The sequence below is a fragment of the Xenopus laevis genome, chromosome 9_10L (genome assembly GCF_017654675.1).
Source record: "Xenopus laevis strain J_2021 chromosome 9_10L, Xenopus_laevis_v10.1, whole genome shotgun sequence".
In the NCBI taxonomy this organism is placed as follows: Eukaryota; Metazoa; Chordata; class Amphibia; order Anura; family Pipidae; genus Xenopus; species Xenopus laevis.
The window spans coordinates 115,455,107-115,527,195 of record NC_054387.1 but is presented as its reverse complement, the minus strand read 5'-3'; the positions used below and the strand labels follow the sequence as shown (position 1 = coordinate 115,527,195).

General features: G+C 42.1%; 2 protein-coding genes across 4 annotated transcripts; one reads left to right on the top strand and one right to left on the bottom strand.

Moving 5' to 3' along the window:
• Positions 1–14,600: 14,600 nt before the first annotated feature.
• abca3.L (ATP binding cassette subfamily A member 3 L homeolog) lies at positions 14,601–56,716 on the top strand. Of its 3 annotated transcripts, none has more exons than XM_018236495.2 (31): positions 14,601–15,451; positions 31,877–31,960; positions 33,729–33,981; positions 34,069–34,196; positions 34,878–35,043; positions 35,532–35,791; positions 36,034–36,150; positions 41,813–41,933; positions 42,050–42,223; positions 42,404–42,585; positions 45,260–45,406; positions 45,630–45,759; positions 46,035–46,189; positions 46,340–46,495; positions 46,695–46,905; positions 47,511–47,661; positions 47,952–48,050; positions 48,146–48,329; positions 49,029–49,335; positions 49,502–49,775; positions 50,707–50,911; positions 51,090–51,309; positions 51,422–51,580; positions 51,688–51,857; positions 52,099–52,233; positions 52,498–52,692; positions 52,794–52,981; positions 53,335–53,505; positions 54,183–54,367; positions 54,788–54,861; positions 55,250–56,716. In XM_018236495.2, the coding sequence occupies exons 2-31, from the start codon at positions 31,907–31,909 to the stop codon at positions 55,379–55,381; spliced, it is 5,103 nt and encodes a 1,700-aa protein (XP_018091984.1). In that variant the 5' UTR covers positions 14,601–15,451; positions 31,877–31,906; the 3' UTR covers positions 55,382–56,716. The 3 variants fall into 3 exon arrangements, with proteins under 3 accessions (XP_018091984.1, XP_041433315.1, XP_041433314.1); XM_041577380.1 differs by lacking the exon at positions 14,601–15,451 and adding an exon at positions 28,026–28,300; XM_041577381.1 differs by lacking the exon at positions 33,729–33,981.
• Positions 56,717–62,991: 6,275 nt separating this feature from the next.
• mcrip2.L (MAPK regulated corepressor interacting protein 2 L homeolog) lies at positions 62,992–71,265 on the bottom strand. Its single transcript, NM_001086233.1, is given in 5 exon segments — positions 62,992–63,775; positions 64,246–64,341; positions 65,778–65,902; positions 70,475–70,571; positions 71,157–71,265. Coding segments are annotated over 5 exon segments (441 nt in total). The 5' UTR covers positions 71,209–71,265; the 3' UTR covers positions 62,992–63,704.
• Positions 71,266–72,089: the final 824 nt, after the last annotated feature.

Genomic DNA, 72,089 nt, shown 5'->3' with positions numbered 1-72,089 from the left:
TAATCAAAAGTGGGCAGGGGCAGAAACCGTAAAATGTAGACATTATTACATAAGATGAGAAATTTAGATGAGTCCCGCGACCTGCAGACCCACATCTATACCCGCACCTGAAAACCCTCCCCTCATTCTGCAGGTAACCTGCGGGTACCCGACCCGCTGCAGGACTGTACTTTTTGGTGTTACTGTTCCTTAAGGTTTGTCTTTATGTTGCTTAACACATTTACTTCTATGGCATCCGTTGCCAGAAACGCAGAATGAATGGCGTCGGCACCATGTTACTTTTATGTTGCTTTTATGCTGATGCCCTGGATTCTACGTTCTAAAGCACCAGAGGAATAAAGAGGAGCTGAAAGCTAAATACCTGCTGCTGCCGCCTTTTGAATGTGTTTGTAGCATAAAGACCCTTTATTTGGGAAACCCTGGCCTTTCCATATTTATAGGCCATACCTGTACTTGAATGCAGTGGAAATGGCGGCATCTCATTTTTCCAATACCTTTCTATAGAGCGCAATATGGCAAGAGAAACTTGATTATTTCAGAAACAATGCAGAATTTGTAATTGATTGTATTTAGAAAGTTTCTTACTTCAGTATGAGGAAGCTTATATTAAATTTTCATTTTCCTGGTAACTGGAGTATTTGATAGCATCTGCCCTATTTTACACTAAATGGGGAATCCATTTCCAAAATACAATGCAGAAAATGACTTTTGGGACAGAAGTGAATGGTTTAAAAACCCTGGAGGCGCAGGGGGAGATGATAATCTTCTGCTATGCCAAATACCCCCCCTGCATGTGTTTTACAGAGACGTCCCATTGGCTGCGCTGAGCTGGAAGTAAAAAGGTTTTTTATGCACTTTTTCCATTCATCTAATGTATGTACCATTTCCCTTGTGTGTTTCCTGAGCTGCTGTGGCCTGTACCCAACTCTTCCTCAGAGGCCTTAGACCTATGACCATGGCATGCCAAGTGTATATAGATATACTGAATATACGGGTCACCAGTCAATCCCTGTAGCAGGAGCAGCTCTCATCGTCCCTCTTGCGTTTATTAAATGGATGCATTTTTACTGTTATCGCGCCGCTGAATAAACCATGTATTTTGGTTAATTATCATGGCTGGTGGGTATTTATTGAGTAAGTCGAGAATAACATGGATTGTGTTTAAGAATCTCATTCATCCAGGTCATGGTATATCAATAGAAATAAGTCAAATCAACTGGACTTGCTATGTTTGCTATCCAACTGGCTTTCTCAATTCAGAATAACTTGTAAATCTTCCTTCGAGAATATATAGCCTCTAGAATGTTGCTCCATTGAGATCATGATCATCAACAGATTATGCTGATTGGAGCAACGTTCAAGAGGATATATATTCTTGAAGGAAGATTTACAAGTTATTCTGAATTGAGAAAGCCAGTTGGATGACTGAAGCGTCTTCAAGGGAAAAAAAAAAAACACAGCAAGTCCAGTTGATTTGACTTATTTCTATAGATAATAACAAGGATTGTTTCCTTTTATTCGGTATTGTAGTGCATGCAAAACTGTACGCTTAGCCCTGCACCCAACAATTGTGCTTTAGGGCTTCTTATACAGTAAAGCTCCCTGTTCCCCCATAAGTGCCTGCCAAATGCAGTGGGATTGATGGGTGTTATCTATGGGCTTGCCAACCACCCAGAACCAGATCAGTGCGTTCTCCTGCTCTGTCTTCAGCAGTATATTTTATATTAGATACTGAGAACACTGCTTTGGAGGCAGCCCGAGAAAACCTTGGGAGCATAATGGACACGTAACAGCACATGTCACAAATCTGGCAGGAATGCCTTTTGTATTACAGGTGTAAATATGGGTCAACCTTAACCCAAACCAAGATCAGATGCAGTGGTTGATGGAGGGAAAGAGAAAAGATGCTGTTAAAACAACCTTCAACCAGCGATGGGGATTTAGACTTACGTTTTTGTAGCCCAAAGGTAACGAACATTCAGCCCAATAGGTACAAACCCTCATATCTGGCTTTGTAGTTAGTTTTGTCTTTACCTTGTAATTTCCACTTTAGGCAGTAGGTGGCAGCAACATCTAAGACTGGCCACAGACAGGACTCTTCCTTTTAGCATGCGGCTCTGCATGGGAGGTGGAAGTAGAACATGCCAACCACCCAGAACCAGGTCAGTTTTAATCGTGCAAAGTAATTTTTCAAGATTTATTATACCCTGACCCTGGAAATAGCTTGAATCTGAAAATACACCATCTAAAACCTGTCGAGGTCACATAGGAGTCAATGACAGAGGTCCCTTGATCCATTTGAAGATGTTAATAGCCTCCATGATGTTTGTTTGTTTTTTTGGAGGCTTCGATCAATTCAAGTGATTCAAGTTTTTTTCCACCTAAAACTCAATTCAAGTTTTCATGTTGTTTACCCCCGAACTTGCTGATTCGAGTTTTTTCTGTTCAAGGTTTCTCTTAAATAAGAAACCATTCAAGTTGTGAGTTCATTCAAGGTATAAAAAATCCTCTAAAAATCAACCTTTGATCAATAACCACCTGGGACTCAGTGGGGACACACTTGGTATAGTCAGGGCAGCCATCAGGGGGGAGAATTGTAGGGGGCCCCGAGAGCAAGGGGAGCTATGTTCTGTCCATTACTTCCCCTTATTGGTCACTGCGTTTAAGTCCCGGTTGAGCTGCTCAGGGCTTGGATAGCTGAGGTTTGAACTTCTCCGGCTCATCCAATCACCATGCAGCTTTACCAGGACTTGAAATTCTGTGACCAATAAGGGAAGAAAATGCTGTCACTGGAAGAAGATGCAGCCACCTGTGCTCCCCTCCTCCCTTTTGTAGTTGGCAGCTCACTGACAGCAGGTGGCCCACACTAATGAAGTAAGTACAACATGGCAGGCCCCCCCTAAAGATAACCCTTTGTGGTCCCTGTTGTGTGGTGGGCACCAAATTTTTTTTAAACTTCTGGGGGGGGGCAAGTTTTTTTACATGGACATTTAAGGGGGCCCCCTGGTGGGGGGGGCTGGCTACCAATTTTTTCCCCCATGTGGGGTCCTAGCCACCAATATTTTTTAATGGGGGGCCCTGACCACAAATGTTTTTTAATGGGGGGGGGCCCTGACCACAAATGGTTTTTTCAATGGGGGGGGCCCTGGACACCAATTTTTTCCTCATGTGGGGTCCTAGCCACCAATATTTTTTAATGAGGGGCCCTGACCACAATTTTTTTTTTAATGGGGGGGCCCTGTTCACAAATGTTTTTTTTTAATGGGGAGGCCTGTTCACAAATGTTTTTTTCAATGGGGGGGCCCTGGCCACCAATTTTTTCCCCCATCTGGTGTCCTAGCCACCAATATTTTTTAATGGGGGGCCCTGACCACAAATGTTCCTGTGGGAACCATAGCAACCAATGTTTTGTTTTGTTTTTTTAGTGTGTGGTGGACCTGTGGGGTGGGGAGGGCGGACCTGTAGGTGGGGCTTGTGGTGGGCGCAGCCCAGGGGGCCCAGGAAATTTTTTCGTATGGGGCCCTGCGATTTCTGATGGCGGTCCTGGGTATAGTGAGGAAGGAGACACATGATGATTCAGTATGGCATATTCGGGACAAAAGGCTTACTGCAAGGTTCAGTAGGATATGGGAAAATGTAACAAACTGCACATAAAGGGGGTACAGTAGGTCTCAGTATAGCATATTAGGAGGGGCAGGGAGCACAGTAGGGATCTCATAAGTTTTTCATTTGTTTTTTGGGCATTTCTGTGACACACAGCAAAACCTGATTCCCAATATCAAACTAAGAACATTGGGAAACAGTTGAAAAGGAGGTTGAGGAGTTATTGCTGGTAAACCAGGAGGTATGGAGGGTCCAATAAAGTAGTGAAACAGATAGTCTTGCGATGGGGAACCAGGCAGAAGACCACACTGATAGCTCTCTAGTCTGAGTGACATGAATAAGTGGAGGGCTTGACCAAAGGGACCATAAAAAAAGGAAATATAGAATCTGAGTGGGAGTTAGAATCTTGCACTCTGGTGACATAGTCTATCTGCTCCTACTGCACCCACGCATTTTGGGCCATGAATAGACTGTTTGGGCCAATGGAAGAGAGATAAGTTAGTATGGGTCATATATCCTGGGAGTTATCATTGCCATGTACCTTCATCATTGTTAGAGCAATTTAAAATGGATTTAATGTTTAAATAAAGTATTCTCTGATATGTCCTTCTGCTTTTAAGATTTGCATGTGTCAAGCCAGAATATTTTTTAAAGGAGAAGGAAAAACTTGAGGGTGCCAAATGTTAGGCACCCCCAAGTGATTGTATTGACTTACCTGAAACCCTGGGCTGATGCTCCTATCAGCAGAAAACTGCAGTTGGCCGGGGTTATACCAATGAGCACCATAGAGCGATCCTCTTCCGGCTTCTTCTTTCTTTAAATTTCCCGGGGCAGACGCATGCGCATTTGAATGAAATAGCCGACTTTTTAGTTGAAGTTCGCTTTTCGTTCTACTGTGCATGTGTTTGCCCTGGGAAATTTGGAAGAAGCAGGAAGAGGATCGCTCCTTTAAATGCATTTTTGTCTGTTGTATACAAAACAAGAACTACACAAAACTCTGCAGGGTGCTGGGACCAGCTTGAAGAGGTAAACAATGAAATCTTACTGCTAAGGCACTATTTACATTATAACAAAGTGATATAAATCATCTTAAAAGCAACCTTCCCTGTGCAGCTGGATCTTAAAGTATTAAAGCCTTAAAAAGAATATGACTGGAAATGCTGTATTTTATATAATATACTTACTGTACAAGTCCACAGGTTTAGAAGCCATATAACAGGTCTTCAAAGTTGTTCATAGCTGCTCCCCATCTTCTGATCTTGTTGGGCCATCTTTTGAGTGTCAGCGGCACTGCACATGCTCAGTGTGCTCTGGGTGTCTGTCGAGAAGCTAAGCTTAGGCGCTCATGGGAAATCATCAAGTTCTACTTTTCGAGATTTGCCCGAAATCGGTGTTCTGCACATGCATACAAATTGATGCACACATTAGGAAGCACGAATGGCAAATTATTAACACTTTATAGGGTTCAGATACTGTCTGGTTAGGCTCTTCGATTTGCCAAATTCTGCTGGAAAAGGGTTTGATTTGGCCAAATCCCAAACTGAATCCTGGATTCCGTGCATCCCTAAAATTATCATAACATTTTTTAAATGATCTCTTTCTGTTGGTTTAGGTAGAAAAGGTACATAAACACTGTCTGAACTGCCACAAATATCATTGATTCCACATGATACTCTGACGAGCCATTTCTCAACATTCCTCAAACTCAGCGTGTAATGCAGCCCCCTGTACTTGACATGTCTCTGCTTTAGATTCTCTGGAAAGTACAGAGACTCAAAGTCCAAAAACCCATCAGGGTGGAGTGCAAGATACCCCCTAAAACCATGTAGGTCTCTATAAAAATATATTGCACAAAACAGCTCATATGTAAAACCCTGCTTCATGTAAATAAACCATTTTCATAATAATTTACTTTTTAGTAGTATGTGCCATTGGGTAATCATAAATAGAAAATTGCCATTTTAAAAAAAATAAGGGCCGCCCCCTGGGATCGTGGGATTCACAGTGCACACATACAAACCATACATGTTAGGTCACATGAGCCAATTAACAGACAGAGTTGTGTCTTTTGCTTCCTCACTTCTTCCTGTTACAGTTAGAGCTGCAGTATTTCTGGTCAGGTGATCTCTGAGGCAGCACACAGACAAACACGAAATGGTGGTTCAAGGAAAGAGATGTAAACGGGCAATATTTACTTAAATATATATTCCAGTTTGGTAAGATTCATACTATGCCACTTAATTTGATATATTGGGGGTTTTAATTAGATTTTGGGGGTATAGTTTTTCTTTAAAGAGAGTTGAGGAATAGTGATGTGCATGCCGACCCGAAGCCCATGGGTCATACGGGTTTGGGGTGACTTCCGCACAAAGCTTGCGAACTTCTAGCGACTAATTCCTCCTTGATATGCTCCTTTTTATATACTCATGCCGAAGTGCCATGCCCCCATCCATGATCTCACATAGGGGTAGGGCATGCAGCGGGTTAGGGTTGGGTGCAGGACTGGACTGAGATTCAAAATAGGCCCTGGCGTTCCTAGTACAGAGAGGCCCAAATAGTCCCCACCAGCCCACTTAATAGTCACTTTCTATTGGGGATGCACCGAATCCATTATTTTGTATTTGGCCGAATCCTTTGCGAAAGATTCGGCTGAATACCGAACCAAATCCTAATTTGCATATGCAAATTAGGGGTGGAAAGGGGGAACAAAATGTACTTCCTTGTTTTGTGACAAAAAGTCACACAATTTCCCTCTCCACCCCTAATTTGCATATGCAAATTCTGATTCGGTTTGGCCAGGCAAAAGGCTTCGGCCGAATCCTGCTGAAAAAAGCTGAATCCTGGCCGAATCCTGAACCGAATTCTGGATTCAGTGCATCCCTACTTTCTATGCCATCTTACAGCAGCCCCTCTGGCATTTTCCAGAACCCACAGATTGCCAGTCCGGGCCTGGTTGGGTGCAGGTTCTCCAAGGTCGGGGTTAGGATTAGGTGCAGGTTCAGCTTTTCTTGACCTGCACATCACTACTGTGGAACTCCTCCCTGCAAACAGAGATAGACTTTCCTGGTTTCCTTTAAATATGTGGAATCAGGTTTGCATTAAGTAGGATAGGGGAGGGCAGCAATGGATATGAATTCAGTTCAGACATCTTACTATATTATTTAAAGACGTTTAAAGATGAGCACACCTTTCCCTTTTGCCATTAGTTTATACAGGAACAGAGACCAGTTCCGTGTTGTAGCTCATCATGCCCGAAATCCGACAGATGATTCCTGTGGTGTCCAATACAAAGAGTAACCATCTGGTAGTGTGAGAAAAAGCAAATTACAGGAAGCCAAATTATGTGTAAAGCTTCCAAAATAAAGGCAGACTTAATGCTTTCAAGTCTTCTTAAGCAGAGTTTCTTTGTGGTTGTCTTGTCTCTACATATATGTGTAAGGACGGCTTCTTGAAATGTACTAGAAATGCATATGGAATGTCTATTTGCGAATCGATGTAGCTTTGGTACCTGGTGATTTAACTGGTTTATCTTAGGCTGGAGACTTCGTTATAAAGGTAAATCACCTCCCTTGTCTTTAGACAACAGATGTCCTCCAATGATGGCTATTATATGCAGGTTTCATGTTTTCTTTTCTAAAGGAATACGCCTCCAAGTTTTGTACTGAGCTCCGCCACCTGTTTGATACCACCAGGATGTCCCCTGCAACTGATCTCATTGGCTGTACTCAAGCTGCTGGAAGGACAAATATTCTCACAAACCTCTTCTATATTTAATAAGGATTGCATATGACTGACCGTCACGCATAGGATGTACCAAAACAAACCAATTGCATTTGCTTCAGTTCTACCAATCCATAGGATAGGGTTCATGTTGTCATACACATACATTCTGCTACTGGGGTTGGCTCTGATATTTTCTTGCAGTTAAAAGACAAATTGATTCCCAGTAAAAAAAAAATCACCTTATGCGAATCCTAGATGTGAGAAGCAGGATGAGTAATATAATGATCAGAAAGAAAATGACTCATTTCATGGATGACTCATATCGACATCTACATCATACAAGAAATCATAGTTAAGGTGGACCCGTATTAAGAACTGTATTTAACAATATTACCTCTAGGCTTTCTCTATGCCTTAAAGGAGAAGGAAAATATTTGTACACTTAGGGGTGCCAAATGTTAAGCACCTCCAAGTGATTGTATTAACTTACCTGAAACCCAGGGCCAGTAGAAAAACTGGTGTTTTCTACTGCCGGTGCAGTAGAAAACTGCACTGGTCCCGGGTTATACCAGTGAGCACCATGGGCAGATCCTATTCCCAGAGCCGGGCCAACCCGGCTAGGTGCCCTAGGCAACCTGGCCGGCCATGGCGCCGGCTTAGTGTGTGCTCAATCGCGCCAGCGCAAAACTGCGCGCAAGTGCATTTAAACGGAAATTACCAGCGGCAGCCAGGGAGACACAGGACCGGACATGGGGTAGGCGACAGGGCAGGTACGTGCCTGGGGCCCCCTCAGCTTTGCGCCCTAGGCACGTGCCTACTCTGCCTACCCCTAGTTCCGGCCCTGCCTATTCCATCTTCCTCTTTCCTTCGCGCAGCTGTGCATGCGCAGTAGAACGAAAGGCCGAACTTTAACTAAAAAGTCAGCTATTTTCTTCAAATGCGCATGCGCTTGCCCTGGGCAATTTGAAGAAAAAAGAAGCCGAAAGAAGATCGATCCATGGTGCTCACTGGTATATACCTCAGGCCGGTGCAGTTTTCTGCTGATCGGAGCACTGGCCCTAGGTTTCAGGTAAGTCAATACAATCACTTGGAGGTGCCTAACATTTGGAACTCCCAAATGTACAAAGCCTTTCCTTCTCCTTAAACTATACAGGAAGCATATCCTGCAACTGCTTAGGGGCCCAGGAGGCAAATGAGGACCCGAGGGGGCAACAACTAACAAGCAATTGTAGTATGAGTAGGAGAAAAATCTCATTCAAGTTCAGAGGGCCCTAAAATGCAATTCTGTAGTTACGCACAGGACCTTTTTGTGCCTGTCAGCGCATGCACAGTGACATTGGCGGATGTCACAATGCACTGTGATGTCACTTCCACTCCTTAGATTGTGGTTACCTCCTACCCCCCCACCAACATCTGGCACCAGATTTCAAGGGAAAGTATTTGGCTGTAGGGAAAGAGGTTTATTTTTTTAATTCATTTTATTTTCCATATAGGGCTGCCCCTTTAAAAGTGTCTATATAGTAAATTCACCCTGATATAATAAATTGTTTGTTTCTTTAGACCACTGGAAGGGAGTAAAAAAGTTCAGATGACTGGGTTCTACTGGGGCTAGGGTTTGATTAGACAGCAAGCAGTTGTGTAACTATAGCGGAAGCAGACCTCACAGTTGCAGGGGGCATGGGGCGGGGAGTGGGTGGAGAAGGGGAGTGGGTGGCAGGGTTGGGAGGATGGGGATTGGAGTGCACCAGGCCCCTCTGAAGATTTTTTTTTGCAAGGGGCCCGGTGCTATATAGTTAGACAGTAAGGTCACTAGAACCATCACTAAGCTCCATCTATATAGAAAATAATGTACCCTCTGTTGTAAAAAATAAGGATAACAAAAGGCACAGAGGAATTCCATGATCATATAAAGGCACAAGACCAGAATTTCTAGAACAATGTGCTTTGAACAGACAAGGCAAAGATATAGGTATATGACCATACTACCAGAAGACATGTTTGGCAAAAACCAAAGACAGCATTTCACCAGAAGAACCTGATATCAACCAAAAAGCATGACGGTGGAAATATTCTTTGGCTCTGCTTTGCTGCATCAGGGTCTGGGCAATTCACCATCACAGAATCCACTATGAAATCCTTATTGAATCACAGAGTGAATAATGTAAGGCCATCTGTCAGACTAAAGCTCCTAGGAACATAGAAATGACCCCAGCCATTCTAGTAAATCCACCAAGGAATGGGTGAAATGGAGGATTCTGCAATGGCCAAGTCAAAGCTCTAATCTAAATCCCATTAAAGGGGAAGTAAAGTCTAAAATAGAATAAGGCTAGAAATGCTGTATTTTGTATACTAAACATAAAGATGAACGTACTGCATCACAAACCTAATCAAACAAATTATTTATGCTTTCAAAGTTGGCCACAGGGGGGTCACCATCTTGTAACTTTGTTATACATCTTTGCAAGACTAACACTGCGCACATGCTCAGTGTGGTCTTGACTGCTTAGGGATTGTCATCAATTATCAAAACAGGGAAAGAAACAAAGCTGCTTGAGTTCTGCAAGGCTGGGAAGTAAGGCGGGGGCTCCCCCTGCTGTTCATAAGTATGATTGTTTCCCTGCGGAGCCGTTAGGCACTGTCTGACAATTCCTATCCACGGCAGTAAATGAAGGTTTCTTATAAACACGGTACACATTTTTTAAATAAAGAATATTGGAGATGGCTTTTTTTTTTCATTAAAGACAGTAAAAATGGGATTTTATTTTTTTGCATTTACATGCCCTTTAAGGTGATGGGCGGAGGGGGATTTGAAACATGCAAGAAACCCCTCCAACTTCAACCAAATCGGCCAAGCGCCCTAGGCTACCTGGCAGACTATGTCACCCCCAACTGATCGCGCCAATGAATCGCCAGTGCGCATGTGTCAATTAGCTGCCGCAGCTCCTCAACTCAACGGTCTGAACTAGGGGAAGACATGAGAAGAGGTACTTGCCTGGTGCCATCTACCTTTGCGCCCTAAGCACGTGCCCCTTTTGCCTACCCTAGGGTTTTAATAAAATTTCCACCGGCCGGTGGAGGGGGCGGGTATAAAAGGGTGGGTCGTGACGGCAAAGGGGGTGGGTTGTGATGTCAAAGGGGGCGGAGCCACGTGCCCAACTGGCCAAAAGCCAGCAAAAAGGTGAGTTTTGACCAGACTGGGGGCAGGCTTTTGTTAGGTGTATTACAAATTTACCGGCAGCTACATTGCCAGTAAATTTGTAATACCAGCCCCGGCCTTGGCAGGTGTTTTACAAGGGTGGCAACCCTAGCCTACCCCTAGTTCCAACCCTGAACAGCTGAAACTATTTTGCAAGGAGAAGTGGGGGAAAATGTCTCCCAGTTAAAGGGGTGGGTCAACGTTAACTTTTGGTATGCTATAGAATGGTTTATTCTAATCATTATTTCCATTTGTTCTTCGTTTTTTGTTTTTTTTTAATACATAGTTTTGGAATTATTTTCCTTGTAACTCTTCTTTCTTTCAAAAAATGAATGCTCCATAAGGCTACAAATTTATTGTTACTACTAATTTTTATTACTCATCTTTCTAGGGTATTTTGGGCCCTAGCAAACAGACTGCTGAATAAAAAGCTAAATAACTCAAAAACCACAAATAATAAAAAAACAAATGCAAATTGTCTCAGAATATCACTACTAATATCATACTAAAAGTTGCTTAAATGGTAAACAACCCCTTTAATGTCAGAGACTGCGTATTAGAAGTGCCTGCTTGGGACTGTTTCTCCAAATACCAAGTATTAGAGTACGGGTGCCCTTGCTTTTACACTGAAGGAAATTGAATATCTGTTATTTTTTTTTTAGTAAAGAAGTGATTGCAAAGTCAATTTGTCCTTGTTTTTTGGTTCAGTCACGTTTATATTTATACTTTGTATGAAGATCAAACATTGGTATGTCCACATATTAAAAAGAAAACAACTTTACATGGGGTGTACTCACATTCTTGCACATGACTGTGTATATATTGCTTGAGAATGTTTAGGTTGGAGGTAAAAATGTTAAGAATTACTCGAAACAAGCAAAGTCCCAGGCACACCAGTTTTCATAAGCAGCGACATCAACTTTTTGGTGGGCCTTTTCTGGGAGATTTTTAGCCATACGTTGACCCGGTGCTAAGAGAAAAAGCATTTCAGGTAAGAGCGTTTCTTAAAATACCAACCCCATGTCAGAAATAAGCAACTAGAATCACTAGCGATGTGGGCCTTGGTACAAAACAAGGCAGAATGTAAACTAGTTAACCTTTGTTGAGTGATCCATGGGAAGACCCTGTTCGGTTTTTTGTGGGGTAGTTTCCTTAGGTGGCCTAAAATATTATTCTTTTGGGTTAGGCTCTTAAATTGTGTTTTACTTAGGCATTAGAGCAATTACCTAGGAATGAACTTTGAACCTTGGACACTAATTGGACTTTTGTATGCACCAAAGGACACTAAGGGGCCAATTCATTAACTTCGAGTGAAGGATTCGAAGTACAAAAACTTCGAATTTCGAAGTGTTTTTTGAGCTACTTCGACCATCGAATGGGCTACTTCGACCTTCGACTACAACTTCGAATCGAAGGATTAGAACTAAAAATCGTTCGACTATTCGACCATTCGATAGTCGAAGTACTGTCTCTTTAAGAAAAAACTTTGACCCCCTAGACAACACGGTCTAAGACCGCATCTAAAACCTACCGAACCCAATGTTAGCCTATGGGGAAGGTCCCCATAGGCTTGCCAAAGTTTTTTGGTCGAAGGATAATCCTTCGATCGTTGGATTAAAATCCTTCAAATCGTTCTATTCGAAGGATTTAATCGTTCGATCGAAGGATTATTCCTTCGATCGAACTATTTGCGCTAAAATCCTTCGACTTCGATATTCGAAGTCGAAGGATTTTAATTCCCAGTCGAATATCGAGGGTAAATTAACCCTCGATATTCGATCCTTGGTGAATTTGCCCCTTAGAGGTGGGATCATGGGTAATTGGTAATGTGATTTAATTCCTGTTTGCATGATGTGGTTGTACACTTGACAAAGGGCATTTGTGCCTGAATCATGTCATTTTGATACACTCCTAATAAATGAAATTGCAGTGAAGTTCTGTGCCTCTGCTTCCTCCATCCTTGAGAATATAGGGGCCTTGGTGCTTAACAATCCCCAGTGGTTCTACCTTTCCTTCTTTTTTAAAGAAGCACAATTACCAACCTTAAATATAATAAGCTGCCCTTTAGGGTAATCAGGAGCTACATGTGAAGCTGATCACTGGTATGAAACATAGAAGCTGCTATTCTCTTCTGTTTAGAACCTATAGAAGCAGAAGTATGTAGAACATGTAGAAGTTACCATGTTTTTTCATAAATCGTCAGAACTCAAGTCCTTTGATAACGTTTGCTGGTTTTGCAGCAGTTTGGTTACTATTTACCTTTGAAATTCCTCCTTCGCTCTTGTCTACATTCTTATACAAGATAATTTAGGACGTGATAAGAAAACACAGAGGACAGTTTTATCAAAGGTTGAATTCTATCTTCTGGTCAAGCCTTACGTTTTTCTTGCTTTTCAATTTTTTTTATTTTTCATTCAAGCAAGGTTTATTGATTTTTTTGAGTATATATGCGATATACATAGATAATGTACAGATTTGAGTACACATGCAATATACTCTACATAGACAATGTATAGATTGAAGTCTCCCACTGCTATAAGGTGTGCCCTGGGGAATGCTCCCATGATTCACAACTTCATCCTTATATGGAAGGGGATATATATTGAAGCGAGTATTATCTCGTATTTTGCAATATAACCTGAATGAATACGAACCTCCCTAAAGGGTCAGAGCATATATGCCAACAATTGAAAGGGGACTGTTTTTTCTGTAAATATTGCCACCCCTGAGGAGTGGGTAGTGTGCGTGGAATGGTAAAGCCACCCACCCACATTTTTTTATAGATAGAATCTTACTCCCCACGAGGTAAGTTTCCTGTGTAGACACACTATATTGGACTTTTACTTTTTAAGATAGTCCATTACCACCCAATATAATCCCTATAATGTTTAGGTTGGGTCTTCTTTTACTCTTTAAGCAATAGGAAATGTATTTTTTCTAGTATAATATATTGTTTAAAATAAGGTGCTCCGTATAGTATGTATTGAACTAAGTCTGAAACCTGGACAGGTTGCTGCCCTGTTTATTATTGAATTAGGCCAATCACAGGTCATCCAGTCATTACCCTCTATCCTTAAACATTATTGCCCCCTGTCAGCTGCAGGGTCTGCTCCTCTATAGTTACACCCCTTGCCAGACCCTGAGGCTGCAGGGGGCCCAGAGGTATCAGGTACCCCATGAAGCTCAAATAATGAGCATTTTCAACATTTATAGGTAAAACAGGTAGGGATGCCCCGAATCCAGGATTCGGTTCGGGATTCGGCCTTTTCAGAAGGATTCGGATTCGAACCAAATCCTAATTTGCATATGCAAATTAGGGGGAGGGGAATCGTGTGACTTTTTGACACAAAACAAGGAAGTAAAAAATGTTTTACCCCTCCCACCCCTGATTTGCACATGCAAATTAGGATAAGGATTCGGTTAGGTATTCGGTCGAATCTTTCGCAAAGAACAAGGCAACCTCTGCATATGTTGGGGGTAGGGTTGTCACCTTTTCAAAAAGATTTTACTGCCCAGTGGTGGGAGCTAAAGGGGCCGGCGTGATCAGGGCCGGGCCGCACAGGCGCCCAAGGCAAGCCGGCGGACGCGGCGCCGGCTTAGCCCAAGTGCGCATGCGCAATGTGGTGCTCGTGTACGCAAGAAAAGCAGTGGTTTTTACTTCTTTTGCACTTCTGCGTGAATTGGTGCGAATGTGTGCATGCGGAAATTGCAGGGAAATGCATTCGCGCGCATGCGCAGGAGTGCAAGAAGATGTAAACACCACAAAGAGTCGGGCACAGGACTGGGGGTAGGCGACAGAGGAGGTGCGTGCCTGGTGCCCCCCCAGCTTTGCCATGTGGCAACACTAGTTGGGGGCCCTAAAATGAATTTGCTGTGGGGGCCTGCCAGTAGCTAGTTATTATACCACTGACCCCTGGCCTAAGGCTTATTAAAACCTCCAAGCAAGCTGCACCGGCTACAATTTATTCCACTCCCCATGAGCCTAAAGCGTCACATAAACGTAACACCAACCTAAACAAGAAGCCTATAAACCTAGCAACCCCCACCCAATCCTGACTCTCTTGACCTTTCCTTTCTATGATCACGTGACAGAACGGCAAGCTCGGGTCATGTGACCTCACCCGGAAGCAGCTGGACTCTGTTGTTCTTCGGGGGGGTGGTGACGTCATCCGTTGTCTGAATCCCTGCGAGACAGATCCTGCTGCAGCAGAAGAAGGAGCAGCAGCAGCACCACCAAAGAGACAGCTGAATGTGAACCCTGGCACGAAGAGACACACACAGAGCTGGAAACCTTTAGCACCTGCACCGAAAAGGAAGAGGCTGTTGCACCTGCTGAGAGGAATACTGAATTGGGAGACATCTGCACCTGCACAGAGAGACAGTAAGGGGGAGGAGGGGGATAACTAGTGACACTGTTGCACATAATAACCAAAGTCCACTTTCTTTGCTGCCTATACATACATATTTATTATAGCAAGAAGCCTGGATCTCTAATGAATTCTGCAGAAAGGCTGTAGATTCAGCTTTTATCAACAGAGACTGCTACAAGGTTCCAGTTCCCTGGGGAGCTACAGAAATGGACATGTAAAAAGAAGAACCCCTGTCATCTGCCTACAAAACAAAACAAAGAGCTCAGAGCATCTGCTGGGACACTGCAGTATTTACTCTGCCACGTCCTGTAGCAGCAGGATCCGCACAGTGAGAGAGATCATATGTGAGAGTCTGTAGAACAGCACCACGGAATGAAATCTTCAGTACAATAAAACAGTCTCCACTGTAGGGGAAAAGCGTGTACGGGGTGCCACACAGGCAACTGGAGGAACACTGGTAAGGATCCAAATGGGACAGACTGCACTGAAGGAAACCTCAAATCCATGATCTCATAACCTCAGTTTGGCCGGATCGGGCACTACCATTCAATTGAAGCAGGTAATAGCTCAAGCTAAACCTAAACGGGTTCAGAGAGAAGGATTTTTGATATGATTGATTGATTTAGAGAGAGAGAGAGAATTGTAATTCAGTCCCGAAGCTCATGTTTGTATGTATAAACATATAGACAAATACCCTAATGGGTTGAGTGCAGATGACCTCTTGTATTTGTCTGTGTGTGAATTTTGTGGTCACAACCTCACCCCATTTAATGTTTTTAAATATTAGTGGTGAGCACAACTTTCCCTTGTTTTATTTAGAGATATATATATATATATATATATATTTATATATATATATATATATATATTTCTCTCTGATACCGGCACTCAATAGTAGTAAATGTTCCTGGGTGCAGATGCAGCAAGTAAGTAAATATTGCCAGAAGAATCCGCACTCTCAGGTCTTACAAATTAAAGTATATGTTATATTTTAAAACCACATTCGGACGTTTTGGTCGTCAGAAACGTCAGAATGTGGTTTTAAAATAAAACATATACTTGAATTTGTAAGACCTGAGAGTGCAGATTCTTCTGGAAATATATATATATATATATATATATATATATATATACTCTCAGAGGCACTGATTGTACAATTGTAAAGGTGAGTACTAAAATCAGGCCTCATCTCATAGGAGGTAGAACAAAGGCCTGATGAATAGGGATGCCATGTGGGGGATGTTATCACCTGCCTAGCTAGCATAACCTTGTAATCTTTACTTTATGACACTAAAAGGTCTTTGACTGCTGACAGATTGTTTTCGGAAGTGTCTGTTTGAACTCAACACTACACTGTTGATTTATTGTGGCCATACAGATATAAGGGGCCATTTACAGTGCTCTTATTACATTTAGAGCTAGTGCTAAATGCACTTAGTTTGAGTCAGATTTGGTGCCATTTCTGTGCAAGAGAACACCCCTTAACGTACAGTCATATGAAAAAGTTTGGGAACCCCTCTTAATTCTTTGGAGTTTTGTTTATCATTGTCTGAGCTTTCAAAGTAGCATCTTCCTTTTAATATATAACATGCCTTATGGAAACGGTAGTATTTCAGCAGTGACATAAAGTTTATTGGATTAACAGAAAATATACAATATGCATCATAACAAAATTAGACAGGTGCATAAATGTGGGCACCCCAACAGAGATATTACATCAATTCTTAGTTGAGCCTCCTTTTGCAAATGTAACAGTCTCTAGACGCCTCCTATAGCCTTTGATGAGTGTCTGGATGGCAGTATTCTTGATCATTCTTCCATACGAAATCTCCCCAGTTCAGTTAAATTTGATGGCTGCCGAGCATGGACAGCCTGCTTCAAATCATCCCATAGATTTTCGATGATATTTAAGTCGGGGGACTGTGACGGCCATTTCAGAATAATGTACTTCTCCCTCTGCATAAATATCTTTGTAGATTTCCAAGTTTGTTTAGGGCCATTGTCTTTTTGGAATATCCAACCCCTGCATAACTTCAACTTTGTGACTGATGTTTGAATATTATTATGAAGAATTTGTTGATATTGGGTTGAATTCATCCGATCCTCGCCTTTAACAAGGGCCCCAGTCCCTGAACTAGTCACACAGCCCCACAGCATGATGGAACCTCCACCAAATTTGACAGTATATAGCAGGTGTTTTTCTTGGAATGCGGTGTTCTTCTTCTACCATGCAAAGTGCTTTTTGTTATGACCAAATAACTAAATTTTAGTCTCATCAGTAAAAAGTACTTTGTTCCAAAATGACTGTGGCTTGTCTAAATGAGCTTTTACATACAACAAGCGACTCTGTTTGTGGCATGAGTGCAGAAAGGGCTTCTTTCTTATCACCCTGCCATACAGATGTTCTTTGTGCAAATTGTGCTGAATTGTAGAATGATGTACAGATACACCATCTGCAGCAAGATGTTCTTGCAGGTCTTTGGAAGTGATCTTTGGGTTGTCTGTAACCATTCTCACAATACTCAGCATATGCCGCTCCTGTATTCTTCTTGGCCTGCCAGATCTGGGTTTTACAGCAACTGTGCCTGTGGCCTTCCATTTCCTGATTAAATTCCTTACAGTTGAAACTGACAGTTTAACCCTCTGAGATAGCTTTTTGTAGCCTTTTCCTAAATCATGATACTGAACAATCTTTGTTTTCAGATCTTTTGAGAGTTGCTTTGAGGATCCCAAGCTGTCACTCTTCAGAGGAGAAGCACAGCTTGCAATTGGCCACCTTAAATACCTTTTCTCATGATTGGACACACCTGCCAATAAAGTTCAAGGCTTAATGAGCTAATCCAACCAATTTGGTGTTGCCAGTAATCAGTATTGAGCAGTTACATTCATTCAAATTAGCAAAATTACAAGGGTACCCAAATTTTTGCATAGCCAACGGAATACTGCTTCACTAAAAATATTTGTTCAGAAAACACCCCAGTACTCAGATGTTCCTGGGAAATGAAAGACATACCACTGTTATCTTTTTTGTTGAAAGTGGAGTAAATTTTTAAGCAGGCTGAGATGGGTTCCCAAATGTTTTCATATTTTCAAATGTATATACTGTTTTGTTGTGCACCCTAATGTATGTCTGCTGGAGGATGTGATCTATAGGTGTGTTGACCACACATTGCATCCCCTTCTGTTAGTGCCTCAAACCTGTACATGCCCCTCTGTATTTGCAAGGAAAGAGGGAATACTGTTCTGGTAACATTCTGAAATTTTAGACTAGTTGTATTTAATAACAGGGGGCCAGAAGAGGTCATTTTGGAACAGGACATAAATGAAAGAAAGGGACTACTTTCCTACTTTCTTGGTAAATATGACCCAGAGTGATGACTTTGCACTGGTGATTGGTGTTTTATTGTCTAGTCACACCATTTGCTGTCATACAGATGCTTGAGATGATAATTGTTATGAGCAACATATATCCAAGACCTGCAAGTATGTCATGGCTATAGTGATGACTTAGATATGTGGTTCAGTTTTTAATACACTTTGTGTGTACACTGCATGTACATGAACTGAATAATATTAAAATATAATCATATTAAAATTTTGTTTAAGTAGGCTTGGCCCAATAAACCCCCTTGAAGGGCCACGTCTGTTGCTGGAGCCTCTAGCTGCTGTATATTTACTGCCCTGCTGACTGTTTCCAAATCATGGCGTGCAGCCAACAAAATAAAACATTTTCTGCATACCTGAAAACACTGAGTTATGTTGAGCAGAATGAAAGTGTTGGGGGTGTATTTCAGTTTATAACTGAGTTCTAGCTGTGTCAGAGATCCTCTCGCTGAATCAATAAGTCCTATGGTTCAGTAATCTAATATGAACTCAGATGAATTGAAAGTGCCATAAGCAAGCAGTTCCCACCTGACATCACCAGCGTCTGCCGTTGCCACTGCATTCTCTGTTCATTTGTATGGGAAATGATGTTGCCTATAAAGGGAATTATTACTGGCACTGTTGTCCATGAGGGCACCGTGGAGGTCAAAACACAGAAGGGCCTATAATACTTAATTATACTCAATAATTGAGTTCTTCAGATAGTGTGTGATAGAGACAGCATTGATATAACAATGGCCCAACTAGGGCCCAACGATCGGATCAGAATGGAAGCAATACGGGCGGTCAGATCGAGGGACGATCGACATCTGACCTACTTTCAGGCAGATATCGATTGGGAAAGCCCGTTGGGCCCCGCACATGGGCCAATAAGCTGCCAACTCTGTCTGTTAGCAGCTTTTATTGGCTCATGTATGGGGACCTTTACTTTTGTTTACCCTGCTGCTGCCTGGACTTGATAATAGGAAAAAAGTAGTTCATGTAAGCAGTGAAACTGAACCTACAGGTACTGTAACCTTTAGAAGAGATATATATATATATATATATATATATATATATATATATATTTGACTATATATATAGTTCAGTTTAGGAATGAATCATCCCAGGACTAGCACTTCCCTTTGTAAAAATCTTAAAATTTTATTTAGATACACATGTAAGTGTCCTAACACTAACATGTGTATCTAAATAAAATTTGAAGATTTTGTGTTTAAGATATGTGTTCAAGAAATTGACCGTGCACCCCAAAGATTGTTTGAATAGAGTGCTGACGCTTAGCAAGATTTGTGTGTGTGTATATGTATATATATATATATATATAGACAAATACAAGATTCCTCTGCACTCAACCCATTATCAATATATTTAAGACAGAGACATTTTGTGCATACTGCTACTGAAAAATGCCTTACCCTTTAAACAAAACAGGGATTGTTTGTCCATATATTGCAATATATTTAAGCTGGCCAACTACGTCAAAGTCATCCCATATCTGGCCAGTCCTATGCTCAATTTTCATCTGATTCATTAAGAATTCTATGGTTTAATTATACATTTTATAAAAGGGACGAATACATATATATATATATATATATGAACAAGGATTGCGGCACTCACAGGGTTTTAGTGAAAAAACAAAAAAAGCTTGCTCCTGACGAAGATCCCTGTGGGGGATCGAAACGTTGAGACTTAATAATAAACATTTTTTTGTTTTTTCACTAAAACCCTGTGAGTGCCGCAATCCTTGTTCACTGCTAATTTCCTATGCTGGCATCCAGGTATTAATTTTGTCTACGGAGTGCACCATTCCTTTGGTGTTATATATATATATATATATATATATAGTGTGTGTGTACAATGTATGATTCTTTTAACAGACTGGGAAAACCAGCTTTTTTCAGTTAGGGCTGCCTTTCATAAACTGTAAACATGATAACCAATGTTGCAACACCCTCTGTGGAACAAAAACAAGTTGCATTCTTTATTAAACAATCTCTGACTTTAATGTCTGTTAATAGGTCTCACACCACAGACAATAGTACACAGGTTGCTTTGAATGCAAAATCTGGTGCCAAACAGCCACATTTCCATGGCACAGTTTCTTGTTTTTGTTTTGATTGAAAAAAATTCCAAGGCACAGTTGCCTCGAATGCTCATGTAGGCTGTTCAGATGCAAGTGAGTGGGGATGGTTTTGGGAGGCTACATATTGGTGGCACTCAAAGCAGTTGTGTGATATTGCCCTACCCCATAAGAGTATATTGTAACTGTTGAGCTACACAGGAAATCTCAGTTGTCCGACTAATTGCACAACAGCACACATTATCACATATACGCTGTGGCGAATTAAAATGTAAGCAGTCCTCCAGTTCTTGATAAAGTTTTAACTCCTAGTTTCCCAATTTGACTCTCAGGGCGTGCAATTCAGTAGCAGATTGACATAAAAGCAATCCATGTGGCCTTTATTCCATGCGAGCCCAGCATCGGGAAAGGGGGCCATACACGTTACAATAACAATCTTTTCTGCGACCAATGGTAATTATTCCTCCCCTTAGGGATGTTGTATCTCATCTAAACCTGTTCTAAATATTTATTTTTAGAATAGATATAAAATATATAAATAGGCTGCTGTGTAGTCAGGGGGGCAATCATTTAGGGCCACACGAGGAGATTCGGGGAGATTTTCGTCTTTTGAGCGACTATCTCCCCGAACTGCCTCAGCGTTTTTCCCCATAGGTTGCTATGAAAAGTCGCCTGCGCTAATGCACACGCGCCGATGCGTTTTCTATAGTCGCCCGAAGTTGCCTCACTGAGGCAACTTTGGGCGACTATTGAAAACGCATCGCCGCGTGTGCATTAGCGCATGCGACTTTTCTTTGTAGCCTATGGGGAAAAACGCTGAGGCAGTTCGGGGAGATAGTCGCTCAAAAGACGAGGCGATTAGTCGCCAGGCGACAAAATCTCCCCGAATCTCCTCGTGTGGACTAGCCCTTAAGCTCAGAAAGGAGAAAAGGCACAGCTTACTTAGCAGATAACAGATAAGCTCTGTAATAGAATGCAATAGGATTCTGCAGAATGCATCTGTGATCTGCTATGTAACCTGAACCTTGAAATGGCTGCCCCCATAGCTACACCGCATCTTGTTTATTTAAACTATAGTAGTGTTTCTGAAGCAAACACAACAGTTTTACTAGCGCAGGGAAACAGTACATTATATTTTAATTACTGTTTCTTTAAGTTGAACCAGGAAAGTTCCATATCACCCCTGCAGTAACTAAACTTAGCAGCCACAGGGCCCTGAACAATATATGTAGATAGACAGATCGATAGATAGATATAATATGTTCCTTTGAGGGACAATAAAAAGCCAACAACTCACTGGTGGGAGCTGCTTGTTAGGGTCAGGGCACACGCTCAGATTCAGGGAGATTAGTCGCCCTCCTCGTGAGGTGGCGACTTCGGAAAATGAAGCGTTCAGTGCCACCTGCCGGCGATTTTCATTCTAGCTAGTGGGAGGCAGTTCGGGGAGATTAGTCACCCAGAAGAAGAGGAGATTTGTCACCGGGCGACTAATCTCCCCAAATGTGAGCGGTTGCCCTGACCCTTAGGCATATCCCTGTGAATCCGATCCCTAAGGGCAATGGCACACCAGGAGATTAATCGCCAGTGATAAATCTCTGCTTCTGCGGGTAACTAATCTCCTGTAAAAGCTTTTGGCTCTAGAGGAAACTTCAAGTTTGGGAGACTGAAACAACACATGGGATTTACCACCAGCGATTCACATTATTGCCTATGGAAATTTTTTTATAGTAGATCAGTCACCCGCAGAAGAAGAGATTTATCACTGGCGATTAATCTCATGGTGTGCCATTGCCCTAAGCCTAGGCCCAGGACTACTACTTCTCTTGTCTGAAAGACTAGCATTTTTGGGATCTATTGGTCTACAGTCTCCACTATCTCCGTCCGTTCATAAATAAAATATGAAAGAAGAGAGGTAGGTTGTTCAGAGTGCTCTTCTAAGTAATTCAGCAATTTACAATCATTTTCCATTTTTGTAATTTGTTTTTACATATAAGCAGTTAGTAGATTTCCTTATTATGGGATATTTCCAGCAGATGGCGTAGCTTATTGTGCAATGTGACATGCACTGTCTATTTCATCTTATGCCAAAAATTCATTGCAGCTGCCATATTGTCAAACAACGTTAATATAAATGGTTGTGACGAACCACAAGTGTTATATGTTGTCACACTCGTACATTGGAATAGCCCATCAGTCAGATGTATGCTCAAGCCACTGAACAGCTGCTGGGTCTGCTGTGGCTACTGCTACACCCATGGGTAGGGAAGAGGCACTGCCCATTGAAAACTATGTGGGAAATATGAAATAATTGATTAATATCAGCCAGATCTGCATTTTGTATTTGTATAAAGACAGGTGTTAGTGCTTGTGCTGCAGCCAAACAGCCCTGAACTCTGACACCACTGATAAATGTGTCTGGTCATTAATCAGTCTGGTTATCGTGTAAGTGTTATTAAATAGGATAGGGTTCGGTTCGGGATTCGGCCTTTTTCAGCAGGATTTGGATTTGGCCGAATCCTTCTGCCCGGCTGAACCGAATCCTAATTTGCATATGCAAATTAGGGGCGGGAAGGGGAAACGTGTGACTTTTTGTCACAAAACAAGGAAGTAAAAAATATTTTCCCCTTCCCACCGCTAATTTGCATATGCAAATTAGGGTTCGGATTCGGTTCGGTATTCCGCGAATCTTTCGAGAAGGATTCGGTGGTTCGGCCGAATCCAAAATAGTGGATTCGGTGCATCCCTAAAATAGGAATTTAGATCAAACTTCTGTATTCCTCAATTTCATCTTTGATAAATCCTGCCAAAAAGTTACATAGAAGAGGCCAGTACATGAACTGTACTTATGTACGTATGTCTGTATGAATGTATTTATACTAGGGATGCACTGAATCCAGGATTCTGTTTAGGATTGGGCCTTTTTCAGCAGGATTTGGATTCGGCCGAATCCTTATACCTGGCCGAACCGAATCTGAATCCTAAATTGCATATGCAAATTAGGTGCAGGAAGGGAAATCATGTGACTTTCCATCACAAAACTAGTAAACACATTTTTTTTCCCTTTCCCGCCCCTAATTTGCACATGCAATTTAGGATTTTGTTTGGTATTTGGCTGAATCTTTCACAAAGGATTCGGGAATTCGGCCAAATCCAAAATAGTGGATTCGGTGCATCCTTAATTTATGCCTGGGTTATACGAACTATGCTTCATACAAGTAACATTGAATAAGGACTGATAGCAAATGAAATGTTTTGTAAATAAACATCAGGGTGTAGTCAAGTGAAATTCCATACTAGGGCCTGAGAATAAAGAATAGAAATTCAGGTCTCAATAAGCAGTTCTACTGACAACTTTTACATAATTAAAATTGGCTTAATAAAAGCTCTTAATTTACAACTGTATTGGGATGTTTGAGGACTGGAGACAACAAAGATCATTAGAACATAGTGGTGTAGCAGTTGGCGTTCTAGGTTTGATTCCAGCCAGAGATCTAGGCAAGGACTGATGTGTATGATGTATAATCTCTATAAAGTGCTGTGTAATATGTCAGCTCTATATAAATATATATATATCTAATAATAATAATGTCATATAAAGATGTACAGTGGTGTGAAAAACTATTTGCCCCCTTCCTGATTTCTTATTCTTTTGCATGTTTGTCACACTTAAATGTTTCTGCTCATCAAAAACCGTTAACTATTAGTCAAAGATAACATAATTGAACACAAAATGCAGTTTTTAAATGAAGGTTTACATTATTAAGGGAGGAAAAAAAACTCCAAATCTACATGGGCCTGTGTGAAAAAGTGATTGCCCCCCTTGTCAAAAAAATAACTTAACCGTGGTTTATCACACCTGAGTTCAATTTCAAAGGTTACAAAGCCATTTCTAAAGCTTTGGGACTCCAGCGAACCACAGTGAGAGCCATTATCCACAAATGGCAAAAACATGGAACAGTGGTGAACCTTCCCAGGAGTGGCCGGCCGACCAAAATGACCCCAAGAGCGCAGAGACAACTCATCCGAGAGGCCACAAAAGACCCCAGGACAACATCTAAAGAACTGCAGGCCTCACTTGCCTCAATTAAGGTCAGTGTTCACGACTCCACCATAAGAAAGAGACTGGGCAAAAACGGCCTGCATGGCAGATTTCCAAGGCGCAAACCACTTTTAAGCAAAAAGAACATTAAGGCTCGTCTCAATTTTGCCTAAACACATCTCAATGATTGCCAAGACTTTTGGGAAAATACCTTGTGACAAAAGTTGAACTTTTTGGAAGGTGCGCGTCCCGTTACATCTGGCGTAAAAGTAACACAGCATTTCAGAAAAAGAACATCATACCAACAGTAAAATATGGTGGTGGTAGTGTGATGGTCTGGGGTTGTTTTGCTGCTTCAGGACCTGGAAGACTTGCTGTGATAGATGGAACCATGAATTCTACTGTCTACCAAAGAATCCTGAAGGAGAATGTCCGGCCATCTGTTCGTCAACTCAAGCTGAAGCGATCTTGGGTGCTGCAGCAGGACAATGACCCAAAACACACCAGCAAATCCACCTCTGAATGGCTGAAGAAAAACAAAATGAAGACTTTGGAGTGGCCTAGTCAAAGTCCTGACCTGAATCCTATTGAGATGTTGTGGCATGACCTTAAAAAGGCGGTTCATGCTAGAAAACCCTCAAATAAAGCTGAATTACGACAATTCTGCAAAGATGAGTGGGCCAAAATTCCTCCAGAGCGCTGCAAAAGACTCGTTGCAAGTTATCGCAAACGCTTGATTGCAGTTATTGCTGCTAAGGGTGGCCCAACCAGTTATTAGGTTCAGGGGGCAATTACTTTTTCACACAGGTTTGGATTTCTTTTCTCCCTAAATAATAAAAACCCTCATTTAAAAACTGCATTTTGTGTTTACTTGTGTTATCTTTGACTAATAGTTAAATGTGTTTGATGATCAGAAACATTTTGTGTGACAAACATGCAAAAGAATAAGAAATCAGGAAGGGGGCAAATAGTTTTTCACACCACTGTATTACTACAACCTCTTAAACTCTCAACTTCAAAAGAGCTAAAGTGCAATGGATTTGCTAACACTCTCACTAAACATTCCTTCCTCATTGCACCTTCCTATAGAATGTGCTACTGTTTGATTCCTTCCATATTAGCCAATCGTGATGTAAAGCCTCTGGTGTAATACCTGGAGTGCCTGTGATTGATATCAGACTGTCCTATCACAACGTACAGTGGGGTATTGTTTGGAGGTAAGATGTAGTTCTATTCTGGAATGATTGATAGAAGGTTAGGCAACCTGGCTTTGGCTTGGGCATGATTTAGAGACTTGAGTATAGTGTGTGTAGGTCAGTGTATGTGCAAGAGTCATAGAAGAAGCTGCAGTGCCGGGGGTAAGTACTAGCTGGCTAAGTTATTCTTCCCTGCAGGGTATATGCATCAGATATTTATGAAATGCTTGCTAGAGATCTGCAGAACATTTCAGCTATAAACGGAGAGAAATAAAAATGAGGTGTTTGTGGGTGAAAGTTGCCATGCTGCTTTTTCTATCCCAACAATTTATGCAGGTACAGGTAATTTGGATCTTCATACCGGCTTAAGTCTACTAGAAAATCATTTAAACGTTAAACAAACTCAATAGACTGGTTTTGCCTCCAATAAGGATGAATTATATCTTAGTTGGGATCAAGTACAAGGTACTGTTTTATTATTACAGAGAAAAGGGGAATTATTTTTAAAAATTTGGATTATTTGATTATAATGGAGTCTATGGGAGACGGCCTTTCCATAATTCGGAACTTTCTGGATAACGGGTTTCCGGATATCGGATCTCATACCTGTACTAGAATATATGCAACTCCCGTCTCTTTGAGCAGAGAACTCTGAGTTCTCGTTATTTATTGCACATCTGTCCCTATATTAATATACTTCCACAATTTATGATCACATTTTCAAAACAGCGACGTTTTTTCCATAGCTCGGAGCAGAATTTGGGCATTTTCCATTGCAGCCTATAGAAAGGAGCGAGACTGGCCGCTAATTATGGACAGTTTAGTACCATCTGCACAAGTAACATGGTCTCTGATATTAGGAGAGAACAACTTTGCTGTCCGTCAGCAAGGTGGGAGGGATGCAAAATATTTACCACCTTTGTCCCTGAAATTTAGAACTTAAAGATAAGATTCTGTGTATGCAGATTTCCCTGTCAGCCTCCTGACTTGGATGGATTATGTTTTCAAGCTAGCCTTGGTCACTAGTACCCTGTTGTTGAGGCAGAGCCACCTGCTTGGCTGTAAGAGCAGTCCTTTGTTTTTCTGTGTTGTGGACGGATATCTCTGCGCTCTTTCACTGGTATCTGCCTTTTTAAAAGTCTATAAAAACTTTTTTACATATGGGGATGACGGCTTTGTGACTTCATAAACCACGTTGCTCGTGTCAAATAAACATTGTTTTTCACCTCAAGGGGTTTATAACAAATAGAGGTATTCAGTGTTGAGTACAGTATAAATTGGGGTTAACTTACCCAAATAGAAGGGGGGTCCAGGTGCTCAAGCCCCAGACCCTCCGCTCAGGGAGGCAAACAGTGCAAATAGATAATGAAGGGCTGGCACATACCGGACCACAAGATTGATGTAGTAAAAAATTATTTATTTAAGCAAAAAACATCATAGCAAAAGCCCCACACGTTTCGTGCCTATGACTAAGTGCCACTAAGGCACAAACGGGAAAGGCATTTGCTGTGATGTTTTTTGCTTAAATAAATACTTTTTTACTACATCAATCTACGGAGTGTGGTCCGGTATGTGCTGGTAACCAACGTCAGCAAGTGCTTCTCTTGAGGGAAAAAACAGCACCACCATCATGTTCCCTGCAGGGCCATATTTATATATAGGAACTCGAGGGCTTGTGCCTGGGATGCCGCTTTAAGGGGGCGCTCTGGTGCCAATATATAATTTTTTTTTTTTTTTAAATGTCCCGTTCGCCCCCAGAGATTGCGATGAAGCCGCAGGCGGGTTAGCTTGTCTCTGGGCTATCTGCAGATGTGTATGGAAACCATACAACACATTCACCATTTGGGGGCTGGTACCATCTATGTCTGGTGCCGAGGATGATATACAGCCCTGTTTCTCAGGGATCCTGTGTGCCTAACTAAATGTTCTAGTCTTATATTTAATAAACATTTTTGTGGCATGTAGAAAGTTCCCTGGGCTGTTCCATTTATCCAAAAGGCAAATTCTGCGAGTCTGCTTCACCCCATTAAACATTGGGTTATGCACCTGATTTTAATTACTGTTGGAGCAGGGACTTTTGCGCTATTTAAGGGGTTCATGGGGACCTTTTGGCAAAAGGACCCAAGTTCGGGTCCCAACCCATTGTTCCAATCATTCTGTACTGTGTAATTAATGTAAAGGAAGTATATTGCAAAACTACATAGAATGTCCCTTTCTGCAGAGCATTGCGTTTCCCTAGTATTTAGAAGTGTATAACTTCTTAGCGTAACATGAAAGGCCATTAATTGGCAGCACCCTGCATCGTGGCACCCAGACGTTGCGACACTGCTGATCTGCGTCACCATCCCCCCTGCAAAAATGCCCCCATCCACTCTACAAGGAAAACTTCTAGGACACTTAAGGGAGAGGCAAGTATTGACTCAATGTGTGCAGAAATCAAGCACCTCCAGGATTTCTTAAACAAGGATCAAAGATAAAGGCAAAGCTCTGCGCCATTAGAGGATGAAGCAATCTGGGGTTTGGGGGATGAATGAGAGACCTGTTATTGATACAGCAGCTAAAGAACATCTCACACAGACAGAGTGGGACAATTAGGGGGTGATGTACAACCCTAGCTCAACACGTTTCACAAGTGTGGACGGGTTTTTTTTGGGTTCTTTTTCTGTTGACCTTGCCGCTGTGCAGCTACCTGGCACCTTGTCTAGGGTAAGTGATTGAAAGAACACTATGATATCATTAGGCTAACAGAGACTTCTTTCACTTTTTTTTCCTTTGGGTTAAAAAAGTTTCCTCTTTTCTCATTGGTGGAGGAATTGTTTTAATTTCATGTTTTGTTATTGGTGTATATGTTTAAAGGAACAGTAACACCAAAAAGTAAAAGCGTTTAAGAGTAATTAAAATATAAGGTACTGTTGGCCTGCATTGGTAAAAGTTATGTGTTTGCTTTAGAAAGACTACTACAGTGCTGTGTAGCCATGGCGCAGCTAAAAAATTAGAAAAGGCACAGGTTACTTAGCAGATAATCTCTGTAATAGAATACAATGTTATTCAGCAGAATGCATCTGTTATCTGTAGGGATGGGCGAATTTGACCTGTTTCGTTTTGCAAAATATTCGCCGCCAGCGAAATGTCGCAGACGGCATTCAAAGTCTATAGGCGTCAAAAAATGTTGTCGTGCGGTGAAATTGTTTTGACGCATGCCGCCATACAAGTCTTTTGACGTCATTTTTTAGGCGAAAAAATTCGCCCATCCCTACTTATCTGTTATGTAACCTTTGATTTCAATGGCTGCCCCTATGGCTGTGCAGCACTTTGTTTATATAAAATTATCAGGGCCGCCATCAGGGGGGCACAGGGGGTACAAGTGGTCCGGTCCTGTAGGGGGGCTCGGCAGTGCTGAACTTTTCAAAAGAGCCGGTTCCCCTTGACAGCGCCGAAGCCGTGCCACCTCCTTCCAAAGTCCCGAACAGCTGAAATGCGGAAGTGCGGAAAAGCCGCACAGCCGAAATTCCGAAGCCGCGAAAATAGCCGAAGTCCCGAAGCGGGGAAAAGACCCAAAGTCTTGAAAATAGACGAAGTCCCGAAGCTACGAAAAGACCCGAAGTCTTGAAAATAGCCGAAGTCCCGAAGCAGTGAAATGACCTGAAGTCTTGAAAATAGCCGAAGCAACGAAAAGACACGAAGTCTTGAAAATAGCCAAAGTCCCGAAGCGGCAAAAAGACCCGAAGTCTTGAAAATAGCTGAAGTCCCGAAGTGGCAAAAAGACCCGAAGTCTTGAAAATAGCTGAAGTTCCGAAAGCAGCGAAATGACCCGAAGTCTTTAAAATAGCCGAAGAGACGAAAAGACCCGAAGTCTTGATAATAGCCAAAGTCTCGAAGCGGCGAAAAGATCCAAAGTCTTGAAAATAGCCGAAGTTCCGAAGCAGCGGAATGACCCAAAGTCTTGAAAATAGCCGAAGCGACGAAAAGACCCGAAGTCTTAAAAATAGCCGAAAAAAAGACCCTAAGTCACGAAATCAGCCGAGATTGAAGTCCTGAAGCTGCGAAAAGACCCAAAGTCACAAAAGGACACAAAGTTAAAGTCCTGAAGCCACGAGTTCAATTCCTCTGAACACCTTTGTGGCTTTTTTTTTTAATCCCCTGGCCACCAATGTATTATTTTAATACTCCCCTGCCACCAATGTCTTTTTAAAAAATGTTCTTTGGGGGTCTATTTTTTTTTTACTTGTAAGGGGGGCTCTGGCACCAAATGTTTTTTTAAAAAATATTGTTTAGGGCCCCAATTTTTTTTTAACTTGTAAGGGGGGCCCTGGCGCCAATGTTTTTTTAAAAAAATATTCTTTGGGGCCCCAATTTTTTTTTTACTTGTAAGTGGGGCCCTGGCACCAGTGCTTTTTTAAAAAAACTTTTATGGGGGGCCCTGGGTCCAATGTTTTTTTTTTTTTTAACTTGGCCCAAAAGCCAAAGCCTCCCATTATTAGAACATGTTTTCTCGCCTTCCTTTTTTTCATTTCAGTGTTTTTTCACATTAATTAAACTGTTGTTCCCTTGTACTGTTACAGATGCCCAAAACATAATGTACAACATCTCTACCCTACTTATTTAGTTTTTTTTTAGTGCCAACACCTCTGTGTTGACTGGTCCCAGCTGGTCATAAGTCTTGTGTGGGTATAGACTAGTGCCGGACTTGAGCAGGCTGGTTTTAATGATGTGAAGAAATTCACCGGCACACAAGACGTGCTTTAGCAGGGAAAGCCCTTGCAGTTTTATTTTATTATACAATGTGCAATGTTTCGGGTACACTTCCCTTTGTCATATCCCTGAAACGTTGCACATTGTATTAATAAAATTGCAAGGGCTTGCCCTGCTAAAGCACATCTTGTGTGCCGGTGAATTTCTTTATATCCTACAAGTGAGGTGGCCGATTCCTCTATCACTGAGCACCAAGAGAAGAACTTAGGGTACTGTAAGGTGTACCCAATCAATCAGGCAGAGACATAAACTATGTAGGAATGTGTAAAACCTGTTTTTTGTTTGTTAAAAAAAAAAGCAGTGAAACATTTCCTTGTACAGAAAAATGGTTCTTCCTGGTTTATTTTTATTAAAAAAGGTGAAATAATTAGTTGATTTGATTTTTGTTATTTTTCCCATTCTCCTAGAGCAGGAGACCACATTCAAATGTAAAATGTTTTGAGCAACACAAGCATGAGCAAAGTTCCGGGGGGGGGGCAAATAAAAGATATGATTGGATATTTGTGGATTGCCAGCCTACAGGAGGCTCTGTTTGGCAGTTCATCTTGTTTTTATGCAACCAAAACTTGCCTATAGGCCTGGAATTAAAGAATAAGCACTGGCTTTGAGGCCACTGGGAGCAACAACCAGTTAGGGTATCTCTAAGGCTGACCTGTGGATGGATATCCACCCCCTCACCCCACAATTTATTTTAGATAGGAGTATTTTGCCCCTTACCATACATTAGATTGAAAGCTTCTGGTCATCTGCATATTTGGCTCTTTAGGAACAGTGATACATGTGTATATCCAAAGGGTAAGTATGTGAGGCAGGCTGCCAACACAGTGGCAATTCTGAGGATACCTTCACTGAAATATAATGGGCTGCAATGATACAGGGTCTGCCCTAGCTGATACCCGTCTGCCCTGACTGATGCCCACCGGCCATGACTGATACCTGTCTGCCCTAACTGATACCCGCCTGCCGTGACTGATACCCACCTGCCGTGACTGATACCCGCCTGCCGTGACTGATACCCTCCTGCCCTGACTGATCCCGGCCTGCCCTGACTGATACCGGCCTGCCCTGACTGATACCGGCCTGCCCTAATTTATACCGGCCTGCCCTCACTGATATCGGGCCTGCCCAGGCTGATACCCAGCTGCCCTAAGTGAAACTGACCAGCCATGATTGATACCCGCCTGACCTGACTGATAACCGTCTGCCCTGGCTGATACCCGCCTGCCCTGACTGATACCCGCCTGCCCTGACTGATACCCGCCTGCCCTGACTGATACCCGCCTGCCGTGACTGATACCCTCCAGCCCTGACTGATACCCGCCTGCCCTAATTTATACCGGCCTGCCCTCACTGATATCGGGCCTGCCCAGGCTGATACCCAGCTGCCCTAAGTGAAACTGACCAGCCATGATTGATACCCGCCTGACCTGACAGATACCCGCCTGCCCTGACTGATAACCGTCTGCCTTGGCTGATACCCGCCTGCCCTGTTAACATATTTGTTTCAGCTGTTGCCTTTATGTATTGCAGCTGTCCCAGTTCCTGGGTCCCACTTACAAGATGGCCGTGTTTAGACAACTGGGGCTTCTTCTGTGGAAGAATTACATCCTGCAGGTAAAAAATCATGGCAATGTGGTGCTATGTGTGTTTATATTTGTGGCCCTTAGTGCCTGTCCATGCAAATAAAGAGATAGCAAGTATGTGGTGTATAAATATTAAGGATAGAGGGATGCATGAATGTGACAGTAGAGGGAATCTTGAGGTGGGTGCATGGACCTCCACCTTCTGTGTTACTTCCAGGAGTGGGCACTTCTGAAATGCATTCTCCCTCTAAGGCTTTGCCTCCACAGAGGTTATAGGACTACACCTCCCATTACTTTCAACATTGAATCAATGATAAAGGCACGCTAGAGCTCGTAGTTCTGCAATAGGTGGGGACCCAAGCTTAAGAAAAAAGGTTCTAAGGTTGTTGTCATCCTACGCTTCCATTTGATCACAATGGGTATCCTTAGTGGCAGAACTATAACAGTTATGAGTTCAATATGCAGCTATGTGTGCTTCCAGCTTGCAGCAATCCACACTGCGATCAACAGGAAGCAAAAACAAACCCAAATGAATTCAGCCACAGCAAAAAGCTTGTGTCTTCAGCCACATGAGACTAATTAGCATTAACTACTCATAAGGAAGTAGGGAGCTAGAAGAGCATGATGAACACAGCTAGAGCCTTCAGACTGCTTGTGCCCAGGCCCACCCCATCATTATCCAAAAATGGCCCATGAAAACATGGTTGTTGGAGTCACCCTATGTAGTGTATAGCTTCAGGTATATTCATTGCGTTCCATCCAGTGCTGCCCATGATTTCCCTTATTGTGGTACAATTATTATAATTTACATATAGCACTGACACATGTGTTCACTATTCACAACAGCCCCTGCTCATCATCTAAAGTCCCCATCCCATTCATACACACACGGCTTCATTTCACCTGGAGCCAATTAACCTGCTCATTTGTATTTGGAGTTTGGAAGGAAACTGGAAACCTACTGCAGTGGTAACTGATCAGCCACTGTGCCTTTTATTATCCAGTATATTACATGTTTAAAGACCAGATTACTTAGTAGATGAGGTTGAATAAAGACAAAGTTGATAAAGTCCATCAAATTCAACCATATTGTCCATGTGAAACCTTAGAGTTAACTTCAGTCATCTTATATTTCCTCACTAGCTAAGAAGGCTCCCAACCCATTCTTGAGACTGTCTAATGTATCAGCCAGTACAACAACTTCTAGAAGGATCTACTAGTGAATAAAGAATCAGGGAGTTTATTGCATGGTCCCCGTATATATTATATATCATTATCTTATCTCCCCTAAACCACTCCCTTTCCATTGTAAACAATTCCAATTTGGCCAGTCTTCCCTAATTGAGACCTTCAATTCCCTTTACTCGCTTAGCTGCCCTTCATTGTACTTTCTCTGTTTCAATAATATCCCTTTTGAGTACCGAAGACCAAAAAAAGGCATATTCTAGATGGACGAATACTAATTGTTGGTGATGGGGAAGAATTACTTCCTCCTCCTGTGGAATCTGTGCCTCTTTTAATTAAAAAAACACTTCCAGCTGCTCTCTGGTATATAAAAAAAATAGTGTTGGCATACAAAAACTTCTGTGGTCATGATTGGCATCCATTGCATCGGGCTCCTCTTGGAACCACTGAGCTAGGACAGTCTAGCAACGCCACCTTCTGGAGGAGACAGAATGATACGGAATAAATGGATGGTGTGGTACACAAATCAGAAGGGACGCATTTGGTAGGAATATACAAAGCTGGTGCACAGTTTAAAAAACAAATGTTTTCATGTATCTTCCTTTGTGCTACAGAAGCGACAAGTCCTGGTGACCGTGATCGAGCTGGCCCTGCCCCTCCTTTTTTCCGCCATCTTAATTGCACTTCGGCACAGAGTCCAGTCTGTTACCTACCCCAATGCCACCCTGTATAAAGAAATTCCTTTCCCATACCTACCGTTTATCCCAGGCCCAAGACCATGGGAGCTGGCGTATGTGCCTTCTCATAGCACAGCTGCCAACGAAATTGTCACGGAAGTAGGACAGAAGCTTTTCCTCGATAGTGATCGTAAGTAGTGTCCTGCTTCATGCCACAATTGTGTATGGGCAGCTTTTCATTCACAATCATTGTATAATCTACCCTTTTAACTTTCAGCTCGAGGATTCCCCACAGAAGAGGATTTTGAAGACTACATCCGGCACAACAACCATTCAGGCAAAATCCTGGCAGCCGTGGTCTTTGAACACCATTTTAACCACAGTGATGACCCCTTGCCACTGCAGGTAACCCCCCTAGGCTTTGCATTAAAGGTTGCATTATTCATTAATCTTATCTTATCTTTGCATTAAAGGTTGCATTATTCAGGGTAAAAAATAAAAACTGGGTAAAAAGACTGTATGTGCAAAATAATAAATGTTTCTAATCTAGTTAGATAGCCAAAAATGTAATGTATGAAGGCTGGAGTGACTGGATGTCCAACATAATAGCCAGAATACTACTTCCTGCTTTGCAGCTCTCTTGGTTTTTACTGATTGGTTACCAGGCAGTGGCCAATCAGTGACTTGAGGGGGGCACATGAGTCATAACTGTTGCTTTTGAATCTGAGCTGAATCAAGGATCAATTGCAAACTCACTAAACAGTTATGTGCCATGTGACCCCCCTTAAAGTCGCTGACTAATTCAGAGTTAAAGAGCTGAAAAGCAGGAAGTAGTGTTCAAGCTATTATGTTAGACATCCAGTCACTCCAGCCTTTATACATTATATTTTTGTCTAACTAACTATATTAGAAATAGTTTGTTTTTTTTTGCACAGACTATCTATTTAGCCAGTTTTATTTGTACACTGAACTGTTCCTTTAATGGCTTTTATCATTACCTTCATGAGATGCCAACAGGAATCAACATTGTTTTGGCTTATCTGCCATGTAGAACACTTTTTTATTTTTTTTTATTTACTGTTACAGGTCCGTTACAGGCTGCGGTTCAAATACAGCCCACGAAATGCCCCCATGAGCGAGCAGACGGGGCTTAACCCCAATGTGGACAGGAACTGGCACACCCGATATCTGTACCCGCTTTTCCAGCTGCCTGGGCCACGTGAGGCAGGAGACGAGACTGGAGGCACACCAGGTACTTTTACTAAAAGTTGTGATTGTCTCTAATACCTGTACCTGTTATTTGTGTTTTTTGAGTTATTTTAACTTTTTATTCAGCAGCTCTCCAGTTTGCAATTTCAGCAATCTGGTTGCTAGGGTCCAAATTACCCTAGCAGCAATGCACTGATGTAAAAAAGAGATAGAAATATGAATAGGAGAGGCCTGAATGAGTAATAAAAGTAGCAATAACAATGCATTTGTAGGCTTATAGATCATTTGTTTTTAGATGGGGTCAGTGACCCCAATTTGAAAGCTGGAAAGAATCAGAAGAAAAAGGCAAATTAATCAAAAACTATAAAAAAAAAAAGAAAAAATGAAGGCCAACTGAAACGTTGCTTAGAATTAGCCATTCTATAACATACTAAAAGTTAACTTCAAGGTGAACCACCCTTTTAACAGTGGAAAAGCAAAGTTTTTCTAGAAGCTCCACCTAACTCACATACTTGCTGTTTTTGTATTCAGGGTACCAGCGGGAGGGCTTCCTGGCCATGCAGCATGCAGTCGATCGTGCCATTATGTGGTATCACGCCAACGAGAGTGGCCGTTCGCTATTGGACACCATCGATGTGGCCATACGGCGCTTCCCTTATCCCCCCTATGTTAATGACCTCTTCATCCTGGCTATACAGAACCAACTCCCGTTGCTCCTAATGCTCAGCTTCACCTACACCTCGTTAAGCATTGTGCGTGCGCTGGTAATAGAGAAGGAGAGAAAATTAAAGGTACAGACACCCTGACTGCTGCATGGGAAAAGCTAAGTGGTGGTCAGTGCTCTTGCTAGAAGCAGTTGGTTACACAGTTGTTATATAGTTATTTCCTTTTCTATCATTCATTGTCTCATTAACTTTATGTTTACTTTTATTAAAGTACTTATTTAAGATTTTTAAGATTAAGATTTTTAAGATTTTTAACAACCCGAGAGTGTTGTATGTACATTTGTGACATGTTTATTTCTCACACACAGGAGTACATGCGGGTCATGGGGCTCAGTTCCTGGCTTCACTCCACTGCCTGGTTCATCCATTTCTTCCTCCTACTTCTGGTGTCTGTCTTCTTTGTCACTTTGCTGCTGTGTATCCAGGTTTGTATCAATAGGTTCTCCTTGATAGTATCAACTGTATTGATGCAAAGAGTGTTCATACAATTAAGCCTGCTACATTTGTAAATAGGTTCACGTATCAGATCTGTTATCCTAAATGCGCAGGCCCCGGGGTTTTCCGGATAACTGATCTTTCCATAATTTGGATCTTCATACCTTAAGGCTACTAGAAAATGATGTAGGCAATAAATTAACCCAATAGGCTGGTTTTGCTTCCAATAAGGATTAATTATATCTTAGTTTGGATCAAGTACAAGGTACTGTTTTACTAATTCAGAAAAGGGAAATTATTTTTTAAAAATTTGGATAAAATGGAGTCTTTGGGAGACAACCATTCCGTAACATGGTAACATAGTGAGTTAGACCGAAAAAAGACACGTCCATCAAGTTCAACCTTAAATCTATATATAACCTGCCTAGTTGATCCAGAGGAAGGCAAAATAACCCAATTTGAAGCCTCTCCAATTTGCCTCCAAAAAATTCCTTCCTGACTCCAATATGACAATCTGACTAGTCCCTGGATCAACTTGTACTATGAGCTATCTTCCATAACCCTGTATTGCTTTGCTTGCAGCCTTATGTATCAATTGAGCATGCAAGCATCAGCGTACATTACACCCAGAATTTGTACCCGTGTAGAGCAGCTTTGCCCTTTACCCTTGTGCAAGTTGTGCCTTTAGTGCAGTATTGAGTGCAGAATGCAATGCATACAGGTGCAAGGTACCACTGTATTTAAAGGGGAAGGAAACCTAGTCGGCGCAAACCCCCCACCCCCCTCCCCCCTGGCCTACCCGTCCCGCTGGGCAAATGCCCCTAACTTGTTACTTACCCTTCTGCGCAGGTCCAGTCCAGTGAGTTCACAGACGACATCTTCTTCCACACAATCTTCTTCCTGCTGTGAAAGGCGTTTTGGCACATGCGCAGTAGGATCATTTCGCCAGTACGGATCTACTGCACATGCGCCAAAAGTCACGCGCATGCGCAGTAGATCGTACCGGCGAAATGATCCTACTGCGCATGCGCCGGTCAAAGCAGGAAGAAGATCCCGTGGAAGAAGATGGTGCCTGTGAACTCCGTGGACTGGACCTGCGCAGAAGGGTAAGCAACAAGTTAGGGGCATTTGCCCAGCGGGAGGGGTAGGCCAGGGGGGAGGAGGGAGGGAGGGTGGGCAACAAATGGGAGGGGGGTGGGGGGTTTGCGCCGACTAGGTTTCCTTCCCCTTTAATGACTACCCAATCAGGTGTTCAGTGCCCTGCAGGAATGACCTTTCAAGAAGTTGTTCACTTTTAAATTAACTTTTGACATGTTTACTAACATTGGAGATAAATATCTGGAGAGATTTCTGGAGATGTTGCCCATGGCAGCCAATCAACAATTAGATTTAAACAGCCACCTATAACTTAGAAAATAAAAGCAAAGATCTGATTGGTTGCCATGGGCAACATCTCCAGAAATATCTCCAGATATTTATCTCCAATGTTAGTAAACATGCCCCTTAAGTATGATGTAGAGAGTGATATTCTGTGACAATTTGCAATCGGTCTTCAATTTATATTATTTGTGGTTTTTGAGTTAGTTTTTTGTTCAGCAGCAATTTCAGTAATCTGGCTGCTAGGGTCCAAATTACCCTAGCAACCACACATTGATTTGAATAAGAGACTGGAATATGAAAAGAAGAGAGCCTGAATAGAAAGATTTGTATTAAAAAGTAGCAATAACAATACATTTGTAGCCTTACAGGGCATTTATTTTTAGATGGGGTCAGTGACCCCCATATGAAAGCTGGAAAGAGTAAGAAGAAAAAGGCAAATCATCCAAAAACTATAAAAAATAATAAATGAAGGCCAATTGAAAAGCTGCTTATAATTAGCCATTCTATAACATACTAGACGTGTTCATTTGTGATCTACAATCTCTGGGAGGCGTAGTTTACCAGTTTTGGCAACCTGTGTAGCCATTTCCTTACATACCTAGCAAACATTGCCCTCCCCGTCTTTGTAAACTGTTGACGTCCCAAAGTCTTGTGATTTTCTTATGCAAGTGACTTCGCATAGAGATTGATTTAATTAAAATTCTTGTTTGTTATTGGGATAACAGGGTGTGTTAAATGGAAGACATAACGAAGGCAGCCGTTAAAAGGGTTGTTCACCTTCCAACAACTAGATGTTTTCAGATAGATCACCAGAAATAAATCATTTTTCCAATTACTTTCTATTTTCTATGTGTGACTGTTTTTCTAATATTGAGGTGTAAAGTGTCATTTTTCACCTTCTAAAGCAGCTCTAGGAGGGGGAGGGGGTCGCTGACCCTGTAAACTGTTCTAAATTGATACATTTAGTTGATACATTTCTTATCTTTGTCCCTGTTGAGCAGAATCCCTGAGTTTCATTAGACAGCTTTTAGAATTGTTGCTAATACTGCTGAGAAATGTATCAACCAAATGTAAAATTGTAACAATTTAGAATCTGCACCTGAATTACTGAGCTGCCAGACTCAAACACCAGAGACACGAACATTCAACTTTAATCTTAGATTTTAGGAAAAACAGTAAGAAATAAATAATGGAAAGTAAGCGAAAAAAGTCTTTATTTCTGGGGAACAATCTGAAAACAACTGAACTGAAAAAAAGTGTTTGGAGGGTGAACAACCCCTCTGTGCTTCTGAATATTCTGTGTCAGCAGTATTTTGCACATAAGTTCCCATTTGTCCAGCTGAGAAAATCAGAGCAGGGGAAAGCTATTCTGCAGCACGGCCAATCACGTCTCTCTCTTGTTTATCGTTTATATCTCTCATTTAGGGCAGAGACACACGGGCAGATTCAGGGAGATTAGATTAGATTGAAAAAGGACAAATTCCATTAACTTCTTCATGACCTCGACTGCTTTTAGATAGCGAAGATTGATATTAGTGTTTGTGGGAAACTAACGAAATATGAATATTAGTATATCGGCCCCTAAGGGTCAGGGCACACAGGCAGATTCGGGAGATTAGTCGCCCCAGCGACAAATCTCCTCTTCTTCGGGGGAACTAATCTCCCCGAACTGCCTTCCCTGCCAGCTAGAATGAAAATCGCCGAAGGGATGGCACTCTGAGCGCTTCGTTTTCTGAAGTCGCCCGAAGTTTCTTCATAAGGCAACTTCGGGCGACTTCGAAAAACGAAGCACGCTGGTTGCCATCCTGCCGACGATTTACATTCTAGCCAGCGGGAGGCAGTTTGGGGAGATTAGTCACCAGGCGACTACTCTCCCCCGATTGCAGCATGTGTCTCTGCCCTTAGAGAAGGCTGAAACAGAAACCTCACTGCCGAAGTAGGAAACGTTTTATCTTCATCCTGAATATGGATCAATACAGCAACCGCTGTGTGTTTCCTTAAAGGGCTGATGTGGTTTATAGACAGCAATTGCCTTTTCTCATGCAGTGAATATATATTATATAGTGAATAAGGTAAAATATAAAGATATTATAAGTTACCGAGCATTGTACAGGTCATGGGTGACTTCTAATATCCTCATATTTTGCAACAGGGGGCACTTTATTTATAATAATACAGAAGTTTCAGCGAGTCATGTGACGGAAATGACATCACTAAGCTCCGATTATAAGCGATGACATCACTAAGCACCGTTTATAAGGATATAATTTACTGGATAATCACGGCTCTTGTGTATTATATAGATATATAGCAGAGGCTATAACGTCCCTTATAGACAGTGGTCACTGGAATATTAGTATGATTTCTTAAATGCTTATGGGGGTGAGTTGATCTTCTGCGATTTACTACTGAGAACGTGCTGTGCAGTAAAAGTCAAGCAAGCTCTCTGTCCATCTACGATCTGCTTGTGTTGACATAGTGCAAGATGCATTATCTATATCCAGAAATCCTTGCATCAGCTTGTGGTTCACTCTCTGTTTTTAAATTTTACATTTACATTTTTTCATTCAGTCCAGATTATTAGTAGTTTAAGTAACAAAAAAACAAAAACAAAAGGTGGTTCACTTTTAAGTTAACTTTTAGTATTTTATTTAATGGCCAATTCTAAGCAACTGACCCCATCTAAAAAACAAATGCTCTGTAAGGCTACAAATGTATTGTTATTGCTACCTTTTATTGCTCATCTTTCTATTCAGGCCTCTCCTGTTAATATTACAGTCTCTTATTCAAATCAATGCATGGTTGCTAGGGTAATTTGGACCCTAGCAACTAGATTGCTGAAATTGCAAACTGGAGAGCTGCTGAATGAAAAGCTAAATAACTCAAAAGTTAACTCAAATAAAAAAAAATGAAAATCAATTGCAAATTGTCTTAGAATATCACTCTCTATATCATTATAAAAGTTAACTCAATGGTGAACAACCACTTTAACCAACAGTGCGTATCCTAGTTAAATTAGAAATCTTATCATATTGGTATAAACATATCGAGGCACATATATCAAGGGTGAAATTTCGAATTCATGTGAGTTTTTTTTAAACTTCTATGAATTCTAAATTGGACTAGTCAAAATTTATTAATAAAATCGAATTTTTAAAGGAGACATTTTGTGTGAAAAATAAGACTGTACCAGTACATTATACTCATTTAGATATAGAGGAATTGTGCTTTAAAAAGTAGTGTTTCAGACTGATTTATTGAATATTTCTACAAAAACCCTAATAATCTCTCCCTTCTCTTCCACTTCCTGCTCCCTGAATTCCCAGGCTGTGCAGGGGAGCTGGTGTCTCTCGGTTCACTGCGCTGTAGGACAGGAACCAATCAGCAGCTAACAGGACCTGATAGGGAACTAAAGCCTGTCTGTGCTTGTGTGACTGCAGGGCTGTGATTGGCTGTCCCCCTCCTACTGTGCTTCTGGCAGGGACCGTTAGGACACTCCCACCCCAGAGAACATCTATAGGGAGCTTTAATAAAGGGGCTATTTTTAAAGATAATATTAATTTTTAGCACCCTGTAAAAGCAACATTATGTATTACTTATAATTGCCTACAAAATTAGGGTTTTTTCATTTATCCCATATGTCTCCTTTAACACTTGGAGTTTCTATTTTATTTTACATATTACTTCATTGTAAATTATACATTCTGTATAATATATCATTGTAATAATCTTCTTATTCTGCATACTATTTGTTATCATGTTGATATTTATGGTTAATGTGAAAACCAAATAAAATATTTCAAATCAACACTTGGGCGAATTTAAACGACCCGAAAACTTGAATCGAATTCGATTTGAATTCGATCAAACTTGATTCTAGTTTTTTTCTCCGGAAAAAACTCGAATGTCAGAAAGGCTGCAAACATCTCCAAATTGATCCCTGTACCTCTTCCATTGACTTAAACAGTAATTCTGCAGGTTTTAGTTGGCGAATAGTCTAATTTGAATTTAAGGGCTAGAGTGTGATAAATCTCGAAAATCTAATTGGAAATTTTTAAAAAAAAACTCGAATCGAGTTTAGATAACTCCCTAGTTGAATTTGACAGTTTATACCATTAAAAAAAATTGGAAAATTCGAATTTGAATAAATCTGCCCCATAATGTCATTTTTATTTTTGTGTAACCTGTTAACCTTTTACACCTTATTCCATGGCCAGCAGTGTGTGCAGTACGGTGCCCTGTTTTATGTTTCATCTCACTTATTTCACACAGGTCAGCAGTGAAGGTGCGGTCCTTACCCGCAGTGACCCCTCATTAGTGTTTGTCTATATTTTGGCATTCACAGTCTCCACCATCAGCTTTAGCTTCATGATCAGCAGTTTCTTCTCTAGAGGTAAAGTCGTATAACCTGTATGACCTTCCCCTGTATCAGTCTTCATTAAGCCCATCTCATGCTAAATGTGTTTTCCTTGCAGTATCTCATGTAGGCAAATGTTCTTTATTTTACAGCGAATATGGCAGCTGCAGCAGGAGGCTTTCTCTATTTCCTCTCCTACATCCCATACTTTTTCATATCTCCATGGTATGATGAGTTGAATCATGGTGCAAAAGTGTCATCGTGTCTTCTCTCTAATGTGGGCATGGCAATGGGGGCTCAACTCATCGGGATGTTTGAAGGCAAAGGTAAGTGTTTGATGACCCTGTAATACAGTTATTATAGATAACATTTTCTCCCAAGCCCCATATTTTGTGCATAAGGCAGATTTATTTGACTAGTTACTTACAGATGGCATTTTGCCCATTTATTGTTGTTTTTCTTTACTCATATTGATGCTGGAAATTCTCTATTTGTTGTGTTTGCAGGTACAGGAGCTCAGTGGTCCAATCTCTTTACACCAGTCAGCGTGGATGATAATTTCACACTGGGTCAGGTCTTACAGATGCTGCTGTTGGATTCTGTTTTCTATTTCCTCGTTGGGTGGTACGTGGAGTCCGTCATGCCTGGAGATTATGGAGTACCCCAGCCTTGGTACTTCTGCTTCTTGGTAAGTCCCACTTCTAAGACTTATTGTATCTTTTTATAATACACAAGTGCCATGAATATCTTGTAAATTATATCCTTATAAACGGTGAGTTCTGATGTTATCAGTTATAAACGGTGAGCAGTGATGTCATATCTGTCACATGACTCACTAAAACTTGTGTATTATAATAAATAAAGTGACCCTTGTTGGAAAATATGAGGATATTGGTAGTAACCTTGGAGTTCCATGACCTGTAAAAAAAGTCATGGAACTCCTCGGTAACTTATAATATCCTTATAATACACAAAAGCCACGAATATCTTGTAAATGATATCCTTATAAACGGTGAGTTCTGATGTCATTTCTGTCACATGACTCACTGAAATTTGTGTATTATAATAAATAAAGTACCCCCTGTTGTAAAATATGAGGATATTAGAAGTTACTTTGGAGTTCCATGACCTCCTTGGTCATGAAACTCCTCGGTAACTTATAATATCCTTATAATTTACAAGAGGGGGTACTTTATTTACTATATATTTTACAATAGGGGGTACTTTATTCACTATGTAAACACCAAACATGTCAGACGGTAATTCTGCATAGTTTACAGAACCAACATGTGAAATCCTCTTTATGTGAAATTCTCCTTATTGACTGTACCAAGGATGGAGATTCTTTTGCTCGTACTAAAAATGGAGTGTAGAGGGAGTAATACTGGAGTGTCATAAATAATTGGCAGGGTTGGACACAATCTTTTCGGTATATGAGATAGGGTTTCACATTTATAAACCAACGTTTCTTCAGGTAGTAATGGAATGTGAAGCCCAGAAGAATTGTCAGATTCCTCCCCCCATTACTTTTATCCAGTTTTTCAGACCATTTAAAAGAGGCCAATTGCAATATATCAGTATAAGTTAAAGAGGTGGTTCACCTAAGTTAATTTATAGTATGTTATAGAATGGTCAGATTTAAGCAACTTTTCAATTGATCTTCATTATTTATTTTTTATAGTTTTTTAAATTATTTGCCTTCTTCTTCTGAATCTTTCCAGCTTTCAAATGGGGGTCACTGACCCCATCTAAAAAAAACAAATGTTCTTTAAGGCTACAAATGTATTGTTATTGTTACTTGTTATTACTCGTCAGTCCCTCTCCTATTCATATTCCAGTTCTTCACTCAAATCAATGCATGGTTGCTAGGGTAATTTGGACCCTAGCAAATAGATTGCTGAAATTGAAAACTGGAGAGCTGCTGAATAAAAAGCTCAAAAACCAAAAATAATAAAAAATGAATACCAATTGCAAATTGTCTCAGAATATCACTCTCTATTTCATACTAACAGTTAATTTAAAGGTGAACAACCCCTTTAAAGCATAGAGAACTTGAAGAAACCAAGCTTCTGGATTGTGTGCACTGACATTCGTAAAGTGGAAGGGCCCACAGTATTATGGTATAGCCAGGTATCCGATTTACAGGTCTGACTCACAGGTCATTGATGTTTGATTGACTCTGAATAAGGAGTTATATAGGTATATAAAGCTTTAAAGGAGAACTAAAGCTTAACTAAAGAAGTAGGCTAAAAATGTTTTGTACCAGCCCAAGGCAACCACAGCCCTTTAACAGTAAAGATCTGTGTCTCCAAAGATGCCCCAGTAGCTCCCCATCTTCTTTTCTGCTGATTCACTGCACATGCTCTGTGCTGCTGTCACTTACTGAGCTTACGGACCCACTCACAATATACAGTACACATAGAATAGAAATGTCACAATATAAGGGTGATTAGTAATTAATACAGATAATTACTACATGGCAGCAGAATTTAATAATTACTAATTAGCATCAGAATTTAATAATCAGCCCTGTAGCATCAGCTTATATTACAGGCCAACCTCATTTTCTGCTGGATAATTAGTAACGACCCCTAAGCTTAGCTTCTCAACAGCTGCTCAGAGCCCACTGAGCATGTGAGTGTCACAGACACTTTCCAAGATGGTGACCCCCTGTGACAAGTTTGAAGTCCTGGATCATTGCTGCTATTGACAAGCTAAAACTTTAGGCTGGTGCAATAAGTCCAGTATATAAAATATGGTATTTTTTGGCCATATTTATTTTTAGGGTTTAGTTCTCCTTTAAAGAGGGGAGGTAACACTTAAGGTAAAGCATCTTCATGTATAGAACATTTTGCTTAATTTGTAGTGATGTCTAAACAATATGGAAATATGTGAGGTCTTTGACTAGCTTGTTTGTATTTTCTGATGCACTTAAGGGCAGAGACACACTGGCAGATTCGGGGAAATCTCCTCTTCTTCTGGGCGATTAATCTCCCTGAACTGCCTTCCACTGGCTAGAATGAAAATCGCCGGCCGGAAAGGCACTCGGAGCACTTTGTTTTCTGAAGTTGCTTCATGAGGAAACTTTGGGCGACTTCGGAAAATGAAACGCTCTGAGTGCCTTCTCGCCGGCGATTTTCATTCTTGCCAGTGGAAAGCAGTTCGGGGAGATTAGTCGCCCCGAAGAAGAGGAGATAAGTCGCCACAAATCTGCCTGTGTGCCCTGACCCTTAATCCACAGTGAAAGAGAAGTGTCTGACCTTTGTGGGACTGGAGACCACTATTATGCTGTAGCATTTGGAACATGTTGGCTAGATTTACACACCTCTACCCCTAGTTTATGTTTTTAATATTCTATGCAGCCGTCCTACTGGTGTGGGAAACCACGGTTAGTGGAGGGTCTGGAAAAGGAAGATGATGAAGATCCAGAAAAGGCACTGAAAGGAGAATATCTGGAGGAAGAGCCGTCTGACCTGGTACCAGGAATACGCATCAAGCACTTGACTAAGGTGAATATTTTACAAAGTTTCCACATTTAATACCCTGTTGTGGATTTGGATTTGTCTGATCCTTGTTTGGGTGACACAACTGTATGTGTGGTTTCCTATGAATTCAGTTATAATGATTTGATCCTTACTGAGCTGGTCAGTGTCCGATTATATATAAGTGGAGGGGGTACCTGTAGTGAAAAGGTCTTTGCCCCATTGACTTTTGTTATTCTTTTTCTCCCAGGTGTACCGTGTGAGCGGTAAGAAGCGAATAGCTGTGCGAGATCTCACTCTTAATATGTATGAAGGGCAAGTCACGGTGTTATTGGGACACAATGGTGCAGGAAAGAGCACCACGCTTTCCATGTTGACAGGTACTGTTTAGATGGAGGACATCATAACTGTGGCATCATCACTCTGTTTATTTTTTTTATATGATAATAGCCTATGGTACTATGAGTGTGGCCCAGTGTCTGCCTTGCAGCAAATATTGCCTCACTGGCTCAGTTATAATTGGCCATTTACAACTATAGTGTACCATAATACATAGATTTATTGCATTAAAACCCAGTGATATTAACGCCCCACAATCCTAAGCTGCCCTAGTGTTTTGCACTTCTTTCATGCCTTCTCTCCTTCTTTTCCCCAGGACTCTATCCTCCATCATCAGGTGAATGCTATATTGGAGGCTATGAGATTTCCCGAGACACAGCTCTGATTCGTCGCAGCCTGGGACTGTGCCCCCAACATGATGTGCTGTTCCAAGGTCTTACTGTTGAGGAGCACCTCTATTTTTATGCAGGGGTGAGGCACATTTTGATGATAAAGTTTCACACACTATAAACACTGAAAACAACACTATCTTGTTGTTTATGTAGTTGATTTATATGGCCACATGCTCATAGTTGTCTTTTGAAAACATGAATCCTGACTTTCCTTCCTTTGCATTATCAGTTAAAGGGATGCCCACGCTGGTGCTGTCCAGAGGAAGTGGAGAAGATTCTCCAAATCCTGCGCCTGGAGGAGAAACGCAATGCTCTCAGTACTCAGCTTTCTGGGGGGACATGTCGTAAACTGTCCATTGGCATCGCATTGATTGGAGGATCCAAGGTCAGAAGCATGAAGGGTGTGATATTAGGGTTTTTGTAAGATGTGCTTTAAGCTATGGCCATGTGTTAATGATTATGGGATTGCTACTGCATAATGAGAAGGATTTTCACATAGGAATAATACTATGACCACTAGGTGCTGCCTTTAGAAGGCCATTGTTGATGAAGCCACAGAACTTATGGACATTTTGCCTTGACAGGTTGTGATGTTGGACGAGCCGACCTCAGGAATGGACCCAGCTTCCCGCAGAGACACCTGGGAACTCTTGAGGCAGCACAGACATGATCGTACCCTGCTGCTCACCACCCACTTCATGGATGAGGCAGATATTCTTGGAGACAGGATTGCCATATTAGCTCAGGGCCAGCTGCAGTGTTGTGGGTCCCCTCTCTTCCTGAAAAGCAAATATGGTGAGAGGGAAGGTTAAGGACACGCGCACACCCCACAAAATCCTGGTGCACCAGTATTTTCAGCAATAAGTATCAGCAATAAGTTGGCCGAAGTTGCCTCAGGAGGAAACTTCGGCGACTTTGGAAATCCAAAGCAATTCGTATGCCATTCCACCTTGTGATTCATATTCTTGCCGATGGGAAGGCATTTCAGGGAGATTAGTTGTCTGAAGTAGAGAAGATTTGTCACTGGGCAACTAATCTCCCTGTCTGCCACTACCCTAAGCCTACATAATATATGGGTAATGATACTCCTCTTCTTCAGGGGGACTAATTTCCCCGAACTGCCTCCCCTGCCTTCCCTCCGACTAGAATGAAAATCGCCGGCGGGATGGCACTCGGAGTGCTTCGTTTTCTGAAGTCACCCGAAGTTTTCTCATGAGCAGTGAGCAGCATGTGTCTCTGCCCTGAAGATGCCATGGCCAAAGCCAGCTACTATTATAGTATAGATATGCCCACATATAAACCCTGTTTTATACCTGTATTCTTGGGGTAGTAGGTCATGCCTTGTCTCATGATAGGAATTGCACAATGACCCTTTCCCGTGTGACTGACTTGATTTGCAGGGGCCGGATACCACATGGTCATGGTGAAGGAGCCGCACTGCCAGGTGGAAGACATTACCCATCTTATTACCAGCTATGTGCCCAATGCCACCCTGGAGAGCAATGCAGGAGCAGAACTGTCCTACATTCTTCCCAAGGAGAGTACCCACAGGTAAACGTCAACAATCACACAGCACGTTAGAAATGATTAAGAATAAATAAAGCCAGCTGATTTAGTCTGTAGACTAATGTAAAGAAATGGATGTAAGGAAGTCCCAGAGGAAAGGGAGCAAAATCCAACTTGCCCTTCTAGGAAATAACATGCACAGATGGATCTGTAACGTTTCTGTTTGCTGACTTTGCATTAAATGTGTGTTCTTTTTTTAAAGGTGACTTTTTATGGGATGTATCAGTGTGCTTATTGATATATTCAATCAGTGCTTGGTCTTTTTCCCCCAAAAGGTTTGAACCTCTCTTCTCTGAGTTGGAACTCCGACGTGAAGAACTGGGAATAGCCAGCTATGGGGCCTCCGTTACCACGATGGAAGAAGTATTCCTACGGTAAGCAACTCTGCTGACAGTGCTTCATACTATTATCTACCACCCAAAATGCTCTGCTAGAGTGTGATATCTATGTTTGTTGTTGCTGCCAACAGTGTTGGGAAACTTGTAGACACCAGCCTGGACATTCAGGCTATCCAGCTGCCTCCTCTTCAATACCAGCATGAGAGACGTGCAAATGACTGGGGAACTGAGGAATCCTGTTCTATGAGTGACTGCACAGAGGACAGCGGGACCCTCATCACTGAAGATTGCTCCAACGTCAAGCTTAATGGGAAGGTGAGATACAAGGCAAAGGGGAAAGAAGATGTTATGATGGCATCATGCCACCAAAATGAACAGTTCAGTGTAAAAATAAAAACTGGTTAAATAGACTGTGCAAAATAATATGTTTCTGATATACTTTGTATACAAAAATTACAAAAATGTAATGTATAAAGGCTGGTGTGAGCGATGTCTAACATAATAGCCAGAACACTACTTCCTGCTTTGCAGATCTTTAACTCTGAGTTAGTCAGTGACTTTAAGGGGGGCCACATGGGACATAACTGTTCAGTGAGTTTGCAATTGATCCTCAGCATTCAGCTTAGATTAAAAAGCAAACCGTTATGATCCATGTGACCCCCCCTCAAGTCTCTAAATGGTTACTGCCTGGTAACCAATCAGTGAAAACCAAGAGAGCTCCAGCCTTTATACGTTACATTTTTGGCTAACTACCTATATTACCCAGTTTTTATTTGTATACAGAACAATCCCTTTAAGTCTTCTCCTATTCTGAGGATTGTAGGTGCTAGTAATTGATGTATTAGTTATATTTGGCTGGGAGGTAGAGCAGGGGTACACAGTGTGTTGGGGAACCTGATGAAAACAATACCAAGCCCCAAGGGCCTTGTTTAAGGCAATAATGTTGACTTTCTTCATGTTTTTTCCTTTCAGTAACTTCCCCCCTGCATTCTTTGTGTCCTTTTTTTTTTTCAGTGCACCCTGTGGTGCCAGCAGTTTTATGCCCTGTTTGTGAAGAGAGCTGCTTATAGTTGGCGAAACTGGAAGATGGTGGTGGGTCAGTTCCTGGTTCCTCTGGTCTTCACCACGTTAGCATTAGTAGTGGGCAAGACGTTCCCTGGTCCTCAGGACTCACAACCGTTGGACCTAAGCCTGACGCCCTATGGGCATACAATGGTGCCGTATTCTCTTCCCCCTAATGCCTCCACCTTGCTTCAGAGCTTGGCTGATAACTTCAGAGATCAGTTTTCTGGGCAGCAGACAGAGCCACTAGAGGTGCTAGGTGAGTGCTGAGCATTTGTTGTGGGAATATGGGCATGACTTTCTGAATCCTGTCACTGAAATACAACCTGGATATCCAGCATTTCTGTATTGTCTGATGTTGCAACTTTTTGAACCAGTGAAAGACTAGGAGCACCTCAAATAACCAGCACGTTGTGTTTCTTTAGATGACCTTGACAGCTACCTGCTGACTAAAGCTTCAGAAGAAGGGGCGCTGTTTGCCGAGCATTGTCTTTGTGCTGCTGACATTCAGAACCATGGCTCTAGGGTTAAGGTGACGGCTCGCTTCAATAACCAGGCTTTCCATGCAGTCGCTTCAGCCCTTGCCTTGGTCGATAATGCTCTCTTCAAGTTGATCGCTGGGCCAGAGGCTTCCATCTCCGTAACCAACTATCCTCAACCACGAAACACCACAGAGACTGCCCAAGATCAGCTGCTAGAGTAAGGAAATGTTAAGGCGTTTCAAAGGTTAAAGTGTAAATAGTGGCAGCCAGTGGCCTTGTTGTCTGAGGCTTTTATTTCCTATCAGTTATTACAGGCAATCCACTACAAAATGTTAATGGATTTATAAAATTGGGTTATATCTCAATCCCTTTTAGGCGGGGCGGATTCATAATGATTTTTAAAGGGATTCTGCCATGATTTTTATTTCTAAATTACACTGTTTACACTGCAAATAATTCACTCTACAATATAAAATGTAATTCCTGAACCAGCAAGTGTATTTTATTTAGTTGTAATATTGGTGTTTAGGCACCATCTCAGGTCACTTTGCCTGGTCATGTGCTTTCAAAAAGAGCCAGCACTGTAGGATGGAACTGCTTTCTGGCAGACTGTTGTTTCTCTTACTTAATGTAGCTGAATGTGTCACAGTGGCACTTGGTTTTTACTATTAAGTGTTGTTCTTAGATCTACCAGGCAGCTGTTATCTTGTGTTAGGGAGCTGCTATCTGGTTACCTTCCCATTGTTCTGTCGTTAGGCTGCTGGGGGGGACGGGAGAGGGTGATATCACTCCAACTTGCAGTACAGCAGTAAAGAGTGATTGAAGTTTATCAGAGTTCAAGTCACATGACTGAGGGCAGCTGTATACTGTATGTCTAGCCCCATGTCAGATTATAAATTAAATATTAAAAAAATCTGTTTGCTCTTTTGCTAAACGGATTTCAGTGCCGAAGTCTGCTGATGTGTTTTGAAAAAAACATGTTTTCCCGTGACAGTATCCCTTTAATTAAACTTGTAGTGAATAAAGCGGTGAATTTTAATGTACTCATTTGTCAAGTTTAGGCTATTTCTATATGTCACTGAAAGGAACTGTGGGTATGAGGTAGTCTAGTTGGTCAGCTGTTGTGGTAATGTTTTGTTTCATTGCAGGGGACAGGCTGGCTTTGCCATAGCCATTAACCTGCTGTATGGGATGGCATCTCTTGCAAGTACCTTCTCTCTTTTGTTGGTCGGAGAGAGAGCAGTGAAGTCCAAACACGTCCAGTTTGTCAGCGGAGCCTCTGCTCTAAGCTATTGGCTGTCGGCGCTAACCTGGGACTTGCTCAACTTTCTGATTCCTTGCATCTTCATGCTGGTGAGTTATAGGACAGCTTAGTCCAGAAAAAATAGATCTACTGATTTATGTTTTCTTCTCTTAACTCCCAAGTTCCATCTTGGTCTCAAGGGTTGCCTTCTCTGGTCTTATTCTGGCTACTACTATTCTATTTGTATCCCATCCCGCCTGTCTAACCGTCTTATTTCCCCTTTTATAGGCAGTGTTCCAGGCATTCGATGTGCATGCTTACACAGAAGAGCATCACCTTGTGGACGTGATGCTGATGTTGCTACTATATGGCTGGGCTGTGATCCCCCTAATGTATTTATTCAGTTTTTTGTTCACCTCAACTGCCACTGCCTACACCAGACTCACCATCTTCAACATTCTGTCTGGCACAGCCAGCTTCCTCTCTGTTACCATCATGAGCATTCCAGGTGAGAATATATGTGAGGTTTTTCTTTACTCCCTTGATTATTGCATGCTACGAAGTGCTCCGTAATATCCGTCCTTTTAATCTCTTCTCTAATGTGCATTTGTCTGTCTCAGCCCTTGGCCTGGTGGATCTGTCTCACATCCTCGACCAGGTTTTTCTGGTACTGCCAAATTATTGCTTGGGACGATCGTTCAACGACTTCTACCAGAATTATCACTTGTTAAAGTTCTGCCGCTCATCTCCCCTTTCAGTGATCATCTGTCATGAATTCAGTGAGTAACAGAAGGCTGTGAAACCAGCGACTCTTTGTGAATGTAGAGGTTTTATTGTTGCATGTGTGAAGTAACCAGTTATAAAATAGGTGCTCATTTTTTTCCAGATATCACTTATCAGGACAACTACTTCTCGTGGTCTTCACCAGGGGTGGGCCGGTATTTGACCTCGATGGCTGTTCAGGGATTTGCTTTCCTTTGCCTTCTCTTTGTAATTGAGAGCCAGATATTCTGCCGTTTGTACAACCTGTGCCGCACCTACAAAGAACACCGCTGGGTATGGAAGCTGGATGAGAGTACTGGGGGAACCCAGAGCAATAAGGATGAATGAGTAGTGGTCGACCAATATAATGGGAAGCCTCATTTTTGGCCTTTCAAACTGCATATACACATATTGTATATCCGCCACATTCATTTTGCCTTATTTCGACTTATCCCATTGACTGTCTCTTATACAAACTTTTGTGCCAACATAAATAATTACATCAATTCTTTTTTTTCTACTCTTGATTACCTAGGCTTCACTCCCAGAGTCTCCTGTTTCTCCCCCAGAGGATCGAGATGTAGCAGATGAGAGAAAAAAAATTCTGGAATCACCCTTGGAGCAACTGTCAGCACTTAGCAGCCCCCTGGTCATCCGGGAGCTTAGCAAGGTGAGCAGACGTTAGACTGAAATTCACTGCTGGTTACTAAAAGAAGCCTGCACTGAATACTTGATTGTAAAAGTACTCCACCCTTGTGTATTGATTTATTTATTACGAGTGGGCGGTTATATCTAAATTACTAGGTCTGTGAGCTCTGAAACATGGTTCTTTACATCTGGTCAGTTTAGTGATTTGATTTTCAAAAAATAGAGGACAATGGTAAAGTTGGGGACAGCAGTGCTTGTAACCCACCGCTTTGTTTTTACACAACAGGTGTATGGGCGCCGTGCCTTGGTCCTAGCAGTTGACCGTATATCTTTAGCAGTTGGACGAGGCGAGTGCTTTGGCCTGCTGGGGTTCAATGGAGCCGGCAAGACCACTACATTCCGCATGCTAACGGGAGATGTAACTGTCAGCTCTGGAGACGCGTACATTGATGGGTACAGCATCCTTAGCAGCATCAAGAAGGTAAGGCAAACATGTGAGTGTGCTGTGTGTATTGCCACTGTGTTAAGAAGTGCATGAATTTGTACTGCATGGTTTCTAAACTCAGTCACTCGTATTCCAAGGTTCAGCAGCGAATCGGCTACTGCCCACAGTTTGACCCTCTGCTGGACCACATGACTGGGCGTGAGACACTCTGCATGTACGCTCGTCTGCGGGGGGTGCCTGAGGGATACATTAACAGCTGCGTGGAGAACATGCTGCGTGGATTGCTCCTCGAAGCCCATGCCAACAAGCTGGTGCGGGCTTACAGGTGGGCAAGGACTTCCTTAACTACAACTAACCTGTCTTGACATGGGCATGGAATGAAAATGACTACTGCTTCTCAGGGGAGACTTTGGAAGTCCCAGCAATTCCCTTTTTCCTCTACACAGTTATTTACGCTTAACCTTTCCCACCATCTTCTCATCTTGCCTCATTTTATTCACTTTTCCTTTTTACCCCTCCTCCCTTTGTATTTTTATTCACATCCCAGGTTTCTCTGTTTCTTCCTTTACTTTTTCCAATAGGCCTCCTCCTTCTACACTCCCTGTAGTTTAGTGCTTATTTCTTTCTCCGCTTCTCTGAAATTCACCTTATGCTTCTTCTCCCTTCCTTACGTCTCAGCGGAGGAAACAAGAGGAAGCTCAGTGCTGGTATTGCTCTGATTGGAGGGCCATCCGTGATCTTTATGGACGAGCCATCTACCGGAATGGATCCAGTTGCACGGAGACTGTTGTGGGATGCAGTGACAAGAACACGGGAGAGTGGGAAGGCTGTGGTCATTACATCCCACAGGTAAGGTGGGGAGAAGGGCAGATAAAGACATAAAGGAGCCCAGAAGAAGTTTAACTCAGAGAGCATAGAATAGAGGAAAGTTGGCTGGCAAGGCATATTGAAAATGAATATATACAGGTATGAGATCTTTTATCTGATATGCTTTGGACCTGCAGTTTTACGAATATGGATAATTTGAAAGTATTCAGTACCACACACAGTCAGGACAGTGAGGTTGTGGAATGCACTGCTGGGTGATGTTGTGATGCTGATTCAGTTAATGACTATAAGAATGGCTTGGATGATTTTTTGGACAGACATAATATCAAAGTCTATTATGATACTAAACTCTATAGTTAGTATAGATATGGGTATATAGAATTTAATTAAAAGTAGGGAGGGGTGTGTGTATGGATGCTGGGTTTTCATTTGGAGGGGTTGAACTTGATGGACTTTGTCTTTTTTCAACCCTATTTTAACTATGTAACTATGTAACTATAGAGCAAGTGGTAATCCTTAGAAACCATATATTAACTATTCTAACTTCAGTTGACTTATTAAGGTTCATTTTTGATTGGCTGATGCCGTTGTACTGCACTTGGGAGAGCTGGCCCATTTCACTTTGCAACAGTAACAGAAAGAAAGTGTTCAAAGTGTCACTTGTTAACGCCTCTCCGTTTTTCTCTTCTTCCAACCAGCATGGAGGAATGTGAAGCTCTATGCACACGTCTCGCCATCATGGTGAATGGACAACTTAAGTGCCTCGGAAGTCCTCAGCACCTAAAGAACAAATTTGGGAGTGGATACACGTTGCTGGCCAAGACCTCCCGAGGGGCAGAGGAACTGATGGCTTTTAAGGATTTCATTGAAACAATATTCCCAGGTCAGTTTGGATAAAGGGTATATTCATCATTTCTGCATAAAAAATACCCTAGGTATTATAAAAAGATTCTACTGAGGTTTATGGAGAATATGTCAGAAAGCAGAAGGGATGCAGTGAATCCTTTGATTCTGGATTGAGCCAAATCTTCACTGGATCTGGCTAAACCCAGAACCGAATCTGAACAGCTCCCGCAGGCGCAAATTGCTGGTGAAAATCCGCATAGGGGAAAATGGATTCAGTGTGGCCAGGCTCTTGTATTCGCTGAATCCCGCTGAAAAAGTCTTGGATTTGGCCAAATCCTGTATTTGGTGCATCCATGGTATGAGAGGAGTAGAAGTATAAATACAGTAATTGAGAAGAATGCTTAGCAATGCACATACAAAGGGCAAATTTACAAGTGTCTTCTGTCTCCCCCTGCAGGCAGTGTGCTGAAGCACGAGCATCAGGGCATGGTGCATTACCATATAACCAGCCAAGAGTTGAGTTGGGCACAGGTAAGAGAAGATATTTTAACAGATGTCTGCACATGACTTTTATATGCATGTGTGTGTTGTTACGCAGTGTTTGTGATAAAACGGCCCTTTGTAACAGAAAAAACAGTGGCACCTAAGGGGAACGATAATGGGCGATGCACTTAGTGCTCAGATGTAAAACATTGTAAAATTAACAAAAGTTAAAAGAGCCCTGTGCTTAATGCAATAAAAAACATTTGGCATACAGCCTTCTTTTCATCATTGTATATTTATATAGTGCCAGCGCTTTACATGTATTTATAACAAAAAAGGATCTTACAATAATGTGCTAAAAGGTAATTATGGATGTGTACGTGGGGTTGTAAAGGGTGGGCAAAGCTTTGCATTCCTAACTCCTTTCTCTTTCTAGGTGTTTGGGACTTTAGAAAAGGCCAAGGAGAAGTTTGACCTGGAGGATTATTGTGTCAGCCAGATCTCACTGGAACAAGTCTTTCTGAGCTTCAGTCACTTCCAGCAGTTGCCAGTGGGTGGCGTAGTATAAAGGGATCTGCTGTTGTGCTCTAAGAACTGCACAGTCTGCTCCGTCCAAACTCCACGATGGATACAGGAACTCAGACTGTGACTAAATGGAATACAGAGAGCACTGACGTTGTATCTGTCCAAAGCTGATGCTCCTACATATGCAGTTAGGCCCTTTCTGTGTGTCCATCCAGATTATCCCCTTCTGCATGTCTGTCCAGTGCCGTCGCTAGCCCTTTCCTTTGGCTTCAGAGCCGTTTGTTTCATGTGTACCTTCAATGTATCCGTCCAGACCTTACCTTACCTGTGTGCTATTTATTTTGTCCCTCCAGGACCATTTGTTTGTATTCCCCTTATTGCACCAGCAGGCTTATCTGCAGGACAACCTGTGTCTTAATTAATAGTGAGGGCCCTCTGCTCAGATCTTTTTTTTGTAGAAACAACGATGGCCGTGACTACCTCTCTGGCCTATTCCAGTAACTGCATTGTGACGTCTCAGAACAACACTATCTTACTTGCACTGGATCTTTGCCTGGTGCTGCAGGAACCTGAAGATTTGGCCTGTTAGAAGGTTCATCAGACATTTCACTCCTTGCCTCCTGTGCTTTCTTTTTATACCACGTCCACTACATGATGTGACAGTCTCCACTTTGGATCACACTATCTCCTTTCGACTCTGGAGTGACCTCCACCCGCACCCCCAGCCCTTCTTCAACAGTGACTTTTTATGACCCACTGGCATCCATACTTATGACCCTGCAAGTTATTGATTCATTAATTCCTAATCACAAGGCTGGAAACATGCCTACAGATCATTAGAAATCGCAAGAAAGATTTTATAATGGTCTCTTTTGGCAAAGAAGGAGTTAAAATTAAGAAGGGGCTTAGTAGAACACAATACAAAACACATTGGGTGAATGCTTTCATTCAGTGCTGCTGATCTGATATTACAGGAGGCAGCACCCCAACTCCCGCGGTGCCTTACTGCTTCACCAGGTCACCCCAGAAGAGCTGCTGGGAATGTACAAACTTACAGCTGCATTCAGGGAGTGGAATCCCCATTTCACCCTTTTGCTTCCAAAGGAGCCTACTGTTACTGCCAGTGCAATGCAAATGTTGCGTGGGAACGTGCACATCCAATATAATGAGTGAGAATGCCTTGGGCTCTGGGTTTGGTGTGGCATATTGTAACACTCTGGGTAAGGCCTCTGTGCTTTTGTGAGCACAACCGTGTTGGAGAGAGAGATGTTCTGCAAGGTCCCTTCTGTCTTTGTCCTGTGAACACAACACTGACTGCTCCAAGCAGGTACTTGATTGTATAAATTGAATAAAAATTATTTATGCTGCTCTTTTGACAGCTTTGCCTCCGTGTGGTTTATTCTGGGATAACAAGATGCAGTGGGGACTGAAGAGGCGGCATTATTACAAAAGTAAAGGGGTCTCTTGAACCAAGGGCTTTAATAATGGCAGATACAGTAGGCAGGTGATGTGTAGCTAAAATAATGGAGGCAATAATCTGTGACTAAGGCTTTTTACCCACAAACTAAACCATGCTATTAGATCTACCTTTACTTGGAAGCAGGTCTGGACTGACAATCTGTGGGTTCTGTAACATGCCATAGACCAGGGATCCCCAACCTTTAGAACCCCGTGAGCAACATTCAGAAGTAAAAGGAGTTGGGGAGCAACACGAGCATTAAAAATGTTCCTGGGGTGCCAAATAAGTTCTGTGATTGGCCAATTAGTAGCCCCTGTGTGGATTGTCAACCTACATTGAGGATCTGTTTGGCAAAACACCTGTTTTTTATACAACCAAAACTTGCCTCCAAGCCTGGAATTCAAAAATAAGAACCTGCTTTGAGGCCACATCCAAGGGGTTGAGACCATTACTGTTTAGTGGGCTGGTGGGGGCTGTTTGGCCTCTGTGTGGGCTATAGGGTTCCCTGGGTACCTGAAATGCCAGGGCCTATATTGATTCTCAGTCCAGACCTGCTTGGAAGCTAGGGGACCACTTGTACACACAACATTGAAAAGGGGAATGGTTTTGAGTCTTTTTGGGGTGCAGACCCCACATATTCCATAACAGGGATAGGAATACATACGGTCATTACAGTCATCCTGCAATCATTTTCCCATTAGTCCTATCCTAATTGCAGGTCTGTCAGTCACTTCCTCCATCAATCAGGGAGCAGCCCCACTTATTCTTGTCAAGCCACTCTTTGAGGTCAGGCATTTGGTCAGGACCCCCCTTTGCTGATAACAAATATATGAAAACTACTGCTAAATCAGACATTCTGACATTGTACCAAGAATTCATAGGGCATGGAAGAATAACTCATCCCAAATCTTGCTCTCATTGACCTAAAAGATGGGCTTCCAGGAGTATTGAGGAGAGCAAATAGGCATTCTCCCTAAATCTGTGTCTCCAATCTTCAGTGTCTCCACAGTTTGGGAACTACTGCCTTAAACTGAATTCTTTACACTGTCCAGTAGGAGGTGAGAAACCCATTAAAGCACAGACAAAGGTTCTTCTTCATCTGTTTCCCTAGATCGTTTGGAACGGGTCTAGAAGAAAGGAGGAATGTTCCCTCTAATTCCTTCTCGGCTATGCCTGCCAAAATATTATTTTGTGCTCACATTTAAAACGGTGTGAGCAGGTCAGAATGAATGAAAAATATGGTGTTGTCACAAAATTCTTTGTGCGTACCACAATTTGTTGTTTGTGTGCCAACGCACAGCTTAAAGGGAACATTGCCCTTAGGGTTGCCACCTGTTCGGTTTTGACCCGAACAATTTGGTTTTTCTTAGGCCTGTTCAGGTCTGAACTTTCTGTTAGGTTTTCAGCCTCATGAAACCAGAACAATAATCTTCTAGCCAATACATGAAAAGCATTTAAATATTAAGATACTCACCTCAACGTGACTTAGTTACTATCAAGAACAGTTCATTTGTTATTATTACAGGTACATAAAAGCAAATCAATCAAAAATACGTGTTTTTTTTTCTTTTTAACATTTTTATTGGGTTTTCCAAAACATACAGAATTACTTTTACACAGCGTAAACTGAGTAGGAATAAACTATTTGAATGCATTTAACGTGCTGTTTCCACCACAAAGGAATAATACAATTGTGAAAACATGAGGATTATACTTGCCTCAAATAAGAGTACATATGACGGATATAATAATGTTTAGTTACCAGATCTACTGTATAAACTAACAAAGGCAACACATAACCAAAACAAACCTAAACCTCGCATGGTGGAGTTACAAAAACACAACATTTTTTGACACTGAGTTAATTATGTTGCCCAGACATTAGGATAGTTAAATCAGTAATAGCTCTTGAATATTAGATTTGTGTTTAGAGTCTATTTGATCAAAATAAAGAGACCAATTATTAGAAAACGTAGTTTTAATCTGTGGTAATTCAAATTAAATTTTTATGGCCTCTTGCCAGCATAACTGGTTTAGATATACTAAAATTTCTTTTAAGGAGGGGGTAGACTCTGAAATCCAGAACAGAAATAGGGCCTTCTTTGTAGCCGCCATAAACCGTAAAATTAAGTTTGAGATCAAAACAGGATCAGATTTACAATGTTTGCTCAAAGAAAAAGAAGGGGTGCCAATATTCAAATGGGCATAAACTGGAGATATAGTTAGATTTATTTTCAATTTAGCATTAATAAAATCTCTTACTTTTCGCCAAACTAGAGTAATGTGAGGGCAGCTCCAAAGATAATGAAAAAGGTTCGTGTTTTTTTCCCCCTAAATTAGCATTGCTGTATTTCAGAGCTTTCTGGATAACTGATTTCTGTATAATAGATCTCATACCTGTAATTAAAGGATTGGGCTTAATCCTCAAGCAGACTATAGTTAGAGATAGGGTTGCCACCTGTGTTGTTTTGAACTGGGCATCAACACATTAAAACATTGAGAATACTGGATAGAAATCCAGCCAGTTGTATCTAAGTGATGTAATAACCTTGCTCTGTTGTAATAAATCCACCAACATCATTGTGCTGGGGTTTTCTGGATAACTAATCTTTCCGTATTTTGGAGCTCCATGTCTTAAGTCTACTAGAAAATCATGTAAACATTAAATAAACCCAATAGGCTGGTTTTGCCTCCAATAAGGATTAATTATATCTTAGTTGGGATCAAGTACAAGCTGCTGTTTTATTAATACAGAGAAAAAGGAAATCATTTTTAACAATTTGGATTATTTCATTCTAATGGACTCTATGGGAGATGGCCTTTCTGTATTTCAAAACCTTCTGGATAAGGGGTTTTCAGATAGCAGATCCCATACCTGTACTTTTTATTTGGATTTCCAAACAACACCAGTTAGGGAATCTCTTGCTCTGTGTATCAGTACTTGATGGACTTTTCTGGTTGGAGCCCTCTTTTGAGGTGCAGCCTTTGGTTAGGGATGTTCACAGCCAGATTGTCAGTAAATCTGAATACAACAGATCCAAGATCCATGGTTTTCTTTCTCAGGCACTGATGGAAGGCCAACGTATTTCCATATAATACACAAAAGCCATGAATATCCTGTAAATTATTTCCTTATAAACGGTGAGTTCTGATGTCATCAGTTATAAACGGTGAGTTCTGATGTCATTTCTGTCACATGACTCACTGAAATTTGTGTATTATAATAAATAAAGTACCCCCAGTTGTAAAATATGAGGATATTAGAAGTTACCTCGGAGTTCCATGACCTGTATAAAAACACTCGGCCTTCGGCCTCGTGTTTTTATATGGTCATGAAACTCCTCGGTAACTTATAATATCCTTATATTTTACAAGAGGGGGTACTTTATTCACTATATAATCATGTGATTTTGCATTGGGTTTGCTGCAACCAAGAAATTATATTTAGCAGTTTAGGTACCCCAAGTCTTTGGATTTATGATCCGTGGCACCAAAAGGGTGCAAACCACTACTCCTTCTTTTGGTGTTTTGTTCCAGTGATCATTTTTAGGGTTTAGTTCTTTTTTAAGTCCCTTTTAAAGGGGTTGTTCACCTTTGAAGTAACTTTTAGTATGATGTAGAGAGGGATATTCTGAGACAATCTGCACTTGGTTTTCATTTTTTATTATTTGTGGTTTTTGAGTTATTTAGCTTTTTATTCAGCAGCTCTCCAGTTTGCAATTTCAGCCATCTGGTTGCTAGGGTCCAAATTACCCTAGCAACCATGCCTTGCTTTGAATATAAAACTGGAATATGAATAGAGTTGGAAGAAGATGACAAATAATTAAAAACTATAAAAAAAATAAATAATGAATATGAATCGAAAAGTTGCTTAGAATTGGTCATTCTACATCATACTAAAAGTTAACCCAAAGGTGAACGACTCATTAAAAGCTCAGTCAAGGGCAAGTTTGGGGCATTGTTCCCTGCACGCTGATTTTCTGGAGCGCGTAGGAAGTATGACGATGACCAGCCTTCACTAAGATCAGATAAATACAACAGAAATTTGAAACTCTGATTGTGTTCATTTTTCCTACTGCAGGATGCCAGCCTTACAAGAGGCAACAACAGAAATCGAAATTGTTTCTTCACCCTTCAGTTATATATAAACAATAGATATAATAACTGGAATGTAAATCTATGAGCTGTGATTACAGCCATGACTTAGTGCATCATATTGGGTAGCATAAAACTGCTGCAGAATCCTTTCTGAGCTGCAAGGGGCGCACATGTAGGAAGCGGAGAATAACTATAAACAGTTTCACCTCTGACTTTTGCCACATACCTGGAAAACAAGGGCCTTCCCTTTTACCTCTCTGTGAGAGACTCTGTATCCAAGCCAATGACTTCACATAACCAGATGTTCAGGTTTTAAAGTGACAGCTTTGTATTTAAGCAAGGGAGGGGTGTAACATGAAGAATACTGGTGCCTCTGGCAGAAGGAAAAGCCACAACAAATAATAAACCAGGCTGAACTGACCTGCCATAGTATCAGGGAATCTGCTGCAGGACCCAACTCCCCCTACGACCATAATTCCTCTGGGCTTCATGGCCCCAAGTGTTGATTTGCATCAGATAATTGCACTTTGCACACTGCACTATGTCCATAAATGACCCTTATTGCGTCAATATTCTGTTTCATTGAAGCCCGAATGTGCTTCATTCACCCAAATGCAAATAAGTGCAACAAAAAAAAGTCCATAAAACTCCCAGTCAAATGGTGCAGAGCAGTGGCATAGCCTTTGGCCAGAGTCAGGGCTGTATTCCGGTCCAGTGCCGCTCTAGGTACTGGATATCTTCACACCCATTCTGACATGACATCGATGGAAGTGGCGTTACTTTCACTGCGACCTGCACCCGATACCCCCACCCACCTCTGCCATATATATTTAATGGCAAAAATGTTACATGCTATATAGGCATCGAAGGGCCACCACCTTAAAGCGGCCCTCCAGTGCTTATATGGACAGAGAGTCACGTGCCTCTCATGGGGTGGGGTGTAGACATACGTTTCTTAGTGAGGACTTACCCCACCCACTTCAAGAACAAAAATACTACACTTGATCTTAGCCAAAAGGCCGAGATAATATGCTGTACATGCAGCGGCCAATAATCAGGGCCACCATAAGGTAGGTATGGGGGTACTGCAGTCAGTGGTGCCAAGAGACAAAGTGAGATTTATGGGTTGAGGATGGGTAAAGACATATGTGGGAGTAGGCGGGTTTCGGCAAGACTGGGGTGGGTAGGTATGTATTTACCCTATAGGCAGCGACCCTCGGATTCCTATATAATAAATAAAATTAACAAAAAAAAAAACACCATCCTCCCCTTCTGACGAATACTTTACCTTGAAATTTGGCAGAAGAGGTGGGGGTTATACCTGGTGCCAAAAAAGCATAAGTGATATCACGGTAGGTCATGACATCACATCCGCTGACATCACTGCACATGTGCAAAGAGATGCGAAGACCAGACCAAAATACATCGCTGTGGATAAGGGTGTGGTCACGCATTCTGCTTGTTGACATGGGCTCTGCCCAGGTGACCAATGGGTTAATAATCGGGGCCCTACGTTGTGGTATGACTCTGTATTGGTTCCCTGCCAATAAATGACTAACACATACAGTAGCTGTACCCTAGACTGCACTTACGCTTCCTTATTAGCATTTATGAATGACACTCAACTTAAGGCCTTGGCCATGACCTCTGCCCGGTCCAGTTCTGTAGAGAGAGGCTTCAGTCTGGAGCCAGAGTATTTAATCCATCGCTGAGCTGCTCTGTAGACTAAGGTTAATGTGCAATGAGCTTGAGCCTGCCAAAGGGATACATTCCTAACTTCCTATTTATTCCTATTATTTGTCAGTGTTTGCACTCTTACACATGAGATCACTGGAGTGGCACTGGCATGTGACAGTTAATGATGGTTACTGACGCACCATTGTATGCCTCTTTGTAAAGAAATAGACACACTGCAACGATCATAATGCCTTCACTCACCCTAAATCAGAGCGGTTCCATGGAATTTAATGACCCCCCCATACACATATAGAGCCCTATGATGCAACATGTTTGGCCCGTGCCCGTCCTGAACACCTGGATTGTTGGTTAACCCCCCCCCCCACACTTCCCAATGGCTGAACTCAGTTATTTCAGACTGTGAGGCAAAAACCAACTTTATTTAGAAAAATAGACATTTCCCACTCTGTACAGAACCCTCCCATAAAAAAGGGGGGACGGAAGGAGAGTTTTCCTGGACTTCATTTGTTGGCCAGATCTAATTTCTTCTCACTCAAGCCAGACAACTACCTGACATGGGGCAACATCTGGTTGGCTGAGGCACACTCTGAGTTAGAGATATGGATCTCTGCGGGTGCATTAGTTCTGGTACCAATCATTGCACCCCTACATCACTGCTGCTTAGTGCTCTGAGTCCATTGCATAAAGGCAGCGTATTCTGCTGCTCATGGATTGAAATCCAGGACTAAGATCCTGTTGGGGGGGGGAAGTACCATATATTAATTGGGCTTCCATGATGGTAACCAGTACCAAGTCATGTTGTGCGATGTCAGTCAACCAATAGAAATCCAGGCTCCTGAGACTGAAACTTGCCGCTGCTGATACTATGCCAGCACATGATGGGTTCTGCTTCCTCGTCTGCTTATACAGACTGGAGAAATCAGCAGCACCAGGAGAGGGGTAAATGTCGCTGTAGTGCCTTCTTCTTCTTCTTCTTCTTCTTCTTCTGAGCACAGCTTAGCCTTCCCACTTGGGGAAAAAAAGTGCAATGAGTCTGTGAACAATGACGCGATCATCCTATGGGGGGAAGACGAGCTTTTGCGTATCCCACTACAGGGAATAAAAATGGCCGTCAAGCGCAGTTCTCAATGTTGGCTAAGAAGCGCTCTGCCCACCACTCGTCCAGATCTATAGGAACAAAATCTGCGGAGAAAAAAAAAGAAAAAACAGTGAATGAAGATTTTATTTAACTTCGCAGTTTAACACAATATTTTTTAGTCCCTTTATTCATGACAGGTTGATAGCTCTAGCTTAATCGGTCCTTGACTTCAGGTTAGAGAGTTATCATTTTGCCCAATTAGCTGCATGCCTAATTAGCAGTCAATTTATAGGAACGATGCAGACTATGCTGGTTGCTGTGCAGCCATGCGGTTTGTGCCCACTTTTAGGGGTGATATGGAAACCCCCTAATTCCAGGCCTTGTGTAAGCCAGATCTAGAAAAACCCACTCATTTAAAACATCTCCCTTTTCTTCAACAAGATTATCCAGTTCTGGCATTTTAAAACCTTAAGCTTATTTTGGATACACAGAAAACAATGACGTTTTTACTTGGTCTGGAATTCAGCGACGTCTCTGTTTAGGATGGTTAATGAGGAGGCTTAGCGAGTCTTACTTTTGAGGTGGGTGTCGGGGCTCTGATCTTGATATTGCTGGGGGGTGCATCTGCTCTGCTGTGGCTCCTCCATCTGATGTTTTACATCTTGCCAAGCTGAGAAAGGAGCAGGGGGGGAGGGAAAACAAGAAATTGGGGTATTTAACTATAAAAATGTCAAAGCATGTTATATAATACATACAGAATAATCTGCAGTAGCTACAACCATATTTCTCGAAATGTTTATTCAAAAACAGACCTTTTCCGATTCGAAAGGAGATTTTAGGACTCGGTTAACAATGCCACAGGAGCAAGTGCTTGAGTATTAAATTTATGTGGCTAAAAATGGCATATTTTATATACTGAACTTATTGCACGAGGCTAAAGTTTCAGCTTGTCAATAGCAGCAATGACCCAGGACTTCAAACTTGTCACAGGGGGGTCACCATCTTGGAAAGTGTCTGTGACACTCACATGCTCAGTGGGCTCTGAGCAGCTGTTGAGAAGCTAAGCTTAGGGGTCGTTGCTTATTATCAAGCAGATCATTAGGTTTGTCTGTAATATAAGATGATACTACAGGGCTGATTATTAAATTCTGATGCTAATTGCACTGGTTTCTGTGCTGCCATGTAGTAATTATCTGTATTAATTACTAATCAGCCTTATATTGTGACATTTCTATTCTATATGTACTGTATATTGTGAGTGGGTCCCTAAGCTCAGTAAGTGACAGCAGCACAGAGCATGTGCAGTGAATCAGTAGAAAAGAAGATGGGGAGCTACTGGGGCATCTTTGGAGACACAGATCTTTACTGCTAAAGGGTTGTGGTTGCCTTGGGCTGTTACAGAAGCACAAAACATCATGTACAACATTTATAGACTACTTAGTTAGGCTTTAGTTCTCCTTTAAGGGGCATTAAATGATGCCCCTTTGTGCCCATGCGGGGGAGCATTGTACCAATGGCATTAGTTTGTACAAGCCAGGTGCTGCACCTTGCAAATCTTTGATATGATTTTAGCAGTGAATAGCTGGGCCTCAGTGTGCTTTGCAAAAAGAATGCACTTGGCCTTGCCTCATAGCAGAAAAATAGTGGTTTATTCTGCCTAGAACAGGGTCTCGCTAATATGAACCACTATTTTTCTGCGAAGACCTGTGAGTGTGGGCTCCTCTTTCAGTTGTATATATATATTACCATAATGGAGTGAATTTAGGATCTGTAATAAATTGTTCAAGTACATGCACTATACAGTTATCTATTAAACACAGTAAAGTGCATGAGCAGCAGCACATTGTGTTTTCAATGCACAGCTAGACTGATTTCTTCCACTGGTATAGAAAAACACCATATGTGCCATTAGCCTAAGGCTTAGGTGTACCTTGTATTATAAAACTGCAAACCCATAGCAATCAATGAGAATTTCACTTTCATTGATCTCACTGGAGTTGACCAACTGACTGGTTGCTCTGTGTACCGCCCCCTGAACAGAACTGCACATGTTTGTTGGATTGGACCACACGGACCCAGCCTCAGATGTGAGCTTTCCAAACTCACCTTGATATATGAATCGGACGTTCTCTTCGTGTGCCAGTGTGTACACCTCTCTTTCTAGTTCAGGGCCTGGCGTCTGGCTCCTCTTACCATTTACACGGTTAAATACGAGTTTTGGAGGTGCATTGCTAGAGGTCAGAAAGGAGAATCAAATAAGGAATAAACGGGTTACAATATTTTATCGACTTACAATTCCAGACATTTTCTGGTTTGATAAAAAAAAAAAAAAAATGAAATATTAAAATATCACAATCTTATATTACGTCAGCAAACTAAATCTTATACATTATTAAAGGATATATTAACCATATAAACGCTTCACATTTCTTTCTACAAACACCCCAGAACCGAGCGGGAGCTGCTTTATTACTTGCCTTCTGATATACTGTAAATAATAACAAGTGTGCCATGCAAGCAGTGAATAAAGCAGCCAAATGAACATTTGCAATTATGGTCCTTTAGCACATGACAAAGCCAGTTGCAGGTTTATTCCTATAGGTAAATGCTAGGGTCTGGAAACAAATACCGGCCTTCTTATATAATGTATCTTTTTTCCCTATTATTAACATTGGGATCAACCATAACTACAGGGTTACTGCACTGCTGCCAACGACTACAAGGTTACTGCACTGCTGCCAACGACAACAGAGCTACTGCACTGCTGCCAACGACAACAGAGCTACTGCACTGCTGCCAAAGACTACAGTTAACTCACTGCTGCCAACGACTACAGAGTTACCTCACTGCTGCCAACGACTACAACAAGTACAGGGTTACTGCACTGCTACCAACGACTACAGGGGTACTGCACTGCTGCCACCTTTTCTGGAAAAAAAATTACCGGCCTTCCTATATATTTATGTTTTTTCCCCTATTACTAACATTGGGATGAGCTGGCCAGATGGCAACCCTAACTGCTGCCCATGACTACAGGGTTACTGCACTGCTGCCAAAGACTACAGAGTTACTGCACTGCTGCCAACGACTACAGAGATACTGCACTGCTGCCAAGGTCTACAACAAGTACAGGGTTACTGCACTGCTGCCAACGACTACAGGGTTACTGCACTGCTGCCACCCTTCTGGGAAAAAAAATACCATCCTTCCTATATATTTATCTTTTTTCCCTATTAATAACATTGGGACCAACCATCATTTTTACCAGCCAGGCAATGCGATAAAGTACCGGCCAGGTGGTAACCCTAGTTACTGCACTGCTGCCAACGACTACAGGGTTACTGCACTGCTGGAATGTAGACTGTTAGTAAAGTATGCCTGTATCTTAAAAGTATTAAAGATTTACCAAATCAAACCCCACTAGAGTTTTGACCAGGCCCTGGAATTACAGGCCCTTTCCCCTATTTTCTCCTAACAGGACATGTTCTGGGCTGCGAGGCTGGAACTTTTCACTATTTACAACACTTCCAATGACTGGCAATAAGAAGAGACGCCAATTACAGACTTAGAGGGATCAAATGTCAGGCAAAATTCAAAGGCAGGGTTATTCAGGTACCATAGATGAAACATTTTACACTTAGAGGCACATTTATCAAAGATCGAATTTTGAATTCATGCAAGTTTTTTTTTTTTTAAAAAAAAAAAACAAATTTTTTAAACTCGGTTGAATGGAATTGACCCAAAAACTTTAAATCGAATTCAATTTGGATTTTTAAAACTCAATTTTGATCTGCATTTTTTATGGCTTTTGTTCATTATTAAAACCCAAAGAAAAAAAATGGGAGGGCACACTGCCTCATAAGGTAAAAAACAACCGTTTATTGAAACATTAAAAAACAGGTGGCTGCAGTGTAATAAGCCACCTGTTTTTTAATGTTTCAATAAACAGTTGTTTTTACTTTAATGTGGTGAGCCCTCCCTATTGTTTTCTTTTTGGACATTTGCAGCTTGAGGAGCTCTGCTTGGGTGTGGGGGACGCAGACGCTGAATCCTCTTCAGTCCCTCTGGGATGATTTATGATGGGAGCAAGGGGGGAGTCTGAGCTCTATCAACTTTATTTTTTTCATTATTAGACCTTTTTGTTCAGCGTCTTTGCAGTTAGAAATTTTAGCTGCTGTCTGGTTGCCGGGGTCCAATTTACCCTAGCAGCCAGGCAGTGGTTTGTCAGACTGGAGTATGAATTCTAGGGGGACTGAATAGAAAGATAAGCAATAAATAAAGTTGTAGCCTCACAGAGCTGTCGTTTTCTGGCTGCTGGGGTCTGTCACCCCCATTTGAGAGCTGGAAAGAGGCAGAACAAAATGGCAACTATAAAAGACAACTGAGACCAGATTAAAAAGTTGCTAAAAGTTAGCCATTTTATAACATGTTAAATGTTAACTCCGTCCCTTTAATAAAACATACACAGGTTTTTTGGCAAGTTGGTGTTGTCACTGACAAGTCCAGACAGGCCAGTCTGTGGCACTATCATGGAGTCTACTTGTTCTACTGGCTCTGAAGTGAAACCTCTCAAAACATGAGGTCAAAGTTCAATCCCTATGAAACAGTGAGGCAGAGGGGGCGGAGCCTTGTCAAGGACACACACAAGGACACCAGCAGTGCCTGACCACTTTAATTGAAGCAGCCATGTCAACTAACTCAGTGCAAGCGACACCCCAACCCTGTGTGTGACATGGGCCTTAGCCATAAGGTGAAGTTTTGGTGCTGCACCACACATTGTACCCTGCCTGCACCGTCCTGTCCCAAATTTGGGGGAAATTCTCCTCCCCCCACTGAAATAAAATGGGATTGCCCTGCAGGCCAGACCAAGACATCCCTATCCTGTCCAATGGTATATGCCGTATTCAGGGGCACCAGGCAGGTAGTAAGTGGAGCAGCACATAATATGAAAAGATATTGGAGCCCAAAAGGACCACAGGTCACTGACAAAATGACATCATAACTGGAAAGAGAACGAACTGCAATAGGCTGCCAGAAGCATTCTGGGAATTGTAGTTCACTCATAGCTTGAGCCATGTGCTCTCTTCCCATTCCAAATGGCATCAATAGAAAGCGCTGAAAGACTTCATATTACTGCAGCGAAGAAACCCCTGCACATGCTCACGATGTGTCACTTAATAAGACAATAGACACCTACATATAATATATATATATATATATATATATATATATATATATATATATATACACACACACACATACATACATATTATACAAATACATTCTGCCTATTTTCCATTTAAATCTCTATTTTATTAGCTATTTTTTAATATAAAGCAGTAGTAATGGAGCATCATCTTGCTTTTACACGTACCCATCCTACCATTAAGTAGTTATTTGGTTTAAATTGGTTTAGAGAGGCTGTGCCGAGCTCTGTATAAACAGCCCCTTCAATTTGTTGCGACAGAAGTCCATAATGCAGAGCACACTGATTACATTACCACATCAGTATAGGGGGGCTCAGTAAGATACCAACTGGCCATTGGTTCTGCCGGGTATTTACCCCCACTACACAACTAGCTCTTGACATCCCCCTCATCTTCTTTATGAACCCCCATAACAAGTGCCCTTTGCCCTAACAGTATTACAAAGCCCTTTAATTTCCCAACAATTCTACAGATTAGATAAAGGCAACATGTGGCTCTTTAGCCCTTGCTGAACTACAACTCCCGCCATGCTAGAGTCCTCAGCAGCCACTTGTGGAGTAGCGACAGCTACAGGAAACCTGAAGGGGTGGTTCACCATTCACTATGTTATAGAAGGGCCAGTTTTAAGCAACTTTTCAGTCGGCCTTCCATTATTTACTTTATAGTTTTTGAATTATTTTCCATTTTCTTCCGACTCTTTCCAGCTTTCAAATGGGGGTCACTGACCCTATCTAAAAACAAATACTCTGTAAGGGTCAGGGCACACAGGCAGATTCGGGGAGATTAGTCACCTGGTGACAAATCTCCTCTTCTTCGGGGTGCGACTATAAACTTCCCGAATTGCCTCCCCGAGCGCCGTTCCTCGTCAGGCAACTTCAGGCGACTTTGGAAAACAAATTGTTCCGAGTGCCATCCCGCCAGTGATTTACATTTTAGACGGCGGGAAGGCAGTTCGGGTAAATTAGTCATCCGAAGAAGATGAGATTTGTCGCCAGGTGACTAATCTCCCCGGATCTGCCTGTGTGTCCTGGCTCTAAGGCTACAAATGTATTGTAATTGCTACTTTTTATTACTCATCTTTCTATTCAGGCCTCTCCTATTCCAGTCTCTTATTCAATTGCATGGTTGCTAGGATAATTTGGACCCTAGTAACCAGATTGCTGAAATTGCAAACTGGAGAGTTGCTGAATAAAAAGCTAAATAACCCCAAAAACATAAATGATAAAAAACGAAAACCAATTGAAAATGGTCTCAGAATAGCCCTCTCTACATCATACTAATCGTTAATTTAAAGGTGAACACCCCCTTTGAGTGGTCTCAGTCACGGTGAAAACGCTAATCCACAAAAAAAAACCAGGATGGAGTTAAACAGCGCCGCGTTACACCCACCACCCCGCCCCTCCCACAAACACACCTCCCTCCCAAGCCGGTCACGTGACAATGACACCGTGCACATGGTCACCTCTGCACAAGGTCACGCAGCTGCAGCGTAAGAAGCAGTTCAGCACAAATAGGAGAGGAGGAGGAGAGGAGCAGCATGGCAGCTCCACACAGCTATCACTCCCTATAGACTGTTGCAAGGAGGAAAGTGCTGACCTTGGGAGGGAGTCCCAGCCGTTGGATGTATTGGGGATGAGAAGCTGTTGTTTGTTCTTCAGTTCCTGCAGTTTGCTGTCAATCTGTTGCTTGGGGCCTGGGAAGGACACACACGGGTTGTAGTGAGATCAGACAGTAGTAGCAAGATGTTATACAGTGTATGAATAAACCCCCTCAATAAGAAGCTGCAGTAAGACTACAATCCCCAGCATTCCCAACCATTGAGCCTAGCGCTGAAGCATGCTGGGGATTGTAGTCCAGTAGCAGTTTACCTGCAGCACCTGAGTCTGGTTGTACTATAGACGCGTGTAAGCAGCCGGGTGGACTCAGGCACGAGTGTATAGTAAGCTCAGCCAGTACAATGTGATGATTCGGGTCAGAAAAGCCCATAATAATACAGAATGACAGACACGTATCTGAGCTCTGCTCTAATCTCCCCTTGGCGTGACATTAACCCTTCAGAGGGCAGTAGAAAGGCAAAGGAGCTGCCATGCAGATTGTACGATCACATGCGCTAACTAATGGCCTTACACATCCAGGGCTAGAGGGGATGCCGGGAATTGTAGTTTGCCAGCATGTCACAAGGTTATTCCACACGCAGCTGCCCTGTACCTGTAGGATTAGTATAACTGATGATGGTTAGCCATTGAGCAGTGTTAGGAATCGCAGCGACAGCTCGTACCTGTTCTCCTCTGGGTCGTTAGCTTGCTGGGCCCTCGGGTTATGGTGTACATGGCAGCAGCGTGGTGACTGGGGCACAGGCAGGATCGGATGCCCCTCACAACACAGGGATCAGGAGACTGGCAGTGACTTTTGACTGCACCAGCTGGCTCTTTAAGAAGGCATGTGTTGCGTGACACGCCCCCCTAGTCTCTTAAAGAGGCCGCAGCACTTGGCACAGCGCTGTCTGGTTATTCAATGTTTTATGCAATGCTCTCGGCCAGCAAGGTCTGTATAGGCTGCACCCAGTCGCAAGAGACCACTGTATCTGCTAGTGAGTGAGGATATTATGCAAATAATAATAATAATGTTTTATTGTGCAATGCTGTACAACTGAAGGTGCAGTGACACTGGCAGAACAGGTATCAGGGTCCGGAACTAGGGGAGTGTACACAGGGCTGGTCCTATCAAATGTGGGGCCCAATTGGGACCATGTTGGCGGGGCCCCTAGACAAAGTTTTGCTGGCTCCCAACACACCAAGTATTTAGGAAAATAAGGGCATACAGGCACAAAATAGAAAGGAAAGGGGCAGACAAGGTAAGAGAGTGAGAGGAGTTGGGGGCAGGCCAGGTAGCATCATGTGCTGGGGGAAATATTACCTGTGCTGCCCTCTGGTGCGGGGCCCCCAGAGGCGCAGGGCCCAATTGGTCCAATAGGCCGGCCCTGAGTGTACAATAGGCAGTGCCTCGGGTGCAACTGGGGGTCTCAACTGGAAGGGCAGCAAGTAAGGGGAGATCTGCATAGAGGACGGAGTAATGGGGTGGGTGGGGGAAGAGTAACCACAGGATGGGGTGGGGGAGGGTATGGCAGAGTGGATTTGAGCAGGTGTGGGGGGCAATTGGCATTTGGGAACAAAAACTACTTGGCCCAGTTCTGGTCCCACTAGGGTGGTGA

Excerpts from the sequence above, each read along its gene's own strand:
- abca3.L (XM_041577380.1), top strand. The coding sequence starts at position 28,196 with ATGTACAACCCTAGCTCAACACGTTTCACAAGTGTGGACGGGTTTTTT. Across the intron at positions 46,190-46,339 it reads ACCTCTATTTTTATGCAGGG|TTAAAGGGATGCCCACGCTG; the intron begins GTGAGGCACATT and ends TTGCATTATCAG. Across the intron at positions 46,906-47,510 it reads CTTCCTGAAAAGCAAATATG|GGGCCGGATACCACATGGTC; the intron begins GTGAGAGGGAAG and ends CTTGATTTGCAG.